Raw genomic sequence first — 72,089 nt, 5'->3', positions numbered from 1 at the left:
AGGTGCCTACTACTACGTGCAGGCCGCTGACGACGATCAGGAGTAGTTAGGAGGTTCCCAGGCAGGAGGCCTGCGCCTCGTTCGATCTGTATCCCAGTTTGTGCTAGCCTTCTTAAGGCAAACTTGTTTAACTTATGTCTGTACTCAGATATTGTTGCTTCCGCTGACTCGTCTGTGATCGAGCACTTGTATTCGAGCCCTCGAGGCCCCTGGCTTGTATTATGATGCTTGTATGACTTATTTATGTTTTAGAGTTGTGTTGTGATATCTTCCCGTGAGTCCCTGATCTTGATCGTACACATTTGCGTGCATGATTAGTGTACGGTCAAATCGGGGGCGTCACAATGTCGTCATTGAAGGCGTGGAATAAATCCCTTCATCTTGTTCCTTGTTTCGGCGATGCCGATTGCCGTCGGTGGATGGCGCGTGGAGCTTCGGTCAGGTCCAGATCCCCCCTGGTTTGTATATGTTTCATCTAGGTCGTCTTTGACGATGTGGACGGTGATGGTTTGTGTTTTGTTCTTCTGGTTTCTCCAGTCGACGAAGCACAACTAGGTTCGGCTTCATTAGGGAGCTAGTGAGGTTAGGCCTCTCTGGTGTTGTCTGGATGGACCGGGGATGATTGTTCAGTCCTCTTAGTTGCTTTCTACCCGAGACAACGATATAATCTGCAATTCGATGTCGTCGGCTTCTTCTGGCTCCGACTGGTGACTTCCTTTCCGTTGTGTTAACAACGTTACCCTGGTTCTGAGGTTAGTCTGGAGTTCCAGAGGTGCCATCGAGCTTTGCCCATAGCGCGCCACCGACGAGTGCAGGAGGAAGACGTCAATGATATACCTAAGGACATGTATGTTATTTTCTATTTTTGTAAGAATTACCATCTAAGGAACGATTTTAATATATATCCTTGGCCTTCTCGCAAAAAAACAGACAATGGAAATTTTGTTTCAAGCAGAGTGCAAAGCAACAGATAAAAACAATTATATGAATCATGCAGCTCATCTAGTTTCCATTTCCCCCTAAAAACAATGTCCAACCATTTTCTAAAAATTGCTTTTAACTGAAGAAACACGCAAGTCTGAAAGAGACGATTTTCACTATTGTTTGCCCGATTACCAGCCTTCTCAATATAAATAAATAAAGATAACCAAAAGAAAGAAAAAGGAAAAGATATATAGTCTAGTTTATGCTCACACGGGCTGACCTTATGTAATCCACAGCAGGGCCAAACAAATCACAGACTAATCAATCGACCCGTCCTTCTTCGTCTCTCTCGATGCACCTACCTGATCCTGACTCTTCCCTCCTTGCGCCCGTGCAGGCAGTTCCATCACGACAAAATACCTACGATGTCAGACTGCGGAGGCCTCGCAGCCGCGCTCCGCAGGGGCACAGGGAGCTCGACTTCATGCACATGACGACGTGAACTTGCTCACTATGACGATTTTCGCTTGCCTCCGTGCCAAGCGAGACTGAAGGAAATATGCCCTAGAGGCAATAATAAAGTTGTTATTTATATTTCCTTATATCATGATAAATGTTTATTATTCATGCTTAGAATTGTATTAACCGGAAAACTTAGTACATGTGTGAATACATAGACAAACAGAGTGTCACTAGTATGCCTCTACTTGACTAGCTCGTTGAATCAAAGATGGTTAAGTTTCCTAGCCATAGACATGAGTTGTCATTTGATTAACGGGATCACATCATTAGAGAATGATGTGATTGACTTGACCCATTCCGTTAGCTTAGCACTTGATCGTTTAGTTTGTTGCTATTGCTTTCTTCATGACTTATACATGTTCCTATGACTATGAGATTATGCAACTCCCGAATACCGAAGGAACACTTTCTGTGCTATCAAACGTCACAACGTAACTGGGTGATTATAAAGATGCTCTATAGGTGTCTCCGATGGTGTTTGTTGAGTTGGCATAGATCGATATTAGGATTTGTCACTCCGATTGTCGGAGAGGTATCTCTGGGCCCTCTCGGTAATGCACATCACTATAAGCCTTGCAAGCAATGTGACTAATGAGTTAGTTGCGGGATGATGCATTACTGAACGAGTAAAGAGACTTGCCGGTAACGAGATTGAACTAGGTATTGAGATACCGACGATCGAATCTCAAGCAAGTAACATACCGATGACAAAGGGAACAACATATGTTGTTATGCGGTTTGATCAATAAAGATCTTCGTAGAATATGTAGGAACCAATATGAGCATCTAGGTTCCGCTATTGGTTATTGACCGGAGACGAGTCTCGGTCATGTCTACATAGTTCTTGAACCCGTAGGGTCCGCACGCTTAACGTTCGGTGACGATCGGTATTATGAGTTTATGTGTTTTGATGTACCGAAGGTTGTTCGGAGTCCCAGATGAGATCACGGACATGACAAGGAGTCTCGAAATGGTCGAGACATAAAGTTTGATATATTGGAATGCTATGTTTGGACATCGGAAGGGTTCCTGGTGAGTTCGGGCATTTACCGGAGTACCGGGGGGTTACCGGAACCCCCCGGGGAGTACATGGGCCTTAATGGGCCTTAGTGGGAGAGAGGAGGAGGCGGCCAAGGTGGGGGCGCCCCCCCAGCCCAATCCGAATTGGGGTGGGGGCCGGCCCCCCTTTCCTTCTCCCTCTCTCCTCCTTCCTCTCCTACTCCAACTAGGGAAGGGGGATCCTACTCCCGGTGGGAGTAGGACTCCCCTAGGGCGCGCCATAGAGAGGGCCGGCCCTCCCCTCCTCCACTCCTTTATATACGGGGGAGGGGGCACCCCATAGACACACAAGTTGATTGTTTAGCCGTGTGCGGTGCCCCCCTCCACAGATTTCTACCTCGGTCATATCGTTGTAGTGCTTAGGCGAAGCCCTGCGTCGGTAACTTCATCATCACCGTCATCATGCCATCATGCTGACGAAGCTCTCCCTCGACACTCAGCTGGATTTAGAGTTCGTGGGACGTCACTGAGCTGAACGTGTGCAGATCGCGGAGGTGCCGTACTTTCGGTACTAGGATCGGTCGATCGTGAAGACGTACGACTACATCAACCGCGTTGTCATAACGCTTCCGCTTTCGGTCTACGAGGGTACGTGGACAACACTCTCCCCTCTCGGTGCTATGCATCACCTAGATGGATCTTGCGTGTGCGTAGGAATATTTTTGAAATTGCTGCGTTCTCCAACAGTGGCATCCGAGCCAGGTCTATGCTTAGATGTTATATGCACGATTAGATCACAAAGAGTTGCGGGCGATAATAGTCATACTGCTTACCAGCATGTCATACTTTGATTCGACGGTATTGTTGGATGAAGCGGCCCGGACCGACATTATGCGTACGCTTACGCGAGACTGGTTCTACCGACGTGCTTTGCACACAGGTGGCTGGCGGGTGTCAGTCTCTCCAACTTTAGTTGAATTGAGTGTGACTACGCCCGGTCCTTGTTGAAGGTTAAAACAGCACACTTGACAAAAAATCGTTGTGGTTTTGATGCGTAGGTAAGAACGGTTCTTGCTCAGCCCGTAGCAGCCACGTAAAACTTGCAACAACAAAGTAGAGGACGTCTAACTTGTTTTTGCAGGGCATGTTGTGATGTGATATGGTCAAGACATGATGCTAAATTTTATTGTATGAGATGATCATGTTTTGTAACAGAGTTATCGGCAACTGGCAGGAGCCATATGGTTGTCGCTTTATTGTATGCAATGCCATCGCCCTATAATTGTTTTTACTTTATCACTAAGCGGTAGCGATAGTCGTAGAAGCAATAGTTGGCGAGACGACAACGATGCTACGATGGAGATCAAGGTGTCGCGCCGGTGACGATGGTGATCATGACGGTGCTTTGGAGATGGAGATCAAAGGCACAAGATGATGATGGCCATATCATATCACTTATATTGATTGCATGTGATGTTTATCCTTTAGGCATCTTATTTTGCTTAGTTCGGTGGTAGCATTATAAGATGATCTCTCACTAAATTTCAAGGTACAAGTGTTCTCCCTAAGTATGCACCGTTGCGAAAGTTCGTCGTGCCGAGACACCACGTGATGATCGGGTGTGATAAGCTCTACGTTCACATACAACGGGTGCAAGCCAGTTTTGCACACGCAGAATACTCGGGTTAAACTTGACGAGCCTAGCATATGCAGATATGGCCTTGGAACACTAAGACCGAAAGGTCGAGCGTGAATCATATAGTAGATATGATCAACATAGTGATGTTCACCAATAAAAACTACTCCATCTCACGTGATGATTGGACATGGTTTAGTTGATTTGGATCACGTGATCACTTAGATGATTAGAGGGATGTCTATCTAAGTGGGAGTTCTTAAGTAAAATGATTAATTGAACTTTAATTTATCATGAACTTAGTACCTGATAGTATTTTGCATGTCTATCTTGTTGTAGATCAATGGCCCGTGCTACTGTTCCTTTGAATTTTAATGCGTTCCTAGAGAAAGCTTAGTTGAAAGATGATGGTAGCAACTACACGGACTGGGTCCGTAACTTGAGGATTATCCTCATTGCTGCACAGAAGAATTACGTCCTGGAAGCACCGCTAGGTGCAAGACCCGCTGCAGGAGCAACGCCGGACGTTGTGAACGCCTGGCAGAGCAAAGCTGATGACTACTCAATAGTTCAGTGTGCCATGCTTTACGGCTTAGAACCGGGACTTCAACGTCGTTTTGAACGTCATGGGATATGAGATGTTCCAGGAGCTGAAGTTAATATTTTCAAGCAAATGCCCGGATTAAGATATGAAGTCTCCAATAAGTTCTATAGCTGCAAAATGGAGGAGAATAGTTCTGTCAGTGAGCATATACTCAAAATGTCTGGGTATCATAATCACTTTGACTCAGCTGGGAGTTAATATTCCGGTTGATAGTGTTCATTGACAGAGTTCTTCAATTCACTGCCACCAAGCTACAAAAGCTTCGTGATTGATAATAACATGCAAGGGAAGACGATCCCGAGCTCTTCGCAATGTTAAAGGTTGCGGAGGTAGAAATCAAGAATGAGCATCAAGTGTTGATGGTCAACAAGACCACCAGTTTCAAGAAGAAGGGTAAAGGGAATAAGGGGAACTTCAAGAAGAACGGCAAGCAAGTTGCTGCTCAAGTGAAGAAGACCAAGTCTGGACCTAAGCCTGAGACTGAGTGCTTCTACTACAAAGGGACTGGTCACTGGAAGCGGAACTGCCCCAAGTATTTGGCGGATAAGAAGGATGGCAAGGTGAACAAGGTATATGTGATATACATGTTATTGATGTGTACCTTACTAATGCTCGCAGTAGTGTGATACGTCTCCAACGTATCTATAATTTTTGATTGTTCCATGCTATTATATTATCTGTTTTGGATGTTTATGGGCTTTATTAAACACTTTTATATTATTTTTGGGACTAACCTATTGACCTAGAGCCCAGTGCCAGTTTCTGTTTTTTCCCTCGTTTCAGTGTTTCGAAGAAAAGGAATATCAAACGAAGTCCAAACGGAATGAAACCTTCGGGAAAGTTATTTTTGGAAAGAAAGCAATCCGGGAGACTTGGAGTGCACGTCAGGGGATCAACGAGGAAGGCACGAGGCAGGGGGGCGCGCCCACCCCCTGGGCGCGCCCTCCACCCTCGTGGGCCCCTCGTGGCTCCCATGACGTATTTCTTCCTCCTATATATACCAATATGCCCTAAAACCATCGGGGAACAGAAGAGATCGGGAGTTCCGCCGCCGCAAGCCTCTGTAGCCACCAAAAACCAATCGGGACCCTGTTCCGGCACCCTGCCGGAGGGGGGATCCTTCACCGGTGGCCATCTTCATCATCCCGGCGCTCTCCATGACGAGGAGGGAGTAGTTCACCCTCGGGGCTGAGGGTATGTACCAGTAGCTATGTGTTTGATTTCTCTCTCTCTCGTGTTCTTGAGGTGATACGATCTTGATGTATCGCGAGCTTTGCTATTATAGTTGGATCTTATGATGTTTCTCCCCCCTCTACTCTCTTGTAATGGATTGAGTTTCCCCTTTTGAGTTATCTTATCGGATTGAGTCTTCGAGGATTTGAGAACACTTGATGTATGTCTTGCGTGGGATACCCGTGGTGACAATGGGTTATTCTATTGATCCACTTGATGTATGTTTTGGTGATCAACTTGCGGGTTCCGCCCATGAACCTATGCATAGGGGTTGGCACACGTTTTCGTCTTGACTCTCCGGTAGAAACTTTGGGGCACTCTTTGAGGTTCTATGTGTTGGTTGAATAGATGAATTTGAGATTATGTGATGCATATCGTATAATCATACCCACGGATACTTGAGGTGACATTGGAGTATCTAGGTGACATTAGGGTTTTGGTTGATGTGTGTCTTAAGGTGTTATTTTACTACGAACTCTAGGGCTGTTTGTGACACTTATAGGAATAGCCCAATGGATTGATCGGAAAGAATAACTTTGAGGTGGTTTCGTACCCTACCATAATCTCTTCGTTTGTTCTCCGCTATTAGTGACTTTGGAGTGACTCTTTGTTGCATGTTGAGGGATAGTTATATGATCCAATTATGTTATTATTGTTGAGAGAACTTGCACTAGTGAAAGTATGAACCCTAGGCCTTGTTTCCTAGCATTGCAATACCGTTTGTGCTCACTTTTATCATTAGTTACCTTGCTGTTTTTATATTTTCAGATTACAAAAACCTATATCTACCATCCATATTGCACTTGTATCACCATCTCTTCGCCGAACTAGTGCACCTATACAATTTACCATTCTATTGGGTGTGTTGGGGACACAAGAGACTCTTTGTTATTTGGTTGCAGGGTTGTTTGAGAGAGACCATCTTCATCCTACGCCTCCCACGGATTGATAAACCTTAGGTCATCCACTTGAGGGAAATTTGCTACTGTCCTACAAACCTCTGCACTTGGAGGCCCAACAACGTCTACAAGAAGAAGGTTGCGTAGTAGACATCAAGCTCTTTTCTGGCGCCGTTGCCGGGGAGGTGAGTGCTTGAAGGTATATCTTTAGATCTTGCAATCGAATCTTTTTGTTTCTTGTTTTAGCACTAGTTTAGTTTATAAAGGAAAATTACAAAAAAATGGAATTCAGTTTGTCTCATGTGCTTCATCTTTTTAATGTCTTTCGTGAAAATGATGGGAAGGAAAATTGTGCTCAAGTACTAGAAGAAGAATTACATAGAATGCTTGGCATAAAATATGTGAATGATGATCATGATTGCAATGTTGTTAGTATGAATTCTTTGAATACCCATGATGCTAATGATATGCAAAGCCACAAGCTTGGGGAAGCTATGTTTGATAAAGATGATATTTTTTGTCCCCCAAGCTTTGATGAGCAAATTTACTATAATGAAAGCATGCCTCCTATCTATGATGATTATTGTGATGACACGTATGCTTTAAATAATAATGATAACCATGAAACTTGTCATCTTGATCTTAATTTTCAATCACATGATAGTTATTTTATTGAGTTTGCTCCCACTACTATTCATGAGAAGAAATTTGCTTATGTGGAGAGTAGTAAATTTTCTATGCTTGTAGATCATGAAAATAATGCTTTAGGTGCTGGTTATATTGTTGAATTTATTCATGATGCTACTGAAAATTATTATGAGGGAGGAACATATGCTTGTAGAAATTGCAATAATATCAAGTTTCCTCCCTATGTGCTTAAAGTTTTGAAGTTATGCTTGTTTTGCCTTCCTATGCTAGTTGATTATTGTTCCCATAAGTTGTTTGCTCACAAAATCCCTATGCATAGGAAGTGGGTTAGACTTAAATGTGCTAGTCATATTCTTCATGATGCTCTCTTTATGTTTCAATTCTTATCTTTTATGTGAGCATCATTGAAATCATCATGCCTAGCTAGGGGCGTTAAACGATAGCGCTTGTTGGGAGGCAACCCAATTTTATTTTAGTTTCTTGCTTTTTGGTTCTATTTAGGAATAAATAATACATCTAGCTTCTTTTAGATATGGTTTTGTGTTTTAATTAGTTTTTGTGCCAAGTAGAACCTTTGGGAAGACTTGGGTGAAGTCTTTATGATCATGCTGTAAAAAACAGAAACTTTAGCGCTCACGAGATTAGCTAAAACTTTTTACTGGAGAGTGATATTTAGTTGATTCCTTTTGAAGATGATTACTAGACAAATTCCTCAGGTACACCAATTTATTTTAGAATTTTTGGAGTTCCAGAAGTTTGCGTTAGTTACAGATTACTACAGACTGTTCTGTTTTTGACAGATTCTGTTTTTCGTGTGTTGTTTGCTTATTTTGATGACTCTATGGCTAGTAAAATAGTTTATAAACCATAGAGAAGTTGGAATACAGTAGGTTTAACACCAATATAAATAAATAATGAGTTCATTACAGTACCATGAAGTGGTGTTTTGTTTTCTTTCGCTAACGGAGCTTACGAGTTTTCTGTTAAGTTTTGTGTTGTGAAGTTTTCAAGTTTTGGGTAAAGATTCTATGGACTATGGAATAAGGAGTGGCAAGAGCCTAAGCTTGGGGATTCCCAAGGCACCCCAAGGTAATATTCAAGGACAAGCAAGAGCCTAAGCTTGGGTATGCCCCGGATGGCATCCCCTCTTTCGTCTTCGTTCATCGGTAACTTTACTTGGAGCTATATTTTTATTCACCACATGATATGTGTTTTGCTTGGAGCGTCATTTTCTTTTCTTTTGTTTTGCTTGCTGTTTGAATAAAGTATCAAGATATGAAATTCTTAAATGTTAGAGAGTCTTCACATAGTTGTATAAGTATTTGACTACTCATTTATCTTCACTTATATCTTTATGAGTAGTTTGTCATTTGCTCTAGTGCTTCACTTATATCCTTTTAGAGCACGGCGGTGGATTTATTTTGAAGAAATATATGAACTCTCATGCTTCACTTATATTATTTTGAGAGTCTTTAGAACAGCATGGTAATTTGCTTTGGTTATGAATTTAGTCCTAATATGATGGGCATCCAAGAGGGATATAATAAAAACTTTCATATAAGTGCACTGAATACTAAGAGAAGTTTGATATTTGATGATTGTTTTGAGATATGGAGATAGTGATATTAAAGTTGTGCTAGTTGAGTAGTTGTGAATTTGAGAAATACTTGTGTTGAAGTTTGCAAGTCCCGTAGCATGCACGTATGGTAAACGTTATGTAACAAATTTGAAACATGAGGTGTTCTTTGATTGTCTTCCTTATGAGTGGCGGTCGGGGACGAGCGATGGTTTTTTCCTACCAATCTATCCCCCTAGGAGCATGCGCGTAGTGCTTGGTTTTTTATGACTTGTAGATTTTTGCAATAAGTATGTGAGTTCTTTATGACTAATGTTGAGTCCATGGATTATACGCACTCTCACCTTTCCATCATTGCTAGCCTCTTCGGTACCGTGCATTGCCCTTTCTCACATTGAGAGTTGGTGCAAACTTCGCCGGTGCATCCAAACCCCGTGATATGATACGCTCTTTCACACATAAACCTCCTTATATCTTCCTCAAAACAGCCACCATACCTACCTATTATGGCATTTCCATAGTCATTCCGAGATATATTGCCATGCAACTTTCCACCGTTCCGTTTATCATGACACGTTCATCATTGTCATATTGCTTTGCATGATCATGTAGTTGACATAGTATTTGTGGCAAAGCCACCATTCATAATTCTTTCATACATGTAAATCTTGGTTCATTGCATATCCCGGTACACCGCCGGAGGCATTCATATAGAGTCATACTTTGTTCTAGTATCGAGTTGTAATCATTGAGTTGTAAATAAATAGAAGTGTGATGATCATCATTTTCTAGAGCATTGTCCCAAGTGAGAAAAAAAATAAAAATAAAAGAGAAAGGCCATAAAAAAGAGAAAGGCCATAAAAAAGAGAAGGCCCAAAAAAAGAGAGAAAAAGAGAGAAGGGACAATGTTACTATCCTTTTACCACACTTGTGCTTCAAAGTAGCACCATAATCTTCATGATAGAGAGTCTTTTGTTTTGTCACTTTCATATACTAGTGGGAATTTTTCATTATAGAACTTGGCTTGTATATTCCAACGATGGGCTTCCTCAAATGCCCTAGGTCTTCGTGAGCAAGCAAGTTGGATGCATACCCACTTAGTTTCTTTTGTTGAGCTTTCATACATTTATAGCTCTAGTGCATCCGTTGCATGGCAATCCCTACTCCTTGCATTGACATCAATTGACGGTCATCTCCCTAGCCCGTTGATTAGCCGCGTCAATGTGAGACTTTCTCCTTTTTTGTCTTCTCCACATAATCCCCATCATCATATTCTATTCCACCCATAGTGCTATATCCATGGCTCACGCTCATGTATTGCGTGAAGGTTGAAAAGGTTTGAGATTACTAAAGTATGAAACAATTGCTTGGCTTGTCATCGGGGTTGTGCATGATGAGAGCATTCTTGTGTGACGAAAATGGAGCATGACCAAACTATATGATTTTGTAGGGATGAACTTTCTTTGGCCATGTTATTTTGAGAAGACATGATTGCTTAGTTAGTATGCTTGAAGTATTATTATTTTTATGTCAATATTAAACTTTTGTCTTGAATCTTATGGATCTGAATATTCTTGCCACATTAAAGAAGATTACATTGATAAATATGTTAGGTAGCATTCCACATCAAAAATTCTGTTTTTATCATTTACCTACTCGAGGACGAGCAGGAATTAAGCTTGGGGATGTTGATACGTCTCCAACGTATCTATAATTTTTGATTGTTCCATGCTATTATATTATTTGTTTTGGATGTTTATGGGCTTTATTAAACACTTTTATATTATTTTTGGGACAAACCTATTGACCCAGAGCCCAGTGTCAGTTTCTGTATTTTCCCTTGTTTCAGTGTTTCGAAGAAAAGGAATATCAAACGGAGTCCAAACGGAATGAAACCTTCGTGAAAGTTATTTTTGGAAAGAAAGCAATCCGGGAGACTTGGAGTGCACGTCAGGGGATCAATGAGGAAGGCACGAGGCAGGGGCGTGCCCTCCACCCTCGTGGGCCCCTCGTGGCTCCCCTGACGTATTTCTTCCTCCTATATATACCAATATACCCTAAAACCATCGGGGAACAGAAGAGATCGGGAGTTTCGCCGCCGCAAGCCTCTGTAGCCACCAAAAACCAATCGGGACCCTGTTCCGGCACCCTGCCAGAGGGGGGATCCTTCACCAGTGGCCATCTTCATCATCCCGGCGCTCTCCATGACGAGGAGGGAGTAGTTCACCCTCGGGGCTGAGGGTATGTACCAGTAGCTATGTGTTTGATCTCTCTCTCTCGTGTTCTTGAGGTGATACGATCTTGATGTATCGCGAGCTTTGCTATTATAGTTGGATCTTATGATGTTTCTCCCCCCTCTACTCTCTTGTAATGGATTGAGTTTCCCCTTTTGAGTTATCTTATCGGATTGAGTCTTCGAGGATTTGAGAACACTTGATGTATGTCTTGCGTGGGATACCCGTGGTGACAATGGGGTATTCTATTGATCCACTTGATGTATGTTTTGGTGATCAACTTGCGGGTTCCGCCCATGAACCTATGCATAGGGGTTGGCACACGTTTTCGTCTTGACTCTCCGGTAGAAACTTTGGGGCACTCTTTGAGGTTCTATGTGTTGGTTGAATAGATGAATTTGAGATTATGTGATGCATATCGTATAATCATACCCACGGATACTTGAGGTGACATTGGAGTATCTAGGTGACATTAGGGTTTTGGTTGATGTGTGTCTTAAGGTGTTATTTTACTACGAACTCTAGGGCTGTTTGTGACACTTATAGGAATAGCCCAATGGATTGATCGGAAAGAATAACTTTGAGGTGGTTTCGTACCCTACCATAATCTCTTCGTTTGTTCTCCGCTATTAGTGACTTTGGAGTGACTCTTTGTTGCATGTTGAGGGATAGTTATATGATCCAATTATGTTATTATTGTTGAGAGAACTTGCACTAGTGAAAGTATGAACCCTAGGCCTTGTTTCCTAGCATTGCAATACCGTTTGTGCTCACTTTTATCATTAGTTACCTTGCTGTTTTTATATTTTCAGATTACAAAAACCTATATCTACCATCCATATTGCACTTGTATCACCATCTCTTCGCCGAACTAGTGCACCTATACAATTTACCATTCTATTGGGTGTGTTGGGGACACAAGAGACTCTTTGTTATTTGGTTGCAGGGTTGTTTGAGAGAGACCATCTTCATCCTACGCCTCCCACGGATTGATAAACCTTAGGTCATCCACTTGAGGGAAATTTGCTACTGTCCTACAAACCTCTGCACTTGGAGGCCCAACAACGTCTACAAGAAGAAGGTTGCGTAGTAGACATCAAGCTCTTTTCTGGCGCCGTTGCCGGGGAGGTGAGTGCTTGAAGGTATATCTTTAGATCTTGCAATCGAATCTTTTTGTTTCTTGTTTTAGCACTAGTTTAGTTTATAAAGGAAAATTACAAAAAAATGGAATTCAGTTTGTCTCATGTGCTTCATCTTTTTAATGTCTTTCGTGAAAATGATGGGAAGGAAAATTGTGCTCAAGTACTAGAAGAAGAATTACATAGAATGCTTGGCATAAAATATGTGAATGATGATCATGATTGCAATGTTGTTAGTATGAATTCTTTGAATACCCATGATGCTAATGATATGCAAAGCCACAAGCTTGGGGAAGCTATGTTTGATAAAGATGATATTTTTTGTCCCCCAAGCTTTGATGAGCAAATTTACTATAATGAAAGCATGCCTCCTATCTATGATGATTATTGTGATGACACGTATGCTTTAAATAATAATGATAACCATGAAACTTGTCATCTTGATCTTAATTTTCAATCACATGATAGTTATTTTATTGAGTTTGCTCCCACTACTATTCATGAGAAGAAATTTGCTTATGTGGAGAGTAGTAAATTTTCTATGCTTGTAGATCATGAAAATAATGCTTTAGGTGCTGGTTATATTGTTGAATTTATTCATGATGCTACTGAAAATTATTATGAGGGAGGAACATATGCTTGTAGAAATTGCAATAATATCAAGTTTCCTCCCTATGTGCTTAAAGTTTTGAAGTTATGCTTGTTTTGCCTTCCTATGCTAGTTGATTATTGTTCCCATAAGTTGTTTGCTCACAAAATCCCTATGCATAGGAAGTGGGTTAGACTTAAATGTGCTAGTCATATTCTTCATGATGCTCTCTTTATGTTTCAATTCTTATCTTTTATGTGAGCATCATTGAAATCATCATGCCTAGCTAGGGGCGTTAAACGATAGCGCTTGTTGGGAGGCAACCCAATTTTATTTTAGTTTCTTGCTTTTTGGTTCTATTTAGGAATAAATAATACATCTAGCTTCTTTTTAGATATGGTTTTGTGTTTTAATTAGTTTTTGTGCCAAGTAGAACCTTTGGGAAGACTTGGGTGAAGTCTTTATGATCATGCTGTAAAAAACAGAAACTTTAGCGCTCACGAGATTAGCTAAAACTTTTTACTGGAGAGTGATATTTAGTTGATTCCTTTTGAAGATGATTACTAGACAAATTCCTCAGGTACACCAATTTATTTTAGAATTTTTGGAGTTCCAGAAGTTTGCGTTAGTTACAGATTACTACAGACTGTTCTGTTTTTGACAGATTCTGTTTTTCGTGTGTTGTTTGCTTATTTTGATGACTCTATGGCTAGTAAAATAGTTTATAAACCATAGAGAAGTTGGAATACAGTAGGTTTAACACCAATATAAATAAATAATGAGTTCATTACAGTACCATGAAGTGGTGTTTTGTTTTCTTTCGCTAACGGAGCTTACGAGTTTTCTGTTAAGTTTTGTGTTGTGAAGTTTTCAAGTTTTGGGTAAAGATTCTATGGACTATGGAATAAGGAGTGGCAAGAGCCTAAGCTTGGGGATTCCCAAGGCACCCCAAGGTAATATTCAAGGACAAGCAAGAGCCTAAGCTTGGGTATGCCCCGGATGGCATCCCCTCTTTCGTCTTCGTTCATCGGTAACTTTACTTGGAGCTATATTTTTATTCACCACATGATATGTGTTTTGCTTGGAGCGTCATTTTCTTTTCTTTTGTTTTGCTTGCTGTTTGAATAAAGTATCAAGATCTGAAATTCTTAAATGTTAGAGAGTCTTCACATAGTTGTATAAGTATTTGACTACTCATTTATCTTCACTTATATCTTTATGAGTAGTTTGTCATTTGCTCTAGTGCTTCACTTATATCCTTTTAGAGCACGGCGGTGGATTTATTTTGAAGAAATATATGAACTCTCATGCTTCACTTATATTATTTTGAGAGTCTTTAGAACAGCATGGTAATTTGCTTTGGTTATGAATTTAGTCCTAATATGATGGGCATCCAAGAGGGATATAATAAAAACTTTCATATAAGTGCACTGAATACTAAGAGAAGTTTGATATTTGATGATTGTTTTGAGATATGGAGATAGTGATATTAAAGTTGTGCTAGTTGAGTAGTTGTGAATTTGAGAAATACTTGTGTTGAAGTTTGCAAGTCCCGTAGCATGCACGTATGGTAAACGTTATGTAACAAATTTGAAACATGAGGTGTTCTTTGATTGTCTTCCTTATGAGTGGCGGTCGGGGACGAGCGATGGTTTTTTCCTACCAATCTATCCCCCTAGGAGCATGCGCGTAGTGCTTGGTTTTTTATGACTTGTAGATTTTTGCAATAAGTATGTGAGTTCTTTATGACTAATGTTGAGTCCATGGATTATACGCACTCTCACCTTTCCATCATTGCTAGCCTCTTCGGTACCGTGCATTGCCCTTTCTCACATTGAGAGTTGGTGCAAACTTCGCCGGTGCATCCAAACCCCGTGATATGATACGCTCTTTCACACATAAACCTCCTTATATCTTCCTCAAAACAGCCACCATACCTACCTATTATGGCATTTCCATAGTCATTCCGAGATATATTGCCATGCAACTTTCCACCGTTCCGTTTATCATGACACGTTCATCATTGTCATATTGCTTTGCATGATCATGTAGTTGACATAGTATTTGTGGCAAAGCCACCATTCATAATTCTTTCATACATGTAAATCTTGGTTCATTGCATATCCCGGTACACCGCCGGAGGCATTCATATAGAGTCATACTTTGTTCTAGTATCGAGTTGTAATCATTGAGTTGTAAATAAATAGAAGTGTGATGATCATCATTTTCTAGAGCATTGTCCCAAGTGAGAAAAAAAATAAAAAATAAAAGAGAAAGGCCATAAAAAAGAGAAAGGCCATAAAAAAGAGAAGGCCCAAAAAAAGAGAGAAAAAGAGAGAAGGGACAATGTTACTATCCTTTTACCACACTTGTGCTTCAAAGTAGCACCATAATCTTCATGATAGAGAGTCTTTTGTTTTGTCACTTTCATATACTAGTGGGAATTTTTCATTATAGAACTTGGCTTGTATATTCCAACGATGGGCTTCCTCAAATGCCCTAGGTCTTCGTGAGCAAGCAAGTTGGATGCATACCCACTTAGTTTCTTTTGTTGAGCTTTCATACATTTATAGCTCTAGTGCATCCGTTGCATGGCAATCCCTACTCCTTGCATTGACATCAATTGACGGTCATCTCCCTAGCCCGTTGATTAGCCGCGTCAATGTGAGACTTTCTCCTTTTTTGTCTTCTCCACATAATCCCCATCATCATATTCTATTCCACCCATAGTGCTATATCCATGGCTCACGCTCATGTATTGCGTGAAGGTTGAAAAGGTTTGAGATTACTAAAGTATGAAACAATTGCTTGGCTTGTCATCGGGGTTGTGCATGATGAGAGCATTCTTGTGTGACGAAAATGGAGCATGACCAAACTATATGATTTTGTAGGGATGAACTTTCTTTGGCCATGTTATTTTGAGAAGACATGATTGCTTAGTTAGTATGCTTGAAGTATTATTATTTTTATGTCAATATTAAACTTTTGTCTTGAATCTTATGGATCTGAATATTCTTGCCACATTAAAGAAGATTACATTGATAAATATGTTAGGTAGCATTCCACATCAAAAATTCTGTTTTTATCATTTACCTACTCGAGGACGAGCAGGAATTAAGCTTGGGGATGTTGATACGTCTCCAACGTATCTATAATTTTTGATTGTTCCATGCTATTATATTATTTGTTTTGGATGTTTATGGGCTTTATTAAACACTTTTATATTATTTTTGGGACAAACCTATTGACCCAGAGCCCAGTGTCAGTTTCTGTATTTTCCCTTGTTTCAGTGTTTCGAAGAAAAGGAATATCAAACGGAGTCCAAACGGAATGAAACCTTCGTGAAAGTTATTTTTGGAAAGAAAGCAATCCGGGAGACTTGGAGTGCACGTCAGGGGATCAATGAGGAAGGCACGAGGCAGGGGCGTGCCCTCCACCCTCGTGGGCCCCTCGTGGCTCCCCTGACGTATTTCTTCCTCCTATATATACCAATATACCCTAAAACCATCGGGGAACAGAAGAGATCGGGAGTTTCGCCGCCGCAAGCCTCTGTAGCCACCAAAAACCAATCGGGACCCTGTTCCGGCACCCTGCCAGAGGGGGGATCCTTCACCAGTGGCCATCTTCATCATCCCGGCGCTCTCCATGACGAGGAGGGAGTAGTTCACCCTCGGGGCTGAGGGTATGTACCAGTAGCTATGTGTTTGATCTCTCTCTCTCGTGTTCTTGAGGTGATACGATCTTGATGTATCGCGAGCTTTGCTATTATAGTTGGATCTTATGATGTTTCTCCCCCCTCTACTCTCTTGTAATGGATTGAGTTTCCCCTTTTGAGTTATCTTATCGGATTGAGTCTTCGAGGATTTGAGAACACTTGATGTATGTCTTGCGTGGGATACCCGTGGTGACAATGGGGTATTCTATTGATCCACTTGATGTATGTTTTGGTGATCAACTTGCGGGTTCCGCCCATGAACCTATGCATAGGGGTTGGCACACGTTTTCGTCTTGACTCTCCGGTAGAAACTTTGGGGCACTCTTTGAGGTTCTATGTGTTGGTTGAATAGATGAATTTGAGATTATGTGATGCATATCGTATAATCATACCCACGGATACTTGAGGTGACATTGGAGTATCTAGGTGACATTAGGGTTTTGGTTGATGTGTGTCTTAAGGTGTTATTTTACTACGAACTCTAGGGCTGTTTGTGACACTTATAGGAATAGCCCAATGGATTGATCGGAAAGAATAACTTTGAGGTGGTTTCGTACCCTACCATAATCTCTTCGTTTGTTCTCCGCTATTAGTGACTTTGGAGTGACTCTTTGTTGCATGTTGAGGGATAGTTATATGATCCAATTATGTTATTATTGTTGAGAGAACTTGCACTAGTGAAAGTATGAACCCTAGGCCTTGTTTCCTAGCATTGCAATACCGTTTGTGCTCACTTTTATCATTAGTTACCTTGCTGTTTTTATATTTTCAGATTACAAAAACCTATATCTACCATCCATATTGCACTTGTATCACCATCTCTTCGCCGAACTAGTGCACCTATACAATTTACCATTCTATTGGGTGTGTTGGGGACACAAGAGACTCTTTGTTATTTGGTTGCAGGGTTGTTTGAGAGAGACCATCTTCATCCTACGCCTCCCACGGATTGATAAACCTTAGGTCATCCACTTGAGGGAAATTTGCTACTGTCCTACAAACATCTGCACTTGGAGGCCCAACAACGTCTACAAGAAGAAGTTTGCGTAGTAGACATCATAGTGCCTGGGTACTTGATACTAGTTCTGTTGCTAATATTTGCAACTCGAAACAGGGACTACGGATTAAGCGAAGATTGGCTAAGGACGAGGTGACGATGCGCGTGGGAAATGGTTCCAAAGTCGATGTGATCGTCGTCGGCACGCTACCTCGACATCTACCTTCGGGATTAGTTTTAGACCTGAATAATTGTTATTTGGTGCTAGCGTTAAGCATGAACATTATATCTGGATCTTGTTTGATGCGAGACGGTTATTCATTTAAATCCGAGAATAATGGTTGTTCTATTTATATGAGTAATATCTTTTATGGTCATGCACCCTTGAAGAGTGGTCTCTTTTTTAAAAATCTCGATAGTAGTGACACACATATTCATAATATTGAAGCCAAAAGATGCAGAGTTGATAATGATAGTGCAACTTATTTGTGGCACTGCCGTTTGGGTCATATTGGTGTAAAGCGCATGAAGAAACTCCATTCTGATGGACTTTTGGAATCACTTGATTATAAATCACTTGGTACTTGCGAACCATGCCTCATGGGCAAGATGACTAAAACTCCGTTCTCCGGAACAATGGAGCGAGCAACAGATTTGTTGGAAATCATACATACTGATGTATGTGGTCCGATGAATACTGAGGCTCACGGCGGGTATCATTATTTTCTGACCTTCACATATGATTTGAGCAGATATGAATATATCTACTTGATGAAACATAAGTCTAAAACATTTGAAAAGTTCAAATAATTTCAGAGTGAAGTGGAAAATCATCGTAGCAAGAAAAAAGTTTCTACGATCTGATCGTGGAGGAGAATATTTGAGTTACGAGTTTGGTCTTCATTTGAAACAATGCGGAATAGTTTCGCAACTCACGCCATCCGGAACACCACAACGTAATGGTGTGTCCGAACATCGTAACCACACTTTATTAGATATGGTGCAATCTATGATGTCTCTTACTGATTTACCGCTATCGTTTTGGGGTTACGCTTTAGAGACTGCTGCATTCACGTTAAATAGGGCACCATCTAAATCCGTTGAGACGACACCTTATGAACTATGGTTTGGCAAGAAACCCAAGTTATCGTTTCTTAAATTTTGGGGCTGCGATGCTTATGTGAAAAAGCTTCAACCTGATAAGCTCGAACCCGAATCGGAGAAATGTGTCTTCATAGGATACCCAAAGGGGACTGTTGGGTACACCTTCTATCACAGATCCAAAGGCAAGACATTCGTTGCTAAAAATGGATCCTTCTAGAGAAGGAGTTTCTCTCGAAAGAAGTGAGTGGGAGGAATGTAGAACTTGATGAGGTAATTGTACCTGCTCCCTTATTGGAAAGTAGTTCATCACAGAAATTAGTTCCTGTGACTACTACACCAATTAGTGAGGAAGCTAATGATGATAATCATGTAACTTCAGATCAAGTTACTACTGATCCTCGTAGGTCAACCAGAGTAAGATCCGCACCAGAGTGGTACGATAATCCAGTTCTGGAGGTCAGGTTACTTGACCATGATGAACCTACGAACTATGAGGAAGCGATGACGAGCCCAGATTCCGCGAAATGGCTTGAGGCCATGAAATCTGAGATGGGATCCATGTATGAGAACAAAGTGTGGACTTTGGTTGACTTGCCCGATGATCGGCAAGCCATCGAGAATAAATGGATCTTCAAGAAGAAGACTGACGCTGGCGGTAATATTACTGTCTACAAAGCTCGACTTGTTGCAAAAGGTTTTTGACAAGTTCAAGGAATTGACTACGATGAGACCTTCTCACCCGTAGCGATGCATAAGTCCGTCTGAATCATGTTAGCAATTGCTGCATTTTATGATTATGAAATTTGGCAAATGGATGTAAAGACTGCATTCCTGAATGGATTTCTGGAAGAAGAGTTGTATATGATGCAACCCGGATGTTTTATCAATCCAAAGGATGCTAACAAAGTGTGCAAGCTCCAGCGATCCATTTATGGACTGGTGCAAGCCTCTCGGAGTTGGAATAAACGTTTTGATAGTGTGATCAAAGCATATGGTTGTATACAGACTTTTGGAGAAACCTGTATTTACAAGAAAGTGAGTGGGAGCTCTGTAGCATTTCTAATATTATATGTGGATGTCATATTGTTGATTGGAAATGATATAGAATTTCTGGATAGCATAAAAGGATACTTGAATAAGAGTTTTTCAATGAAAGACCTCGGTGGAGTTGCTTATATATTGGGCATGAAAATCTATAGAGATAGATCAAGACGCTTAATTGGACTTTCACAAAGCACATACCTTGACAAAGTTTTGAAGAAGTTCAAAATGGATCAAGCAAAGAAAGGGTTCTTGCCTGTGTTACAACATGTGAAGTTGAGTCAAACTCAATGCCCGACCACTGCAGAAGATAGAAAGAAAATGAAAGTCATTCCCTATGCTTCAGCCATAGGTTCTATCATGTATGCAATGTTGTGTACCAGACCTGATGTGTGCCTTGCTATTAGTTTAGCAGGGAGGTACCAAAGTGATCCAGGAGTGGATCACTAGACAGCGGTCAATAACATCCTGAAATACCTGAAAAGGACTAAGGATATGTTTCTCATTTATGAGGCGACAAAGAGCTCGTCGTAAATGGTTACATCGATGAAAGCTTTGACACTGATCCGGATGACTCTAAGTCACAAACCGGATACGTATTTATATTGAACGGTGGAGCTGTAAGTTGGTGTAGTTCTAAGCAAAGCATCGTGGCGGGATCTACGTGTGAAGCGGAGTACATAGCTGCTTCGGAAGTAGCAAATGAGGAGTCTGGATGAAGGAGTTCATATCCGATCTAGGTGTCATACCTAGTGCATCGGGTCCAATGAAAATCTTTTGTGACAATACTGGTGCAATTGCCTTGGCAAAGGAATCCAGATTTCACAAGAGAACCAAGCACATCAAGAGACGCTTCAATTCCATCCGCGATCAAGTCAAGGAGGGAGACATAGAGATTTGCAAGATACATACGGATCTGAATGTTGCAGACCCGTTGACTAAGCCTCTCTCACGAGCAAAACATGATCAACACTAAGACTCCATGGATGTTAGAATCATTACTGTGTAATCTAGATTATTGACTCTAGTCCAAGTGGGAGACTGAAGGAAATATGCCCTAGAGGCAATAATAAAGTTGTTATTTATATTTTTCTTATATCATGATAAATGTTTATTATTCATGCTAGAATTGTATTAACCGGAAACTTAGTACATGTGTGAATACGTAGACAAACAGAGTGTCACTAGTATGCCTCTACTTGACTAGCTCGTTGAATCAAAGATGGTTAAGTTTCCTAGCCATAGACATGAGTTGTCATTTGATTAACGGGATCACATCATTAGAGAATGATGTGATTGACTTGACCCATTCTGTTAGCTTAGCACTTGATCGTTTAGTTTGTTGCTATTGCTTTCTTCATGACTTATACATGTTCCTATGACTATGAGATTATGCAACTCCCGAATACCGGAGGAACACTTTGTGTGCTATCAAACATCACAACGTAACTGGGTGATTATAAAGATGCTCTACAGGTGTCTCCGATGGTGTTTGTTGAGTTGGCATAGATCGAGATTAGGATTTATCACTCCGATTGTCGGAGAGGTATCTCTGGGCCCTCTCGGTAATGCACATCACTATAAGCCTTGCAAGCAATGTGACTAATGAGTTAGTTGTGGGATGATGCATTACGGAACGAGTAAAGAGACTTGCCGGTAACGAGATTGAACTAGGTATTGAGATACCGACGAACGAATCTCGGGCAAGTAACATACCGATGACAAAGGGAACAACGTATGTTGTTATGCGGTTTGACCGATAAAGATCTTCATAGAATATGTAGGAACCAATATGAGCATCCAGGTTCCGCTATTGGTTATTGACCGGAGACGAGTCTCGGTCATGTCTACATAGTTCTTGAACCCGTAGGGTCCGCACGCTTAACGTTCGGTGACGATCGGTATTATGAGTTTATATGTTTTGATGTACCTAAGGTTGTTCGGAATCCCGGATGAGATCACGGACATGACGAGGAGTCTTGAAATGGTTGAGACATAAAGATCGATATATTGGAATGCTATGTTTGGACATCGGAAGGGTTCCGGGTGAGTTTGGGCATTTACCGGAGTACCGGGGGGTTACCGGAACCCCCGGGGAGTACATGGGCCTTAATGGGCCTTACTGGGAGAGAGGAGGAGGCGGCCAAGGTGGGGGCGCCCCCCAAGCCCAATCCGAATTGGGGTGGGGGGCCGGCCCCCCTTTCCTTCTCCCTCTCTCCTCCTTCCTTCCCCTCCTACTCCAACTAGGGAAGGGGGGAATCCTACTCCCGGTGGGAGTAGGACTCCCCTAGGGCGCGCCATAGAGAGGGCCAGCCCTTCCCTCCTCCACTCCCTTATATACGGGGGAGGGGGGCACTCCATAGACACACAAGTTGATTGTTTAGTCGTGTGCGGTGCCCCCCCCCCCCACAGATTTCCACCTCGGTCATATCGTTGTAGTGCTTAGGCGGAGCCCTGCGTCGATAACTTCATCATTACCGTCATCACGCCGTCGTGCTGACGAAGCTCTCCCTCGACACTCAGCTGGATCTAGAGTTCATGGGACGTCACCGAGCTGAACGTGTGCAAATCGCGGAGGTGCCGTACTTTCGGTACTAGGATTGGTCGATCGTGAAGACGTACGACTACATCAACCACGTTGTCATAACGCTTCGTTTTCGGTCTACGAGGGTACGTGGACAACACTCTCCCCTCTCGTTGCTATGCATCACCTAGATGGATCTTGCATGTGCGTAGGAATATTTTTGAAATTACTGCGTTCCCCAACAACCCGATCCAGTCGACAAGGTATCCATCGCTCCTTCCCTCCCTTAGATCCATTCCACGAGCAGTATTGGCTGGTGCGCCAAGCTTTGGTAGAAGCTTGGGGCTGTTCTGCTCTGCGAATTAACTCCTTCCGGCCCATAATATAAGATGTTAATTCATCTAATATGTGAGTATATTGGATGTTATAAGATATTATAAAAGAGTGTTGTACTACATCATTGTGCAATTGTTGTTTAGCTTCTAATATTAACTTGGTGCTTTTAGGTACATATGTCATTGGTAAAGATCCGCACTTCGACCCTTTCTACGTATGGGGCAATGAGATACCGATGAACCAGCATCAAGTGAGGAAGCTGATAAAGATTGTTAGTAAAATGGGTCCAAAGATGGCAATTAAACTATTTGTTTACACTTTATCCAAGACAACAGCGAACTGCAGGATGGTAAGTAAGAACTCTACAACCTTCTTTTTACTGCCCATAATGAGTTGTGTTAGATGACAATGTCTGAATCTTTTTCCTTTGTAGTGGTTGCCGAAGCAGTTTACTCAAGATTACCTCTCAAACTACATGATTGATGGGCATGCAAAGGTTAAAGTATTTCTACCAGAACACGATGATTATCTAGATGTTTTCATGAAGGCCGTGAAGGATGGGCGGTCGGCCATCACAAGGGGTTGGACTAGAGTCATGCGTGCCTTCTGCATGGAGAAGGGCACAATATGGGCATTCCGCTTCACCTTGTTCAGCAATTAGAATGTATTTCGCCTCTTTCTTTACCGTCTTTAATAGTACAAGTATACAATTGTGGTTCATCATTCTTTATTTGGTTCTTACGTAATTCTTGAACATATGTACCTACGAATCGAATAATGCATTGGTTGTTTGAACCTGATGGATATGAATAAAGCTATAGCATACATTCAAATTCAAATCCGGTACAATTTGAAATAGCAGCAATTAAATTACGGTGAAATTACGCTCTTCAGGTCGTTACGGCACACACGGTTGGTAAAACACAAACGTTTGCGATATACACCATAATTCGAGACGGTTCACAAAGAGAAGACGTGTGCAAGCATGCACACAGTTGCCGTTTGCGAAGCGTGTGCAATGTCAGACAATATCACAAACGGTGCGGGCAAACTAAACGTTTGTGACAGTTGCCTTATCGTACACGATTCACAACTGTGAACTGTTTCTGATGAAGTATGCATCGTAAACATTGCACCACGGAAAAGCGTGTGCGACAGTTGTCGTGTACGACAATGTTACGACGGTGCGACGTTTCATAATCCTATCCGACACTCGTACGACGATTAGCTAATCTTCTTAATTAGTTATCGCATACGGTTTGGGACAAGAGAATGTGTGTGATTGTATGCTTATCATACACGTTCTATAATAGTGAACCGTTTGTGATGGGTCGCGCATCGTAAACATAACACCACAGAATACCGACTGCGATGGCAATGCGAGCACAAACGAGTAGGAGTACTATATATGCATCTTGGCTCCCTATCCCCAACGGTTTCTGGGTCGTGTGGGAAGGACCCCCCCTATTGCCCACATTCACTTGGCGACGGTTCCAAATGCCGCCGCGGAAAGGGTTAAAAACCGTTTATATAGCACCGACGCGTACCAGTGCAGGGTGAATAGGCGCTTTAAAATGATTACGGTTTAGGCTTGAGAAAATGCAGAATAAAACTAGTGTTTAATTTGTTAAGAACAAAACCTAAAACAACTAAGCTCACCTATGTGCACCACCAACTTATGCTAAGCAAGATAAACAACTATGTGATAGCAAGATATATAACATGAAACACTATGGTTATCACAAAGTTAAGTGCATAAGTAAAGGGCTCGGGTAAGAGATAACCGAGGCACGCAGAGACGACGATGTATCCCGAAGTTCACACCATTGCAGATGCTAATCTCCGTTTGGAGCGGTGTGGAGGCACAATGCTCCTCAAGAGGCCACTAGGGCCACTGTAATCTCCTCATGCCCTCACACAATGCAAGACGTCGTGATTCCACTAAGAGACCCTTGAGGGAGGTCACCGAATCCGTATAAATGACAACCCTTGAGGGCGGTCACCGAACTCGTACACTTTGGCAACCCTTGGGGCGGTCATCGGAACCCGTACAAATTGCTCGGGGCAATCTCCACAACCTAATTGGAGACCCCGGCGCAAGCCAAGAGCTTTACACCACAATGATTGAGCTCCGAAGCACCACCAGCCATCTAGGGTGCCAAGCACCCAAGAGGAACAAGCTCTAGGGTACCAAGCACCCATGAGTAATAAGCTTCTCAACTTTTCACTTCCACGTATCACCGTGGAGAACTCAAGCCGATGCAACTAATGCAATGGCAAGGGCACACGAAGTGCCCAAGTCCCTCACTTTCAAATCCCACCAAAGCAACGAAAGCTATGGAGGAAAATGAGAGGAAGAACAAGAAGGAGAACACAAATAACTCCAAGATCTAGATCCAAGGGGTTCCCCTCACAAAGAGGAGAAAGTGATTTGTGGAAATGTGGATCTGGATCTCCTCTCTCTTTTCCATCAAAAACTTAGCAAGAATGCATGGAGGGATTGAGAGTTAGCAAGCTCAAAGAAGGTCAACAATAGGGGAAGAACACGAGCTAGAAAGGTTAAGAGCCATTGGGGAAGAAGACCCCCTTTTATAGGAAGGGAACAAGCCAACTGTTATGCCTTCAGCCCACACACAAGCGGTATTACCGCCCAGAGGAGCAGTACTGCCGCTTGGGGCGGTAGTTCCAGGTGTAGCACTGAGAGAACGAAAGTCCAGGCGCGGTAGTGCAGCCGGAGCGGTACTACCATCCTCACAAGCGGTACTACCGCTTAGTGTCTCAGGACACATAGAACTAGCAGCAATAGAGGGAGGGTAGGACGGTAGTACTGCCTACAGCGGTACTACCGCTCTACTACCATGGAGGCAGCAAGGGACTACAGAAGCAAAGGCGGTAGTGTGACGGTAGTCGGTAGCGGAAGTACCACGAGAGCGGTACTACCGCGGGGCAGGTGCGGTACTACCGTCCAGAATGGTACTGTCGTGCCCAACTGCCGCCCTACTGTCGTCGAAGCGAAAACGAGTCCAGAAGCCTGAACACAAGCGGTAGTGCCCGCGGCACTGGACCGCAAAAGTACCGCACAAGCGGTACTACCGCTACCCAGGGTGGTACTACCGCTCGTGAGCTTCAAAATAGCCCAAGCAAAACAGAAGGATACAATAAAGCCTGAATTGCCATAACTTCTGCAAATGAGCTCCGAATAGAGCAAGCTCAAGCTTGTTGGATAGATGACGACAAATATTATCCAACAGCGACAAGAAGTGGTAGGGGGAGTATGCCTATGATATAGAGGAGTGAACCTCCATCAGAGAAGGACCGACAAAACTCCAACATCAAAAACATCATAGAAGATGCATATATGAACTCCGTTTTCGATGAACTCGAGCTTGTCATGAAGATGACCATAACCTCTAAAACTCACAAAGAGAAACACCAAACAAGAACCAAGAAATATGATGCAAGGATGCAATGGTTTGAGCTCTCTACGAACGATACGATCAAGCTACTAACTTGAGAGCCCCCCTTGATAGTACGACAATCGATCTATAACCCGGTCTCTCAACTACCACCATGAGACCGGTAAAATATAAAACCTATCAAGGGCAAACCTTTGCCTTGCACATAGTCCACTTGAGCTAGATGATGACGATCTTAACTTCCTCAAGTTGGACCACCTTTCTTGATTGTGTTGGCTCGATGAAGACTAGTAGGTTACTCCCCCATACTCCACTATGGGTGAGCCACTCTTCGACACATCTTCACAAGTCCATTGTCATCACAATGGATGGCAAGAATCAAGCAAGATCTCTTCATGATGCTACACTTGAACTTACACACCGCAAACTTGATGGTGATCACCACTTGATGTCATCCTCCATGGGTTGTATGAGATCTTCCTCTTGATGCAAGCCCATGGAAACATACCTAACCCCACATAGAACTCTCCCGTAGACCATGGGTTAGTACACAAAGCATAATGGACAATGCTTACCATACCACGGGATCACTTGATCCATCTCGGTACATCTTGTATGCTTTGTGTGTTGATCAACTTGATTCACTCATTGACTTAGTCTTGATCAACCTTGTATCATGTCTTCTACATGACCATCTTTGGATAATTCCTTGAATAGCACCTAGGTCATCATAAACTCCTTGAAACCAACACATGCACTTCAAGAAATGCTTATGGACAAATCCTTCAAAGATAACTCAAGGAAACTATTAGTCCATAGAGATTGTCATCATTACCAAAACCAAACATGGGAGCACCACATGTTCTTTCACTATGCATGTCCCTAATGTGACGTATTTGTGCAACATCGAAGCACCACCATCATAATACCCATCGCCCCCGCGTGCAAGCGCCTGGCTAGAACATGAGCATACCCATATATAATTGTGTTGTTATACCTTATTGGTCCTTTTCATAATTTGAAAATGTGGATGTGTGTGTATCAAATAATCTCCATATGTAAATGTATGCTTTTATTCTAAGATATGAGTCATTGGAGATTCTAAACAATTTGTTCTCCTCTCACGAGGGGCAGAAGCGACTAGGGTTTCCTCGTATGTCTAGCAGCCATCAGCTCCCATCCCCTCTGGGTGCATTTCGACGCCAATGCGCGCGTGCGTGGGGGGGGGGGCAACTTGGAGATTGGCAGTTGAGCTTTGCGTCGTCCTTGAAGGAAATATGCCCTAGAGGCAATAATAAAGTTATTATTTATTTCCTTATATCATGATAAATGTTTATTATTCATGCTAGAATTGTATTAACCAGAAACATAATACTTGTTTGAATACATAGACAAACAGAGTGTCACTAGTATGCCTCTACTTGACTAGCTCGTTGATCAAAGTTGGTTATGTTTCCTAGCCATTGACATGAGTTGTCATTTGATAAACGGGATCACATCCTTAGGAGAATGATGTGATTGACTTGACCCGTTCCGTTAGCTTAGCACACGATCGTTTAGTATTCTGCTATTGCTTTCTTCATGACTTATACATGTTCCTATGACTATGAGATTATGCAACTCCCGTTTACCGGAGGAACACTTTGTGTGCTACCAAACGTCACAACGTAACTGGGTGATTATAAAGGTGCTCTATAGGTGTCTCCGAAGGTACTTGTTGGGTTGGCGTATTTCGAGATTAGGATTTGTCACTCCGATTGTCGGAGAGGTATCTCTGGGCCCACTCGGTAATGCACATCACTTAAGCCTTGCAAGCATTGCAACTAATGAGTTAGTTGCGGGATGATGTATTACAGAACGAGTAAAGAGACTTGCCGGTAACGAGATTGAACTAGGTATTGAGATACCGACGATCGAATCTCGGGCAAGTAACATACCGATGACAAAGGGAACAACGTATGTTGTTATGCGGTCTGACCGATAAAGATCTTCGTAGAATATGTGGGAGCTAATATGAGCATCCAGGTTCCGCTATTGGTTATTGACCGGAGACGTGTCTCGGTCATGTCTACATAGTTCTCGAACCCGTAGGGTCCGCACGCTTAAAGTTTCGATGACAGTTATATTATGAGTTTATATGTTTTGATGTACCGAAGGTTGTTCGGAGTCCCGGATGTGATCACGGACATAACGAGGAGTCTCGAAATGGTCGAGACATAAAGATTGATATATTGGACGACTATATTCGGACACCGGAATGGTTCCGGGGGTTATCGGATATATACTGGAGTACCAGGGGGTTACCGGAACCCCCCCCCCCGTAGGTTATTGGGCCTCATGGGCCCAATTGGTGGAAGAGGAGAGGCAGCCAAGGGGCAGCCGCCCGCCCCTCCCCCCAAGTCCGAATTGGACAAGGAGGGGGGGCGCCCCCCCTTTCCTTTCCCCTCTCTCTCTTTCCCTCTCCACTCCTAATCCAAGAAGGAAAAGGGAGGGAGTCCTACTCCCGGTGGGAGTAGGACTCCTCCTAGCACGCTCCTCCTGGCCGGCCGCCTCTCCCCCCTTGCTCCTTTATATACAGGGGCAGGGGCACCCCAAAGACACAACAATTGATCTGTTGATCTTTTAGCCGTGTGCGGTGCCCCCCTCCACCATAGTCCACCTCGATAATACTGTAGCGGTGCTTAGGCGAAGCCCTGCGTCGGTAGAACATCATCATCGTCACCACGCCATCGTGCTGAGGAAACTCTCCCTCAACACTCGGCTGGATCGGAGTTCGAGGGACATCATCGGGCTGAACGTGTGCTGAACTCGGAGGTGTCGTGCGTTCGGTACTTGATCGGTTGGATCGTGAAGACGTACGACTACATCAACCGCGTTGTGCTAACGCTTCTGCTGTCGGTCTACGAGGGTACATGGACAACACTCTCCCCTCTCGTTGCTATGCATCACCATGATCTTGCGTGTGCGTAGGAATTTTTTTGAAATTACTACGTTCCCCAAAAGTGGCATCCGAGCCTGGTTTTATGCGTAGATGTCATATGCACGAGTAGAACACAAGTGAGTTGTGGGCGATATAAGTCATACTTCTTACCAGCATGTCATACTTTGGTTCGGCGGTATTGTTGGATGAAGCGGCCCGGACCGACATTACGCGTACGCTTACGCGAGACTGGTTCTACCGACGTGCTTTGCACACAGGTGGCTGGTGGGTGTCAGTTTCTCCAACTTTAGTTGAACCGAGTGTGGCTATGCCCGGTCCTTGCGAAGGTTAAAACAGCATCAACTTGACAAACTATCGTTGTGGTTTTGATGCGTAGGTAAGAATGGTTCTTGCTCAGCCCGTAGCAGCCACGTAAAACTTGCAACAACAAAGTAGAGGACGTCTAACTTGTTTTTGCAGGGCATGTTGTGATGTGATATGGTCAAGGCATGACACTAAATTTTATTGTATGGGATGGTCATGTTTTGTAACCGAGTTATCGGCAACTGGCAGGAGCCATATGGTTGTCGCTTTATTGTATGCAATGCAATCGCCCTGTAATGCTTTACTTTATCACTAAGCGGTAGCGATAGTCATAGAAGCATAAGATTGGCGAGACGACAACGATGCTACGGATTATGCTTCACCAACCTGCTAGTGCTTATTATTGGGCAAGGACACCAGAATTTTTACGAGATCAAGGTGTCGCGCCGGTGACGATGGTGGTCATGACGGTGCTTCGGAGATGGAGATCACAAGCACAAGATGATGATGGCCATATCATATCACTTATATTGATTGCATGTGATGTTTATCTTTTATGCATCTTATCTTGCTTTGATTGACGGTAGCATTTTAAGATGATCTCTCACAAAATTATCAAAGTATAAGTGTTCTCCCTGAGTATGCACCGTTGCGAAAGTTCTTCGTGCTGAGATACCACGTGATGATCGGGTGTGATAGGCTCTACGCTCAAATAGAACGGGTGCAAAACAGTTGCACATGCGGAATACTCAGGTTAAACTTGAAGAGCCTAGCGTATAACAGATATGGCCTCGGAACACGGAGATCGAAAGGTCGAGCGTGAATCATATAGTAGATATGATCAACATAGTGATGTTCACCATTGAAACTACTCCATCTCACATGATGATCGGACATGGTTTAGTTGGTGTGGATCACGTAATCACTTAGAGGATTGGAGGGATGTCTATCTAAGTGGGAGTTCTTAAGTAATATGATTAACTGAACTTAAATTTAACATGAACTTAGTACCTGATAGTATTTTGCTTGTCTATGTTGTTTGTAGATAGATGGCCCATGTTGTTGTTCCGTTGAATTTTAATGCGTTCCTTGAGAAAGCAAAGTTGAAAGATGATGGTAGCAATTACACGGTCTGTGTCCGTAACTTGAGGATTATCCTCATTGCTACACAGAAGAATTACGTCCTGGAAGCACCGCTGGGTGCCAGACCTGCTGCAGGAGCAACACCAGATGTTATGAACGTCTGGCAGAGCAAAGCTGATGACTACTCGATAGTTCAGTGTGCCATGCTTTACGGCTTAGAACCGGGTCTTCAACGACGTTTTGAACGTCATGGAGCATATGAAATGTTCCAGTAGTTGAAGTTAATATTTCAAGCAAATGCCCGGATTGAGAGATATGAAGTCTCCAATAAGTTCTACAGCTGCAAGATGGAGGAGAATACTTATGTCAGTGAGCATATACTCAAAATGTCTGGGTATAACAATCACTTGATTCAACTGGGAGTTAATCTTCCGGATGATAGCGTCATTGACAGAATTCTTCAATCACTGCCACCAAGCTACAAGAGCTTTGTGATGAACTATAACATGCAAGGGATGGATAAGACGATTCCCGAGCTCTTCGCAATGCTAAAGGCTGCGGAGGTAGAAATCAAGAAGGAGCATCAAGTGTTGATGGTCAATAAGACCACCAGTTTCAAGAAAAAGGGCAAAGGGAAGAAGAAGGGGAACTTCAAAAGAACAGCAAACAAGTTGCTGCTCAGGAGAAGAAACCCAAGTCTGGACCTAAGCCTGAGACTGAGTGCTTCTACTACAAGCAGACTGGTCACTGGAAGCGGAACTACCCCAAGTATTTGGCGGATAAGAAGGATGGCAAGGTGAACAAAAGGTATATGTGATATACATGTTATTGATGTGTACCTTACTAATGCTCGCAGTAGCACTTGGGTATTTGATACTGGTTCTGTTGCTAATATTTGCAACTCGAAACAGGGACTATGGATTAAGCGAAGATTGGCTAAGGACAAGGTGACGATGCGCGTGGGAAATGGTTCCAAAGTCGGTGTGATCGCGGTCGGCACGCTACCTCTACATCTACCTTCAGGATTAGTTTTAGACCTGAATAATTGTTATTTGGTGCCAGCGTTGAGCATGAACATTATATCTGGATCTTGTTTGATGCGAGACGGTTATTCATTTAAATCAGAGAATAATGGTTGTTCTATTTATATGAGTAATATCTTTTATGGTCATGCACCCTTGAAGAGTGGTCTATTTTTGTTGAATCTCGATAGTAGTAATACACATATTCATAATATTGAAGCCAAAAGATGCAGAGTTGATAATGATAGTGCAACTTATTTGTGGCACTGCCGTTTAGGTCATATCGGTGTAAAGCGCATGACGAAACTCCATACTGATGGACTTTTGGAACCACTTGATTATGAATCACTTGGAACTTGCGAACCGTGCCTCATGGGCAAGATGACTAAAACGCCGTTCTCCAGAACTATGGAGCGAGCAACAGATTTGTTGGAAATCATACATACAGATGTATGTGGTCCGATGAATATTGAGGCTCGAGGCGGATATTGTTATGTTTCTCACCTTCACATATGATTTGAGCAGATATGGGTATATCTACTTAATGAAACATAAGTCTGAAACATTTGAAAAGTTCAAAGAATTTCAGAGTGAAGTTGAAAATCATCGTAACAAGAAAATAAAGTTTCTACGATCTGATCGTGGAGGAGAATATTTGAGTTATGAGTTTGGTCTTCATTTGAAACAATGCGGAATAGTTTCGCAACTCACGCCACCCGGAACACACAGCGTAATGGTGTGTCCGAACGTCGTAATCGTACTTTACTAGATATGGTGCGATCTATGATGTCTCTTACTGATTTACCGCTATCGTTTTGGGGTTATGCTTTAGAGACGGCTGCATTCACGTTAAATAGGACACCATCGAAATTCGTTGAGACGACGCCTTATGAACTGTGGTTTGGCAAGAAACCAAAGTTGTCGTTTCTTAAAGTTTGGGGCTGCGATGCTTATGTGAAAAAGCTTCAACCTGATAAGCTCGAACCCAAATCGTAAAAATGTGTCTTCATAGGATACCCAAAAGAGACTGTTGGGTACACCTTCTATCACAGATCCGAAGGCAAGACTTTTGTTGCTAAATTTGGAATCTTTCTAGAGAAGGAGTTTCTCTCGAAAGAAGTGAGTGGGAGGAAAGTAGAACTTGATGAGGTAACTGTACCTGCTCCCTTATTGGTAAGTAGTTCATCACAGAAACCGGTTTCTGCGACACCTACACCAATTAGTGAGGAAGTTAATGATGATGATCATGAAACTTCAGATCAAGTTGTTACTGAACCTCGTAGGTCAACCAGAGTAAGATCCGCACCAGAGTGGTACGGTAATCCTGTTCTGGAAGTTATGTTGCTAGACCATGACGAACCTACGAACTATGAAGAAGCGATGGTGAGCCCAGATTCCGCAAAATGGCTTGAAGCCATGAAATCTGAGATGGGATCCATGTATGAGAACAAAGTGTGGACTTTGGTTGACTTGCCCGATGATCGGCAAGCCATTGAGAATGAATGGATCTTCAAGAAGAAGACTGACGCTGACGGTAATGTTACTGTCTATAAAGCTCGACTTGTTGTGAAAGGTTTTCGACAAGTTCAAGGGGTTGACTACGATGAGACCTTCTCACCCGTAGCGATGCTTAAGTCTGTCCGAATCATGTTAGCAATTGCCGCATTTTATGATTATGAAATTTGGCAAATGGATGTCAAAACTGCATTCCTGAATGGATTTCTGGAATAAGAGTTGTATATGATGCAACCGGAAGGTTTTGTCGATCCAAAGGGAGCTAACAAAGTGTGCAAGCTCCAGCGATCCATTTATGGACTGGTGCAAGCCTCTCGGAGTTGGAATAAACGCTTTGATAGTGTGATCAAAGCATTTGGTTTTATACAGACTTTTGGAGAAGCCTGTATTTATAAGAAAGTGAGTGGGATCTCTGTAGCATTTCTGATATTATATGTGGATGACATATTGCTGATTGGAAATGATATAGAATTTCTGGATAGCATAAAGGGATACTTGAATAAGAGTTTTTCAATGAAAGACCTCGGTGAAGCTGCTTATATATTGGGCATCAAGATCAATAGAGATAGATCAAGACGCTTAATTGGACTTTCACAAAGCACATACCTTGACAAAGTTTTGAAGAAGTTCAAAATGGATCAAGCAAAGAAAGGGTTCTTGCCTGTGTTACAAGGTGTGAAGTTGAGTAAGACTCAATGCCCGACCACTGCAGAAGATAGAGAGAAGATGAAAGATGTTCCCTATGCTTCATCCATAGGCTCTATCATGTATGCAATGCTGTGTACCAGACCTGATGTGTGCCTTGCTATAAGTTTAGCAGGGAGGTACCAAAGTAATCCAGGAGTGGATCACTGGACAGCGGTCAAGAACATCCTGAAATACCTGAAAAAGACTAAGGATATGTTTCTCGTTTATGGAGGTGACAAAGAGCTCATCGTAAATGGTTACGTTGATGCAAGCTTTGACACTGATCCGGACGATTCTAAATCACAAACCGGATACGTGTTTAGATTGAACGGTGGAGCTGTCAGTTGGTGCAGTTCTAAACAAAGCGTCATGGCAGGATCTACGTGTGAAGCGGAGTACATAGCTGCTTCGGAAGCAGCAAATGAAGGAGTCTGGATGAAGGAGTTCATATCCGATCTAGGTGTCATACCTAGTGCATCGGGTTCAATGAAAATCTTTTGTGACAATACTGGTGCAATTGCCTTGGCGAAGGAATCTAGATTTCACAAGAGAACCAAGCACATCAAGAGACGCTTCAATTCCATCTGGGATTTAGTCCAGGTGGGAGACATAGAAATTTGCAAGATACATACGGATCTGAATGTTGCAGACCCGTTGACTAAGCCTCGTCCACGAGCAAAACATGATCAGCACCAAGGCTCCATGGGTGTTAGAATCATTACAGTGTAATCTAGATTATGGACTCTAGTGCAAGTGGGAGACTAAAGGAAATATGCCCTAGAGGCAATAATAAAGTTATTATTTATTTCCTTATATCATGATAAATGTTTATCATTCATGCTAGAATTGTATTAACCGGAAACATAATACTTGTGTGAATACATAGACAAACAGAGTGTCACTAGTATGCCTCTACTTGACTAGCTCGTTGATCAAAGATGGTTATGTTTCCTAGCCATTGACATGAGTTGTCATTTGATTAACGGGATCACATCATTAGGAGAATGATGTGATTGACTTGACCCATTCCGTTAGCTTAGCACTTGATCGTTTAGTTTGTTGCTATTGCTTTCTTCATGACTTATACATGTTCCTATGACTATGAGATTATGCAACTCCCGTTTACCGGAGGAACACTTTGTGTGCTACCAAACATCACAACGTAACTGGGTGATTATAAAGGTGCTCTACAGGTGTCTCCGAAGGTACTTGTTGGGTTGGCGTATTTCGAGATTAGGATTTGTCACTCCGATTGTCGGAGAGGTATCTCTGGGCCCACTCGGTAATGCACATCACTTAAGCCTTGCAAGCATTGCAACTAATGAGTTAGTTGCGGGATGATGTATTACAAAACGAGTAAAGAGACTTGCCGGTAACGAGATTGAACTAGGTATTGAGATACCGACGATTGAATCTCGGGCAAGTAACATACCGATGACAAAGGGAACAACGTATGTTGTTATGCGGTCTGGCCGATAAAGATCTTCGTAGAATATGTGGGAGCCAATATGAGCATCCAGGTTTCGCTATTGGTTATTGACCGGAGACGTGTCTCGGTCATGTCTACATAGTTCTCGAACCCGTAGGGTCCGCACGCTTAAAGTTTTGATGACAGTTATATTATGAGTTTATATGTTTTGATGTACCGAAGGTTGTTCGGAGTCCTGGATGTGATCACGGACATAACGAGGAGTCTCGAAATGGTCGAGACATGAAGATTGATATATTGGACGACTATATTCGGACACCGGAATGGTTCCGGGGGTTATCGGATATATACCGGAGTACCGAGGGGTTACCGGAACCCCCCGGAGGTTATTGGGCCTCATGGGCCCAATTGGTGGAAGAGGAGAGGCAGCCAAGGGGCAGCCGCGCGCCCCTCCCCCCAAGTCCGAATTGGACAAGGAGGGGGGCGGCGCCCCCTTTCCTTTCCCCCTCTCTCTCCTTCCCTCTCCACTCCTAATCCAACAAGGAAAAGGGAGGGAGTCCTACTCCCGGTGGGAGTAGGACTCCTCCTGGCGCGCCCCTCCTGGCCGGCCGCCTCTCCCCTGCTTGCTCCTTTATATACGGGGGCAGGGGGCACCCTAAAGACACAACAATTGATCTGTTGATCTTTTAGCCGTGTGCGGTGCCCCCCTCCACCATAGTCCACCTCGATAATACTGTAGCGGTGCTTAGGCGAAGCCCTGCGTCGGTAGAACATCATCATCGTCACCACGCCGTCGTGCTGACGAAACTCTCCCTCAACACTCGGCTGGATCGGAGTTCGAGGGACGTCATCGGGCTGAACGTGTGCTGAACTCGGAGGTGCCGTGCGTTTGGTACTTGATCGGTCGGATCGTGAAGACGTACGACTACATCAACCGCGTTGTGCTAACGCTTCCGCTGTCGGTCTACGAGGGTACGTGGACAACACTCTCCCCTCTCGTTGCTATGCATCACCATGATCTTGCGTGTGCGTAGGATTTTTTTGAAATTACTACGTTACCCAACAGTCCTAGCCTTGGTTAAGGCTCGGTGCAGGCCGGTGGTGGCGAGGCGATGGCATCATCGAAGGCGTGGAATAAATCCCTTCCTCTCATGTCCTCGGTCCGATGATGTCGATTGGCGTCGCTGCATGGCGCGTGAAGCTTCGGCCAGGGCCAGATCTGCCCCCCCTCGTTTGTCTATGTTTCATCTAGGTGGTCTTTGACGAAGTGGACGATGATGGTTCGTGTTTTGGTCTTTTGGCTTCTCCATTCGACGAAGCACGGTTAGGTTCGGCTTCATCAATGAGCTAGTGAGGTTAGGCCTCTCTGGTGCTGACTGGACGGATCGGGGATGATTGTTCAGCCTCTTAGTTGCATTCTTCCCAGGACAACGATATAATATGCAATTCGATGTTGTCGGCTTCTTTTGGCTCCGACTCATGACTTCATTTCTGTTGTGTTAACAACGTTACCCTAGGTCCAAGGTTAGTTTGGAGAACCAAAGGTGCCATGGAGCTTTGCCCATAGCGCGCCACCAACGAGTGCAGGAGGAAGACGTCAACGTTATACCCAAGGACATGTATGTTATTTTCTATTTATGCAAGAATCATTTTATAAGGGAACAATTTTAATATATCCTTGGCCTTCTCGCAAAAAAAAAGTCAAAAGGAATTTTTCTTTCAAGCAGAGTGCAAAGCAAGTAAGCAACAGATGAAAACAAGCATATGAATCATACAGCTATTCTAGTTTCCATTTCCCCCTAAAAACTATGTCCAGCCATTTTTTTTGAAATTGCTTTTAACTGAAGAAACACGCAAGTCTGAAAGAGACAATTTTCACTATTGTTTGCTCGATTACCAGCCTTCTCAATATATATAAAAAAGTAACCAAAAGAAAGCAAAAAGAGATAACCCGTCGCTATACAAAACTTAGTCTAGTCTTATCGTCTCAGCCGGGACGGCGAGGCCTTTGCTTAATCAACACACCAGAGGGCCCTAATAAAAAGTAAAAACAAACAGCACAGACTAATCAATCGATCCGTCCTTCTTCCTCCTCTCTCCTCACCTGCAACCTATCAACCGCCCTCCCATCCCCTTCCCTTCCCCTCCAAGCAAGCTCCCCATCGCGACCAAAACCCTAACCCTGCGATGTCCGGCTCCGGCGGGCCCTCAGGCCGCGGCTCCGCAGGCGGCACTCGGAGCTTCGACTTCGGCACGGACGACGTGCTCTGCTCCTACGACGACTTCGCCGCCCCCTCCGAGCCCAAGCGACCCGATCCAGTCGACAAGGTATCCATCGTCCCTTCCCTCCCTTAGATCCCTTCCGCGAGCAGTATTTGTTGGCGTGCCAAGCTCTGGTAGAAGCTTGGGGCTAAATTTCGGTTCTGGTCTGCGGATCCCTCCGTTCCGTTGGAGGAATTTGGGAGGAAGGAAAATGAAACTGGGTTAAAGTGTCCCATGACGAGTTCGCATGGGAAAATCTCTATTTTCACTGTTATTACGCGTCAGTTGTGCTTCTGCCCAGGGTATTATGCGCCCTATGTTTTAAACAATTTTGATTGATTTATGTATCGTGATTGAGGGAAACTCGTGCATGTTTATACTTGTAGTATAGAAATGTCGCAATCCAGTGTTTTAGACTTTTGGGTCGTATACTTTAACTTCACTGGGATATATCACCTATTTGTTCAAACCCTGCACAGCTTATTGTTACTACAATGCTAGTCAATAGATAGGAAAATTTAAGGGATCAGTTTGAAAACAATTTGAATCATGCTGGAAATTCCATAGCAATGCCCTTTGTATTGCTGGATGCTGGAGGGTTTTGTTTTGGTTCCAGCGACGAACTTATTTTATAATCGCTGTGGTTATAATGCTCAACCTTCATTCATTACTTCCAGTACTCATTCTTGTACTTTTGCAACAGGATTTTCATGAGAGCAGATTTGGGAGACCATCTGTTAAAGTTTATGAACAAGAGAGTTATGCCAAAGAGGATGTACTTTCTGCTGTTGAGAAATGCATGAAGAAATATGCTGATAATTTGCTAAGGTCTCTTGAAGGAATCACCAGCAGGCTTTCACAACTGGAGATTTATTGCTATAAGCTTGAGAGGTCCATAGGCGAGCTTCGAGCTGATGTGCTTCGTGATGAAACTGATCTAAGATTAAAATCTCTTGAGAAACATCTACATGAAGTAAGTAAATACTACTCTCTCCGTTTACAAATATGAGATGTTTTGGATATTTCAATATGGACTACATGCAGACTGAAATGAGTGAACAAACACATAAAGTGTGCCTATCTACATCCTATTCACAAAAAAGTTAGAACATCTTATATTTGTGAACGGAGGGAGTACTATTTAGAGTAAGGCCGTTTTGATAATATAGTTCTTTCAGGTGTATTATCAGTGCAATCATGCCATATATTCATTGATATATTACTAATATCATGCCATATATTCATTGATATATTACTAATATCATATCTATGAATTTATTTGATGTGTATGCACTTTATTGTGTCTCTGGATGAAACTATCTTGGACATTATTACATCAGAATATTTTGTTAGGGAGTAAAAGGCGGATGCACACAAGCCACACACACCACCAACATCATATGCACAAATAAACACGAGTGTGTGACTCTGTGTGCGCGCGCGCGTGTGTGCTTGTGTGTTGCCTACACATGAGGAAAATACTGGAGGGACACAATGTGGTGTGTACTCCGATTAAGTACGGCACGTTTCGTTCATCATAGGGATCAACCCCGTGTGGATGGCAATGAACACTCTCTCATCTTTGGCCGACGGGCCATCCATGATCCGTTGCATCAAACATTGTATATCACTTACATGTGAAGTTTACTCCTTTCCTTGTAAATGTTTGCTCCAGTTTGTTGCTCCAATATGTTTATTTATTCTATTGATCATCTAGTAATTGTGAGTTCAGACTAAGTAGCGAAAGCCATCGGTATAGTAAGTATAAGGTTCAGATATATTTAATCTATATTACATCGTTTGTTGTTCTGCTGTGGTTTTTTCTAGCTTATGTTTCTGTAGTATTACCTCCTGTGATTTCTTTTGTTCCACTCCAACCAGTTTTTCTTGGTTAGTTGAAACAAATTGCAGTTACACATTATGTTCAATCTTAGAACAATGCATCAGGCTGTTTCATTCACTGTAACTGTATCCTCTGTGCTTATACGCCTCAGTGAAGATGCAGCACAAGTTCGAGTGGGTACTTACTGATTATAACCAGTATGATATCCTAAATGATATGAGACTCTTGGCAGTTTGATTTTGATGAGCTCAATACTAGATGAGCGTATTTGGCCAGCGAAGTAGCCAACCCAGGCATCTCTCATCTGAGGTTGAAGTTGATCAAGCCCAAAGTTCAGGGTTTGTCTGGGCCTATCCTACTGATCTGTTACTTCCAGTTATTTAGAAATCCCAAGCTAAGCTGAACTGATTGTTTAATATGGTTACTTAAACCTATTAGGTCCGAACCATGATGACTTTCTCTGCATACCATGTTTTTTTTTGGCATAGGTGGTTTATCTTAGAGGAATAGGTGAATAATCTGAAATCTGAGTTAACATAACAAGTAAGCAATTTTGACCACGAATTCACAAAATTGTTGAGAAATCACCTTGGTCACTTTGGTTGCATGCATGGGAAGTTTCGTGCATGTTCCAAATCTTATCACTCCTTTGGTCCTACCTGAATCACTAAATCAAAAGTAAATCATCATAAAGACACTTGGGAGTCTTTACATGCAACTACGAGTTATCCCAAGTATGCTCAGGCTTGATCTCGTACCCATGGTATTAATTCCGGGCAAGCTACTGTCTGTTTCTCATGTAAGGCTTTTTTGTGGGGATGCTTGGGCAGATCCTCTAATCTGATGCCCTTTAACCATTGTTCTAGTTCTACACTCTCATGGCAAGTTATAAGCACACTGCATGTTAGGAAGTCAGTTTATGAGGAAAGGACAATCAGCTAGGACGTCTGGACTTGCTTGGCCCTTCATCTTACTGTGGCCTGTCCATGGCCAGGCCCTTGTATAAGTCGTATTTGAGCCAATTATCAACCTGTATCACTGTATGTGCCTAATCTGCACCTTCCAGATTCTAGCCATTGGTATCTCAACATAGAGCTGGAACAACCGATGATCTTTCTCTCAAGGAAACACATTTAAGCCAACCCATGGACAGTGACACAACAGAAGATATAAACGTCCCTGTCACTGAGATCTGAATGCACATGAAGAATGATATTTTCTACTTAATGATGAACCTGTTTTCGTTGCCTGTTATGCGCTCCACTCCTATGCTAAATATATTTATGTCTCGGTGGCAAATTTGTAGCTGCAGGTGAAGCATACATATACAGTACACATAACTTGTGATGGTTCTAACTATAACATTTACATTGTTTTGTTAAGAAATACTGTTAAGAACCCAAGATGATCTAGCCAGTACATTTTTGTACTTTAATTTTCATACGTGCTTCGCTGACAGATCTTGAGTGTTAATCTGTTAAGAAATTTCTAACCGTGACTAAAATTTGAAACGGTGCAGGTGCACAGGTCTATTCAAATCCTTCGAGACAAGCAAGAGTTAGCGGATACTCAGAAGGAGCTAGCCAAGTTTCAACTTACACACGATGAATCTAAAAAGAAAGAAGATGTGCTGACGCCTTCTTTCCCTGAGCCAAAGAAGCCTGAAGAAAAGCGAGATGCAGCAAGTCAGCAGCTGGCACTTGCTTTACCTCATCAGGTGAACTCATCGGCACTTGTACCTAGAGCTTCTGGACCAGTCCAACAGTACAATGATCAACCTGTGCAGCAGACAGCCCCTAGCTCTCTTGTACCGCAGCAGGACCGTTATGCTGTTAGCCAAGCCATTGTATACTACCCACAACACCAAGCTCCAGGCAACCAGGACACACAGGGTCAGCAAGTACAACAAGAGGTGCAATACCTGCCATTAAGGCCTCAAGCTCAAGATGTCCATGCTTCATCCCAGCCTCAGTCAGCAAATCAATCCCAGCCCCAGTCTTACACTCCTTACCAGCAGCAGTGGCAGCAGCAGCAGCAACCCTCTCGTTCATCTCCTGCACCAGTGGCTCAGCAACAGCAGCCTTTCTCCCAGCCATTTCCTCCACCTGTGCAGCAGCCCCAACTATCTAATGCTCACCAGTTTCCAACACAACCAGCGCAGCAGTCCCAGCTGCCTAATGTTCAGCAGTTTCCAGCACAACCAGCGCAGCAGTCCCAGTTGTCTAATGCTCAACAGTTCCCTCCACCACAGCTGCAACCACAGCAATCCAACCCTCATCTTCCTCAGACAGCACAACCACAACATCCTCATGTGCAAACTCAGATGAGACCCTCCACTCCCCCACCAAACTACTCTGGTGGCTATCCACCCCACCAGCCATTGAACCCATCCCCTGAAACTCTGCCTGGCAGCGCGGCTATGCAAGGACCATACAACACCGTTGCTCCATCAGGTGGGAGTCATTCGGAAGTGCAATATTCATACGGTGGACCTGGCATCCCACCGTCTCAGCCACCACCGCAGCACAGCATGCAAAGGCAGCAGCTTCCTCCTCCAGGCCAGGGTTCTTTTGGGCCGCCTCCAAGTAAGGGGGCCTATCCTCCGCAGTATGCACCACAGGGGCATCCGCAGGGGGGTTACAACACATCGTATGGCGGCTACCCGCCCAATGGTCCTTCTGCAGCCCAGGCACCACAGATGCCTCCAGGTGGTGCTGGTGTGAGCCATCCAGGGTCATCGCATCATCACATGATGCGTGGCCATCCATATGGAGATATGATTGAGAAGGCAAACACCATGGGATATCCAAGGGACCAGGTGCTGAATGTGATCCAGAGGATGACCGAGAGCGGGCAGCAGATAGATTTCAATGCGTTGCTCGACAGGCTGAACGAATCAGGGTCCGGAGCACCCCCTCGTCCGTGGTGATTTCGTCCAGGCCCTGTTTCGCTGGAAGCCGTGTGTGCCACAGGGTGGTGTCGTGATATCTGTCTAAATCAATCTAAATAAATAAGATTTGATATGATGCCGTCTGTTGATTTGTCCGTACAATGTACATACAAACATTGAGCTTGAATTTCATGTACCCCCCTGACTCGTGCACGTGCACAACTGGATTACGGAGATCTGTTCTGAAGCAAATTATTTCCAGTTATCTTGTCATTTTGTAGTGTGCAATGTCAGGTGATGTTTGCTAGTACGTACGTTTTGAATTTTGTCTACTTTTTTGTCCATCATGTTGATGTGTTGTCCTGATCTTATCATAGTGTGTACTACAGTCTACACTGAACGGTTCGCTCTTCCAGCTGGAGCCGCACCTTTTTCGTACATGTATTTTTTTTGTCCTTTCCAATATTTCCCAGCCTACGAAAATCACGAGAATATCTGAGTATGGGCGCCCCACTGTCTTTCCAGCTCGGAAACATTTTCATTTCTCTGCTTGGATTGGAGTTAGATTGGAGAGACAGAAGAGAATGGATGAGGACAGTTGGGACTTGTGTAGCGTTTAGGAGAGAATAACCAAGTTCCCGAATGACGGCCCGGGCCGGCCCCACCCAAGAGCATCTCTCTCCTCTCCCCCGCGGCGGACGAGAAGGGGAGAAACGTCTCAAATGCGCTAGCGGCAGCAAGGCCGAGCAAGTGGCGAGTCGTGAGAAGCCGAGCGGGAGGCGGCACAACAACGGCAGCGGGAGAGGGGAGATCGAGGAAGGCCAAACAAACGCCTGGGGGGTAATGAATCCTTCTCGGTTGCTCCGGCGACTCCTTCTTCTCCCTCCCCCCTGCGTGTTCTTATCCAAAATTTCTTCCTAATTGGCATATTTTGATTCCCAGATTTTGTTTTCCCTCCCTTCCGAATCAGCTGTGATATAAAGAAGAAAAAAAGGGAAGATTGAGCCGCCGCAGCGGAAGCCGAGGGTCTCGACGGAGACGGCGGGCGGCCGCTCCTCGCCGCCGGTCGATTGATCAGGTGACAGTTCTAAATCCTCCCCCGCGAACGCCTTGGTGACGGAATTTTACTACTGCTCCCGTAGATCGCCGTTAGCAGTTCGCAGTCGAGGTTCCCCGAGCTCGAACGGGTCGCGCCGTCGCCCGAGCCGAGCGGAGCGGAGCGGGGTGCTCAGTCAGTGGCAGTCCCGTAGTTTTCTCCCGCTGATGCCGTTGCTGCTCGTCTCGTGGGCCTCACCAAGCGGCGACTGACGAGTTTATCTCCTGGAAGGAAATATCGCCTATAGCCTCTGCTGGTTACCAGGGCCCGCCACGTGCTCCTGCTGGCCCACGTCTCAGTGTCGTTGAGCTAGCCCGTATCGCGTTGATCTGGCGGCACATGGCCGCCTCTGATGGAACTGAGACGTGGCGGGTCCACTAGCCATTCTCGTTGAGATGCGCCTGCGTGCGTCCCCTTGCGGCGTGCGTTGCACCTTTTTGGCATGGCGTCAAGCTACGGAGCGGACGCAACGCAAGCAAGCAGCGACGTGCGGCTGATGAGTAAAAAAACTGGTGTCACTCACCAGTACTAGTAGTAACGTCTAGTTTAGAGGCCATGGATTCAAATTTGCAGCACACCATAGCTAGGGTTTTGTGCTAGCTTATCGTAAGTGGTCTGTAATCGCTAGGTGCTTATCGTTTAGTGGTCTTTTCTTTTTTGTGTGCAAAACTTCGATTTTCATCGGTACAGGGAAACCAGAAATAACAAAAATTACATGGACTTTGGGGGTTGTGCATAAAGAGACAGCGAGTTAGATCTAGTTTTCCCTTTCCTCAGGCAAAAAAGACGACGTGTTTTGAGCCCAGGAATTACGAAAGGCAAATTGGTCTTTATCTGAGCCTCTTTTCGCTTTGACGGCAAACGCGGGGAGGTCTGACTGGTAGCTCGCTAGTGCGGCATAACACAAACAGCGACGGGTGAAAGCAAAACAGAAAGCGTCGATCTTGGAGGCTTTAAACACAAGGAGCTAGCAAAAAATTATGCCCCAAAACAAGTGTCACGGCCACTGGTTACCCCCAAAAGCAGTTGCTGGCCATCGGCGATAGATACTCTACACCACCAACATTCGGATTTTGTTCTGTCTTTTTTTTCCTCCTCTATAAAATTTCTTCGGCCTTGCGATATTGCTTCACGTTACTGTTAATCTTAATAAAATAAATGAGATATTGATGCTGATTCATTTGGCTACATGTGCTTGCTGCTGCCCCCCGGTGCTGGCGGTCTGGTTGTTTCAGCGGGTAATAAGCGGGGACACCGCACGTGAGCGGCATGTAGCCAAATGTTTCCAATTGTGGGATAGGAGTAAACAAAAAAGTCTGATGGACTCATATGCCATATGGCTCCAAATCTCCGAATATTAAAAGCTCTTATGCTTTCTCACCCACAATTCAAAAGCTGTCACGCCTCTAGCCCTTTTTCCGCTCATCTCGTCTGCTGCTGGAAATGGGCTGAAACGGCTCTCCAGCAGAATTAATGCACGCCTATATTGATCATCACCAAAAGCTATCTACGCGAATCCACTAAAATTAGTACATCGCAAAAAGAAAGAAAGAAAAGAATCCACTAAAATTAATCCCCTAGATTTTGCAAACAGCGAGTCAGTTGAGTGCCAATTCTGCTGGCTCCATGGCTTCACCGAGACGAAACCTAGGATCAGAATTTAGAACTGCTGTTGAGTTGGACTCGTAGCACATCATCAAACTCTCGTTCATTCATCATTCTTATCGTCGTCATCATTATCCCACCGGAAAGTACAGCGCACGGAAACACTAGCGAGCGAGCGGGTCGAGTCGGGTCATGGTTGGAAACCCCAGAAGCAAAGCAAAGCAAACCCCTCAAACCCCACGCCGGAGAAACCAGACAAACGTCGCATGATTCCCCCCTCACCCGCCGCCGTCTCCTCCTCCTCATGTGTGTAGAGTGCCCTAGTTCGCCGGAAATGATGTGGCTCTTGTTGATGACTAGTACTGACGCCTCCTCCTGTTTTGCAGCTGCGTGAGACGGGATGAGCCACCTGCGCAACCGCCGCCCCACCGCCGCGGCGGCGGCGGAGCAGCCGCCGGTCCAGGCGTCGTACAACATCATCCCGATCCAGGACGTGGTGATGCACGGGCAGCACCCGTCGCTGCGGTTCCCGGAGGTGCGCGCGGCGGTGGAGGCGATGGCGCACGCGGAGGACCTCCCGCAGCCGCCGCTCATGCGCGCCTGGGACTTCCGCCGCGCCGACCTCTTCGACTGGCTCGGCGCCACCTTCGGCTTCCAGCTGCACAACGTCCGCAACCAGCGGGAGCACCTCGTGCTGCTCCTCGCCAACGCGCAGCTCCGCGCCGGCGGCACCCTGCCCGCCGACCACCCCGCCGACGTCCTCCACTCCTCCGTCGCCCGGAACATCCGGAAGAAGCTCCTCAGGAACTACACTGCCTGGTGCGCCTACCTCGGCCAGAGGCCGCACGTCCACGTGCCCAGCGCCGGCCGCCGGACCGGTGCTTCGGCCACCGTCGGCGTCGACACCCGCAGGGACCTCCTCTACACGGCGCTGTACCTGCTAATCTGGGGGGAGGCTGCCAATTTGAGGTTCATGCCGGAGTGCCTCTGCTACATCTTCCACTACATGGCCCTCGACCTCAGCCATGTCATGGACTGCTCTATCGATATTGAGACAGGGCGGCTTGCAATCCCTGCTGTGTGCGGTGAGGAGGCTTTCCTGAACCGTGTTGTCATTCCGATTTATACTGTGCTCAAGGCCGAGGTTGAGGCAAGCCGGAATGGGACCAAGCCACACTCAGCGTGGAGAAATTATGATGATGTGAATGAGTACTTCTGGAGCCGGCGAGTCTTCAAGAAGCTCCGGTGGCCACTGGATTCATCAAGGGGCTTCTTTGTGCCGCCGGGGAAGTTTGGCCGTGTTGGGAAGACTGGTTTTGTAGAGCAGCGGTCTTTCTGGAATGTCTACCGCAGCTTCGACCGGTTATGGGTGATGCTTATTCTGTTCTTTCAGGCAGCGATGATCATTGCATGGAATGGTAGCGGGATTCCATGGGAGACCCTCAGGCACCGTGACATCCAGGTCCGGGTGCTGTCAGTGTTCATCACCTGGGCTGGGCTGCGCTTTATGCAGGCGTTGCTTGATGCGGGCACTCAATACAGTCTTGTGTCGAGGGAGACTAAGCTCATCTCTGTCCGGATGGTCCTCAAGGCGTTTGTTGCTGCAGGGTGGACTATCACATTCAGCGTGCTTTATGTGCGGATGTGGGATCAGCGGTGGCGAGATCGCAGGTGGTCCTTCGCCGCCGAAACCAGGGTGTTAAATTTCCTTGAAGCAGCTGCTGTGTTTGTCATCCCACAGGTGCTTGCGTTGGTGCTGTTCATCATTCCTTGGGTTCGGAATTTTACGGAGAAAACCAATTGGAGAATTCTATATGTGCTCACCTGGTGGTTCCAGACGCGCACATTTGTAGGCCGTGGTCTGAGGGAGGGACTAATAGATAACATCAAGTATTCCCTGTTCTGGATCTGCCTTCTTGCTGCTAAGTTTAGCTTCAGCTACTTCCTCCAGATTAAGCCGATGGTGTCCCCCACAAAGACAATATTCAGCCTCCATGACATCCGGCGTAACTGGTTTGAGTTCATGCCCCACACGGAGCGGATTGCTGTAATCATCCTGTGGCTCCCAGTTGTCCTCATTTACCTCATGGATATCCAGATATGGTATGCAGTCTTCTCATCACTTACAGGGGCACTAATCGGTCTTTTCTCGCATCTGGGGGAGATTCGCAGTGTTGAGCAGCTGCGGTTGAGGTTTCAGTTTTTTGCAAGTGCAATGCAGTTCAATTTGATGCCAGAGGAGCACCTGGACAAGTTGCATGGTGGCATCCGGAGTAAACTGTATGATGCAATTCACCGGCTCAAGCTGAGATACGGTTTTGGCCGCCCATATAGGAAAATTGAAGCAAATGAGGTCGAAGCAAAGAGATTTGCACTGATTTGGAATGAGATCATTCTGACATTTAGGGAAGAAGACATTGTTAGTGACAAGGAAGTTGAGCTTCTTGAGCTTCCACCAGTTGTTTGGAAAATTCGTGTGGTGCGGTGGCCGTGCTTGCTGCTAAACAATGAGCTGCTTCTTGCTCTCAGTCAAGCAAAAGAGCTAGTGGCTGATGACAGGACACACTGGGGTAGGATATCTAGCATCGAGTACAGGCGATGTGCTGTGATTGAAGCTTATGACAGCATACGCCAGTTGCTGCTGGAGATCATTGAGGAGAGGACGGATGAGCACGTTATTGTCAATCAGCTGTTCCTTGCATTTGATAACGCAATGGAATACGGGAAATTCTCTGAATACTACAGGCTAGACTTGTTACCTAAAATCCATTCATCTGTAATCACCTTAGTGGAACTGCTACTGAAGGAAAAAAAAGATCAGACCAAGATAGTCAACACCTTGCAGACTCTCTATGTCCTTGCAGTTCATGATTTTCCAAAGACCAGGAAGGGTATTGAACAGCTCCGGCAAGAGGGGCTAGCACCGTCAAGGTTGACTGAATCTGGGTTGCTCTTTGAGGATGCCGTAAAATTCCCTGGTGAGAATGATCTTAGCTTCTACAAGCAGGTGAGGCGCCTCCATACAATCCTCACATCCAGGGATTCCATGAACAATGTCCCAAAGAACCCTGAGGCTAGGCGGCGTATAGCTTTCTTCAGCAACTCCCTATTCATGAACATGCCTCGTGCTCCCACAGTTGAGAAGATGGTGGCATTCAGTGTTTTGACTCCATATTACAACGAAGACGTCATGTACAACAAGGACCAGCTTCGTCGTGAAAATGAAGATGGCATCTCAATCTTGTTTTATCTTCAGAAGATTTATGAAGATGACTGGGCGAACTTTTTAGAACGTATGAGGAGGGAGGGAATGGTTAGTGATGATGATATTTGGGCTGGGAAATTTCAGGAGCTCCGACTTTGGGCCTCGTATAGGGGTCAGACCTTATCACGGACTGTTAGGGGAATGATGTACTATTACAGGGCTCTCAAGATGCTTGCTTTTCTTGATACTGCCTCTGAGATTGACATTACAGAAGGAACAAAACATCTGGCTAGCTTTGGTTCCATTAGGCATGAAAATGATGTGTATCCTATGAACAATGGTTTGCAACAACGGCCTCAAAGGAGGTTGAACAGAGGAGCCAGCACTGTCAGTCAGTTGTTTAAAGGCCAGGAAGATGGTGCTGCTCTCATGAAGTACACCTATGTGGTCGCTTGCCAGATATACGGAAACCAGAAAAAGGGGAAAGATCCACGTGCCGAAGATATCCTGTCTCTTATGAAGAAAAATGAGGCCCTTCGTGTTGCTTATGTTGATGAGGTCCACGAGATGGGTGGTATACAATATTATTCTGTCCTTGTAAAATTTGACCAGGACTTGCAGAAAGAGGTTGAGATATACAGGATCAGGTTGCCAGGCCAACTGAAACTTGGAGAAGGTAAACCCGAAAACCAGAACCATGCCATCATATTCACAAGAGGCGATGCAGTGCAAACAATTGACATGAACCAAGATAATTATTTTGAGGAGGCTCTCAAGATGCGCAATCTATTACAACAGTACAACTATTATCATGGGAGCCAAAAGCCAACCCTGTTGGGAGTTCGAGAACATGTTTTCACTGGATCTGTCTCTTCACTTGCTTGGTTCATGTCTGCACAAGAGACAAGCTTTGTTACCCTTGGGCAGCGTGTGCTAGCTAATCCACTGAAGGTTCGGATGCATTATGGACATCCTGATGTATTTGATCGCCTTTGGTTTCTGACCCGGGGTGGTTTAAGTAAGGCATCGAGAGTAATCAATATCAGTGAGGACATATTTGCAGGTTTCAACTGCACCCTGCGTGGTGGAAATGTTAGCCACCATGAGTACATCCAGGTTGGCAAGGGGCGTGATGTTGGGCTTAATCAGATATCGATGTTTGAGGCTAAGGTATCCAGTGGCAATGGTGAACAGACATTGAGTAGGGATATCTACAGACTTGGTCATAGAACTGATTTTTTCCGGATGCTTTCTGTGTTTTATACAACAGTGGGATTCTACTTCAACACAATGCTGGTGGTCTTGACAGTTTACACATTTGTTTGGGGGCGCCTGTATCTGGCCCTGAGTGGTCTGGAGGCTGGAATTCAGGGAAGTGCTAATGCTACTAACAATAAAGCCTTGGGTGCTGTGCTAAATCAGCAGTTTGTCATACAGCTCGGATTCTTCACTGCCCTGCCAATGATTTTAGAGAATTCTCTTGAACTAGGTTTTCTACCTGCTGTCTGGGATTTTTTCACAATGCAGATGAATTTTTCGTCTGTCTTCTACACATTTTCCATGGGAACAAAAAGCCATTACTATGGCCGAACAATTCTTCATGGTGGTGCAAAGTATCGGGCTACTGGCCGTGGCTTTGTTGTGCAGCATAAGAGTTTTGCTGAAAATTACAGGCTATATGCTAGGAGCCACTTCATAAAGGCTATAGAGCTCGGAATAATATTGACCGTGTATGCCGCTCACAGTGTGATTGCCAGGAACACACTTGTTTACATAGTCATGATGATATCAAGCTGGTTTCTTGTGGTGTCCTGGATCATGGCTCCATTTGCATTTAATCCTTCTGGCTTTGATTGGTTGAAAACTGTGTATGATTTCGAGGATTTCATGACCTGGATCTGGTTTCCAGGAGGTATATTTTCTAAGGCTGAGCACAGCTGGGAAGTGTGGTGGTATGAGGAGCAAGATCATCTGCGGACTACTGGCCTTTGGGGAAAGATTTTGGAGATACTGTTAGATCTCAGATACTTCTTTTTTCAGTATGGGGTTGTATACCAGCTCAAAATCGCAGACGGAAGCAGAAGTATTGCGGTGTATCTGCTTTCCTGGATATGTGTGGCAGTGATCTTTGGTGTTTTTGTCCTGATGTCCTATACCAGGGACACGTATGCTGCAAAGCAACATCTTTACTACCGGGTTGTCCAGACTGCTATCATCGTTCTGGGAGTGCTGGTGCTGATATTATTCCTGAAGTTTACTAAGTTTCAAATCATTGACATCTTCACTGGCCTTTTGGCATTCATTCCTACTGGCTGGGGCTTGATTTCCATTGCTCAGGTGATCAGGCCATTCATCGAATCCACTGTGGTGTGGGGCAGTGTTATTTCTGTGGCGCGTTTGTATGAGATACTGCTTGGAGTGATTGTTATGGCACCAGTTGCATTGCTGTCCTGGTTGCCAGGATTTCAAGAAATGCAGACAAGGGTACTGTTCAATGAAGGTTTCAGCAGAGGCCTCCAAATATCCCGCATTCTTGCTGGCAAGAAAACGAACACAATTTGAGGTACTCCATAATAAACCTTTTCGATTTATCTGGCCTATTTGCAATGTACTGTGCATCCACTTATATTCTACTGGCATCTTTACATTGAATTGTGACGCTTCTGGAAGCAGTGGAATTTAAGGCTTAGTCTCATGGTGAATCATACTATTTCGACAAATGGCATTTGACAAGTCTAAACTTGCCGCTTTCTAATTGTTCAATTGGTGTTTTCAGTAATGATAAATAGCTCTATTGATGATTTAGATTACTGTGTTGGGCTGGTGTCACTGATGAGCTTAAATTGTGCTGAAAACGAAAAATGCTGCAGTTATGTGATTGATCTAATGCTCTATTCTTTATCAATTTACCATCTGTTTTATCCTTGTCTAATGGGATGAGTGCATCTGAAGTTTTTTTTTTGAAAAACATATGGACTTTATTCAACCGAAATAACAGATACATTGTTTGTGAGGAAAGGTACAATCTCAATCATAGGCTCCTCAAACCAATCAACAGTAGAAGAAAATCTAGCCAACCTAGCAAGCTCGTGCGCAACCTTATTGGCTTCCCTATTACAATGTTCAAACCTAGAGGTAGGAAAATCACACGCCAAAAATAGCAATCATAAAAAATTGCCGCCGCCGCTCCTGCTGACCATCCGACATTATTCATCGTTTCAATAACCTCCAAATTATCAGAATTAATAACAAGGCGATTGCAACCCGCACGTTTGTGAGCGCATCTGAAGTTAGCTTCGTTGTGTTTCCCCTTTTCTGTCTGTCCGCGTGTCGATACCACCAAATTTCACTCAGCACAGCAGTCGTTAATTTAGCGCTCTAGTAGAATAATAATACCAATGATATGTGTGTGGTGTCTTTGCATGAAATTCAAGGTAGCATGTAGAGCCTGTTCTATTTTTGCACCAGAAAAGTATCGAACTGTGCACTTTCTGATTCAGAGATGTAACTGCTGGGTTTTTTCGCCTTGATTTTTTTCGCAGGTACTAACCAGGTCGTCGCGGTTGCAGTTAGGCAGTGATCCGGTCATCATCTCTACAGCACCAACACGGAAAGCCTTCCGTGACATAGCTTAGCTCCATATTGCAATCTTTTGCTGGCTACTGGCGATCTCTCTAGATTAGATGTTCAGATTCGTACAACTTTGGTGATTTAGGCATTGAGTCTTGCACTAGCTGCTTGTTAGAGTAGATGATGATTGCGCTTCAGCTTACCGTTGAGCTCTGACTATATTTGTTGGCCTGGCTAGAAGTTCCATCTCCTGTGCTGAAGAGGTCGTGTAATTGAGGATTGATGGAAATTCCCCGGTGTGGTTGATCAGATCTAGGTCTGCGCCTCAGTTATGTGCGCGCTATTTCTTCCGTTGCATTCTCTCTGCATGCTCTGCATGTGGTCGTCGCGCAAAATTGGCAAAAGAAGATTGGCGCTTTGTAATTCGTGCGAGTACAGTCAGAATGGACTCGTAACAAAATGGGTTAGTTTCAGAAATTCAATTAGGCTGTTGGGAGCGTATGCTCCTGCGCATCAAAAATAATTTTTTTGCAAATGTTTTTTTTTTTGAAGAAAATAGATGGGTTCCTTGTCACAGTCAAATTGCCACATGTAAAATTTTAGGGGAAAAACTTTTGGATGCCGATAACTATCACACGTGTGGTACAATGGACATCCGACCATATGACTCGTCCGGTTGTATCCAGGAGCCAGCCCACACGACCCTGTGTGGGCGAACACTAAAACTGCACACACGTTTGGGTGCAGCTACGACGGCCCACACAACTCTCTGTGGCAACTGCTCACCCCCACCCTGTGAGCGTGAACGCATGTGTAAAACTTTAGTTGCCATGTATCATTAAATATAGTTGCTATGAGTAACTAATTGGAGTTGCCACGTGTGGTCTAACCATAGTTGCCGTATGTGATTAACTAGTTGTCACTTATGCATAATATGTAATTAATTGGAGTTGCCACGTGTTGTTAAACCATAGTTGCCATGTATGGTCAACCATAGTTGCCGTGTGTGATTAACCAGTTGTCATACATGCATAGCTGTATTTGCCATCTATCACCGTCAGCGTCGTGTGGGCGAAGAGCAGTTTCGCCCACATGTTCGGGCGAGCGTCGTGTGTCTGTTCGGGCGAGGAGCGTCCACACATGTGGCACTAAATGATAATGCACACATGACGCTGGGTGCTTACGTGGCTCTCGACCCAGATGGCAACTTCTTCAATATTTGTGCAAATGAATCGAACGACATCGACTGTGTTTGGGCATTGTGCCACACGTGTGGATTTTGGTCTGCGCAAAAATAAAATAACGAACGTAAATGTTACCTCCAAATGTTAGGTGTGTGTGTGGAAGATGGTGCCTCCTTTGGTTCCCATGGTCCGGCATTTGTCTTTTGCACTGTCAAACGGAGTGAACAACGTGTAGTCAGCGATATCTTTTAGTCTACATCGATGATTTTTCGGGCGCTGCTTCTACAAACTCCTGGGATTAAACAAGTTTGCTCTGCTGAAATGAAGGCACAGAGATGATAACAAGCTTTGCTCAAGGCGCACAATTGATGGACGCAGATGGAAGACTTTCAACACCCCCATGGGTTTTTAGTACTCCCCTAAGGATTTGGACACATTATTTAACTTTTGTAAATACTCCCTCCGTTCCATAATGTAATCTGTATACATTTTTTGAAAAATCAAACTATGCAAATTTTGATCAAGTTTATAAAAAAATATATTTACATCTACAATACCAAATATATAAAATATAAAACTACATCTTATGATGAATCTAATGAGACATATTTTGCATTCTAAATGTAAACGTTTTTGTTTGTAAACTTAGTCAAAGTGTGAGGTTTGACTTCTCAAAAAACTATATGCACTACATTATGGAACGGAGAGAGTATATGTTTGTAAGGGCTTATGTTACGGGAAATACACTTCGGAATCTGGTTGTATATACATCCTATATGGGGGATTTTTTCTAATAATTAAACAAAAAGTCAAAATAGTTTAAAAGTTTTTTAGAATAAACTTGACTTTCTTTCGCGCTAGTATATAAATTTTCACGAAAAAACTAACGTTGACTTTAGGGCAAAAAAGACAAAAATAATTTGCTATTATAGGTCACTATCGACACTATTTTAGCTAAAAATTTGTCTTTTTTGAAAAGAAGTCAAAGGGGGGGGGTTCTTTTTGTGGAATTTTTCTCACAAGTACAATGAAAGATCAATTGTGTTTCAAAAATATTTTCAGAATTTTTTAACTTTTTGTTGATTTTTTTTTTGCCATACAGGGTGTAGATACACCCAGGAACAAAACGTCCCTTATGTTACATGATATATAGTCTTGGCCTCCTCACAAGAAAGAAGAAGGTTTACACATCGTGTAGTTATGACATGCATGTGCTACTAACAAATGCCAAAAGATCTACGGTGGGCTTGTTGATTATACATTCTCAACTCTAATTGCATCCTATAGAGCCAATCACTGCCCCCTTCCGCCTCCGACCATGATGATGATATTAAGCTCTAATCTTGTCTCGGTGAAGTATATGTTTTGTCTGTGACGTTCTCTTTATACCACTTTCACCGTTTTATAATATAAGAGCAATATAATATACTCCCTCTGTTTCGAAATGTATGTCGTTTAACGATTTGGCGTACAAAATTTCCTAGGCTACGAAATTTCCTGAGTATCCCATTCTACCCCTGCCGACCGACACGTTCCCCTCTCTCTCGCCCGACGCCACCCACCACTCGTTCCCCACCACTCGTCTCTCTCTCGCGCGCGACGCCGTCCTCTCCCCGTCGATGTGCCCTCTCGCCGGCATCTTGCTCCGCACCGTCGCCTAGCTCACCGCTCCCCATGCATCGCCGCCTAGCTCACCGCTCCCAATGCGCCACCCTCTCAAACTCCGGCAATGCACTGCTGGGCGAGGAGTAGATGCAGAAAGCTGCCATTTTTATGCGCCGGCAACGCGCTGGCGCTAGATCTGAGTGCGTTGGCGCTCGATCTGCTTCGTGGAGAGGCATGAAGGAGGCGCTGAAGCGGAGCCGGAGCGGCGCCGGCGCGGGCGTGAAGACGGCGGCAGTAGGAGCTGGAGCCCGAGCAGGTGGAGGTGGAGCCGCATCTGGACCTTGTACTGTATCAAGGTCTGACCCCGTCTCCTCTTTGATGGAACAAATTCTTCTTCTTCTTCCCTTTGAACAAGACCTTTGAACTTGATAACCGGCCGGTCGGAGTAGATTGGTTGAATTGGGTGTGTGGTATCTGCAGCTTGTTTTCCTCTCACCATGGGGCTGGGTAAACTGCAGTTATTAGTTAAACTTCCCTAATTTGTTTTCCTCTTCGATTTGGCCAGATGGATGGAGTAGAGAGCCTAGAGTAGGAAAGAGCCTTGGACCGTAGCCATGGACAGCGCATGACAGAGCCATGGACAGTGCAACATCACAAACTTCATTCCTGTAGAGCCTGATGCAGCGCAGCATCACAACCTTGATGGTAAACTTTGTGTACACATCTTGGTAAACTTTGTTGTGTTGTGCCAAGAGTAGATTCCTGTACTGTTCTTTCCTGTAGTGGAGCTAATTTTGTGTCTTCGTTAATATTCTCATGAACTTCTGTAGCTTCTGTTACCTAGTCTTGGTCATGAATCTGCAGCTTCACCTAATTACCTTGTGCTGCAATTTTTGTTATAAAGTGCTAAACTGGTATTGAGCTCAAGTAGCTATGCTCGTACACTGAACCCTGAACATTACACTATGTTTATGGATACTGAACTGGACTGAACCAGAGTGCTCTTTTCCTCAAAAAATTTATTCAAAAGAATCCAAATTTCTGTGAGTACCGATATACTATGATTTCTGTGAGTATTTACAATTAGTAAAAAGGTAGTGACATGTGAAATCGAGCCAAAAGCAAAATGCGTTCAATTTTTTCATCAAAATTCCTCAAAAAATTGATTGAATTTCTCTCAAATCCAGAAAACAAAACTTAAGAACCCTGGTCTGAAATCAGGTTATATCGCGAATGGCATTAGTGTTTCTAATCATAGCTCTAACCTGAATATGGCTCTTATTGCTTAAACTGAAGCTGCAGTTGTTCAACCATTAGGAAAAGAGATCAATTACTTGTTGGTTCTCGCCTCTTTATCCACCACAAATTTCTGTCCTGCAGAAAGGACTTCCCTATGCTGCAAAATAAACAACATGAGATCAATCTTTCATACTGACAGTGAGAAACAACAAATCATTGGATTGATCAAACTTGTCCTGAATAAAAAAAATCATTGAAACTTATTCTCATGAAGCTTCTGTAGCTTCTTTTAAAAGTTGTCGTCTGTGCTTCTGTTAACTTGTCTACTGAAACTCCTTGCATGGTGAAGGAAGGAGGCCAGGCCATGAAGAGAAAAGCTCCTGCCCATATCGATTCAAGAGGAGAGGAGAGCCATGGAGGGAGAAGCCTGCTGCTGCAATACCTACCTTGTCGTCCTCATGGTATTCTCCAACTTCTCATGAAGTTTGTGTAGCCTTCTGTTACTCATGAAGCTTCTGTAGCCTCTGTTACACATGAAGCTTCTGTAGCTTCACTAGCTTATGAATCTTCTTAGCTTCTGTAGATTAACAAAGAAGTTTCTCATGAATTCATCACTATGAATCTTCTCATGAAGCTTCTATTACTCCAACTTCTGTAGCTTGTTGAACTTCTGTAGCTTCAGCTTCAGAGTAGCTTGTTAATCTTGCAGTTCCCTTGCTAGTCATGAATGTTCATTGCTTTGGCGAGGGAAATTCTGTAGCTTAGTCGTGGTGCAGCTTCTGTAGTTTTATTAAACTTTAGAAAAATTGTCTTGGGTCTGCATGTGCTTCTTCAGAAAATTGAGAATTTAGTGTGTGTACCTTCTGTACTTATGCAAGTGCAACTTCTGTTACTCCAACTTCTCAAGAGAGGAGTAGTTTTGTTAGGAATTGTCTTAGTCATGAATGTGCAGCTTTTGTATCTGAAAATATTTAGTGATTCACTGAAGTTTTGTCTGAAATGAAGTTGTAAATCTGGAGTCAAAATTTGTCAAAATTAACTGAAGTTTTGTCAAAATTTGAAGCATATTTTCTGACCTCTGGTTGGACATTACAGTAATTTCAGTTGTTGTTAACTGTTATAGCATTAGGAGTAGTTTTACTGCAGTACAAGCATTAGGAGTACTGTAAATGGAGTGCTTGCATTAGGAGTATCTTCCAGTTTCCTCTCTCTCTCTCTCTCTCTCTCTCTCTCTCTCTCCCTCTCTCTCTCTTCCAATGCCCTCTCCTCTTATCTCTTAATTAAACAAAAATGATCACACAGATGATGCACTCCACACAAAATTAAATGAAACTTTTCAAACAAAAATGATCATATATATGGAGTAAAATCCAGTCCATAGAAGCCTTTTGCAAACATATGGAGTAATTTCACATGGGGTTTTCCGAAAATGATCATACAAATGATGCACTCCACACAAGTCTCTTCTGAAGGAGTTGCATATACTCCACACAAGCCTCATCTCTAGGGTTTACATATACTCCACACAAACAAGTAGTTACACATACTCCACACAAATAATCACAAGCAACTCAAGCATCTCAACAAGCAACTCCTCAAGCATCTCAACAAGCAACTCCTCAAGCATCTCGACAAGCATCTCGACAAGCAACTCCTCAAGCATCTGAACAAGCATCTCAACAGGCAACTCCTCAAGCATCTCGACAAGCATCTCGTCAAGCAACTCCTCAAGCATCTCAACAAGCAAATCCTCAAGCATCTGAACAAGCAAATCCTCAAGCATCTTAACTAGCATATCCACAGGCAACTCCTCAAGCATCTCAACAAGCAACTCCTCAAGCATCTCGACAAGCATCTCGACAAGCAACTCCTCAAGCATCTCAACAGGCAACTCCTCAAGCATCTCGACAAGCAACTCCTCAAGCATCTCAACTAGCATCTCAACAAGCAAATCCTCAAGCATCTCAACAAGCAACTCCTCAAGCATCTTAACTAGCATCTCCACAGGCAACTCCTCAAGCATCTCAACAAGCAACTCCTCAAGCATCTCGACAAGCATCTCGACAAGCAACTCCTCAAGCATCTGAACAAGCATCTCAACAGGCAACTCCTCAAGCATCTCGACAAGCAACTCCTCAAGCATCTCAACTAGCATCTCAACAAGCAAATCCTCAAGCATCTCAACAAGCAACTCTCAAGCATCTTAACTAGCATCTCCACAGGCAACTCCTCAAGCATCTCAACTAGCATCTCAACTAGCAACTCCTCAAGCATCTCGACAAGCATCTCAACAAGCAACTCTCTCCATTATCCCAAGATTGTGCAGGGCATTTGCATATACCTCTCGAGGGCATGTAAGTCTTGGAGGTAGCATCCCAAGGTTCTCTAGCCTTTCCTAAGGAAATGATACTTGACATTAGAAAAGCTTCTAGCAAACGAACTACACGATCTTGTGCTATGCTTAGGATTGGGTCTTGTCCATCACAACATTCTCCTAATGATATGATCCTGTTATCAATGACATCTAATGTCCATGGTCAGGAAACCATAACCATCTATTGATCAACGAGCTAGTCAACTAGAGGCTCACTAGGGACATGTTGTGGTCTATGTATTCACACATGTATTACAGTTTCCAGTTAATACAGTTATAGCATGAACAATAGACAATTATCATGAACAAGGAAATATAATAATAACCATTTTATTATTGCCTCTAGGGCATATTTCCAACAGTCTCCCACTTGCACTAGAGTCAATAATCTAGTTCACATCACTATGTGATTGTAATGAATCCAACACCGATGGGGTTTGATCATATCTCGCTTGTGATAGAGGTCATTAGTCAACGGGTTTGAACCTTTCAGATCTGTGTGTGCTTTACAAATCTCTATGTCATCTTATAGATGCAGCTACCATGCGCTACTTGGAGCTATTCCAAATAACTGCTCTACTATACGAATCCGGTTTACTACTTAGAGTCATCCGGATTAGTGTCAAAGTTTGCATCGAAGTAACCCTTTACGACGAACTCTTTTACCACCTCCATAATCGAGAAAATTCCTTAGTCCACTAGTTACTAAGGATAAGTTTGACCGCTGTCATGTGATCCATTCCTGGATCACTCTTGTACCCCTTGATTGACTCATGGCAAGGCACACTTCAGGTGCGGTACACAACATAGCATACTGTAGAGCCTACGTCTAAAGCATAGGGGACGACCTTCGTACTTTCTCTCTCTTCTGCCGTGGTCAGATCTTGAGTCGTACTCAATGCTCACACCTTATAACACAACCAAGAACTCCTTCTTTGCTGATCTATTTGAACTCCTTCAAAATCTTGTCACGGTATGTATTCATTTGAAAGTACTATTAAGCGTTTTTGATCTATCTTATAGATCTTGATGCTCAATGTTCAAGTAGCTTAATCCAGGTTTTCCATTGAAAAACACTTTTCAAATAACCCTATATGCTTTCCAGAAATTCTACATCATTTCTGATCAAGAATATGTCAACAACATATACTCATCAGAAATTCTATAGTGCTCCCACTAACTTCTTTGGAAATACAAGTTTCTCATAAACTTTGTATAAACCCAAAATCTTTGATCATTTCATCAAAGCGTATATTCCAACTCCGAGATGCTTACTCCAGTCCTTAGAAGGATTGCTGGAGCTTTGCATACTTGTTAGCATCTTTTAGGATTGACAAAAACCTTCTGGTTGTATCACATACAATCTTTCCTCAAAAAAATTGTCGAGGAAACAATGTTTTGACATCCTATCTGCAAGATTTCATAAATAATGCAGTAACTGCTAATACAATTCCAACAGACTCTTAGCATCACTACGAGCGAGAAAGTCTCACCGTAGTCAACTCCTTGAACTTGTCGGAAAACATCTTAACGACAAGTCGAGCTTTCTTAATGGTGATACTTACCATCATTGTCCGTCTTTCTTTTAAAATCCATCTGTACCTAATAGCCTTACGACCATCAAGTAGTTCTTCCAAAGTCTATACTTTGTTTTCACACATGGATCCTCTCGGATTTTATGGCCTCGAGCCATTTGTCGGAATCCGGGCCCACCATCGCTTCTCCATAGCTTGTAGGTTCATTGTTGTCTAGCAACATGACCTCCAAGATAGAATTACGTACCACTCTGAAATAGTACGCATCCTTGTCGACCTACGAGGTTTGGTAGTGACTTGATCCGAAGTTTCATGATCACTATCATCAGCTTCCACTTCAATTGGTGTAGGCGTTACAGGAACAACTTCATGTGCCCTGCTACACACTGGTTGAAGTGACGGTTCAATAACCTCATCAAGTCTCCACCATCCTCCCACCCAATTCTTTCAAGAGAAACTTTTCCTCGAGAAAGGACCCGTTTCTAGAAACAATCACTTTTGCTTCCGGATCCGAAATAGGAGGTATACCCAACTGTTTTGGGTGTCCTATGAAGATGCATTTATCCGCTTTGGGTTCGAGCTTATCAGGCTAAACCTTTTTCACATAAGCGTCGCAGCCCCAAACTTTTAAGAAATGACAGCTTAGGTTTCTCTAAACCATAGTTCATACGGTGTCAACTCAACGGAATTATGTGGTGCCCTATTTAAAGTGAGTGCGGTTGTCTCTAATGCCTAACCCATAAACGATAGTGGTAATTCGATAAAAGACATCATGGTATGCACCACATCCAATAGGGTGCGACTATGATGTTCGGACACACCATCACACTATGGTGTTCCAGGCGGCATTAGTTGTGAAACAATTTCCATAATGTCTTAATTGTGTACCAAACACGTAACTCAGATATTCATCTCTATGATCATATGATAGACATTTCATCCTCTTGTCACGACGATCTTCAACTTCACTCTGAAATTACTTGAACCTTTCAATAATTCAGACTTGTGTTTCATCAAGTAAATATACTTAGAATCTACTCAAATCATCTGTGAAGTAAGAGCATAACGATATTCACTGCGTGCCTCAGCACTCATGGGATTGCACACATCAAATGTATTACTTCCAACAAGTTGCTCTCTTGTTTCATCTCACTGAAAACGAGGCGTTTCAGTCATCTTGCCCATGTGGTATGATTTGCATGTCTCAAGTGATTCAAAATCAAGTGAGTCCAAACGATCCATCTGCATGGATTTTCTTCATGCATATAAACCAATAGACATGGTTCGCATGTCTCAAACTTCTCAAAAAACGAGTGAGTCCAAAGATCCATCAACATGGAGCTTCTTCATGCGTTTTATACCAATATGACTCAAATGGCAGTGCCACAAGTATGTGGTACTATCATTACTATCTTATATCTTTTGGCATGAACATGTGTATCACTACGATCGAGATTCAATAAACCATTCATTTTAGGTGCAAGACCATTGAAGGTATTATTCAAATAAACAGAGTAACCATTATTCTCCTTAAATGAATAACTGTATTGCGATAAACATAATCCAATCATGTCTATGCTCAACGCAAACACCAAATAACAATTATTTTGGTTTAACACCAATCTCGATGGTAGAGGGAGCATGCGATGCTTGATCACATCAACCTTGGAAACACTTCCAACACATATCGTCATCTCACCTTCAGCTAGTCTCCGTTTATTCCGTAGTTTTTTATTTCGAGTTACTAACACTTAGCAACCGAACTGGTATTTTAATACCCTGGTGCTACTACGAGTACTAGTAAAGTACACATTATAATGTATATCCAATATACTTCTGTCGGCCTTGCCAGCCTTCTCATCTACCAAGTATCTAGGGTAGTTCTGCTTCAGTGACCGTTCCCCTTATTTCAGAAGCACTTAGTCTCGGGTTTGGGTTCAACCTTGGGTTTCTTCACTAGAGCAGCAACTGATTTGCCGTTTCATGAAGTATCCCTTTCTTGCCCTTGCCCTTCTTGAAACTATTGGTTTTACTAACCATCAACAATTGATGCTCCTATTTGATTTCTACTTTCGCGGTGTCGCGAATAGCTCAAGGATCATCATATCTATCCCTGATATGTTATAGTTCTTCACAAAGCTCTAGTAGCTTGGTGGCAGTGACTTTGGAGAACCATCAGTATCTCATCTGGAAGATTAACTCCCACTCGATTCAAGCGATTGTAGTACTCATACAATCTGAGCACATGCTCAACGATTGAGATTTTCTCCTTAGTTTGCAGGCTTAAGAAACTTGTCAGAGGTCTCATACCTCTTGACGTGGGCACTAGCCTGAAATCCCAATTTCAGTCCTTGGAACATCTCATATGTCCTGCAATGTTTCAAAAACGTCTTTGGTGCCTCAATTCTAAACCATTTAGCATTATGCACTGAACTATCACGTAGTCATCAAAACGTGTATGTTAGATGTTCACAACATCCACAACCGACGCTCGAGGTTCAGCACACTGAGTAGTGCATTAAGGACATAATCTTTCTGCGCAGCAATGAGGACAATCCTCAGTTTACGGACCCAGTCCGCATAATTGCTACTGTCAACTCTTAACTAAATTTTCTCTAGGAACATATCTAAAACAGTAGAACCAAAGCGTGAGCTACAACATAATTTGCAAAGACCTTTTGACTATGTTCATGATAATTAAGTTCATCTAATCAAATTATTTAATGAACTCCCACTCAGATAGACATCCCTCTAGTCATCTAAGTGATACATGATCCGAGTCAACTAGGCCGTGTTTGATCATCACGTGAGACGGACTAGTCATCATCGATGAACATCTTCATGTTGATCGTATCCACTATACGACTCATGTTCGACCTTTCGGTCTCTTGTGTTCCGAGGCCATGTCTGTACATGCTAGGCTCATCAAGTCAAGCTAAGTGTTTTGCATGCGTAAATCTGGCTTACACCCGTTGTATGCGAACGTTAGAATCTATCACACCCGATCATCACGTGGTGCTTCGAAACAACGAACTTTCGCAACGGTGCACAGTTAGGGGGAACACTTTCTTGAAATTTTATGAGGGATCATCTTATTTATGCTACCGTCGTTCTAAGCAAATAAGATGTAAACATGACAAACATCACATGCAAATCATAGTGACATGATATGGCCAATATCATCTCGCGCCTTTGATCTTCATCTTTGAGGCGCGACATGATCACCTTCGTCACCGGCATGACACCATGATCTCCATCATCGTGTCTTCATGAAGTTGTCTCGCCAACTACTTCTACTACTATGGCTAACGGTTAGCAATAAAGTAAAGTAATTACATGGCGTTTTCAATGACACGCAGGTCATACAATAAATTAAGACAACTCCTATGGCTCCTGCCGGTTGTCATACTCATCGACATGCAAGTCGTGATTCCTATTACAAGAACATGATCAATCTCATACATCACACATATATAATTCATCACATCCTTTTGGCCATATCACATCCATAGCATACCCTGCAAAACAAGTTAGACGTCCTCTAATTGTTTTTGCATGTTTTACGTGGCTGCTATGGGTTTCTAGCAAGAACGTTTCTTACCTACGAAAAAGCCGCAACGGTGATATGCCAATTGCTATTTACCCTTCATAAGGACCCTTTTCATCGAATCCGATCCGACTAAAGTGGGAGAGACTGGCACCCGTGAGGGAGTCCTGGATTAGGGGGTCCTCGGACAACCGGACTATATACTTTAGCCGGACTGTTGGACTATGAAGATACAAGATTGAAGACTCCGTCCCGTGTCCGGATGGGACTCTCCTTGGCGTGGAAGGCAAGCTTGTCAATACGGATATGTAGATCTCCTCCCTTGTAACCGACTCTATGTAACCCTAGCCCTCTCCGGTGTCTATATAAACCGGAGGGTTTAGTTCGTAGGACAACAAAAATCATACCATAGGCTAGCTTCTAGGGTTTAGCCTCTACAATCTCGTGGTAGATCAACTCTTGTAATACTCATATCATCAAGATCAATCAAGCAGGAAGTAGGGTATTACCTCCATCGAGAGGGCCCGAACCTGGGTAAACATCGTGTCCCCCGCCTCCTGTTACCATCCGCCTTAGACGCATAGTTCGGGACCCCCTACCCGAGATCTGCCGGTTTTGACACCGACATTGGTGCTTTCATTGAGAGTTCCACTGTGCCGTCATCACAAGGTTTGATGGCCCCTTCGATCATCGGCAACAATGCGATCCAGGGTGAGGTTTTCCTCCCCGGACAGATCTTTGTATTCGGCGGCTTCGTACTGCGGGCCAACTCGCTTGGCCATCTGGAGCAGATCGAGAGCTACGCCCCTGGCCGTCAGGTCAGGTTTGGAAATTTAAACTACACTGTCGACATCCGCGGAGACTTGATCTTTGACGGATTCGAGCCCATGTCAGGTGCGCCTCACAGTCACGACGAGCATGACTTAGCTCTGCCGTCGGATGGTGTTCGGGAGATCACACCTATGGCTACTCCAGCCCTAGATCCGGAGTCGATTGCGCCGTCCGAGGACGGGTGGATGGACCCCGCCTCGGAGGCCACACTCTCAGTGGTGATAGAGCCGAATACTGACTTCACCTCCTATGAGACCCGTGTTGCCGGATACTTGGATTCGTCCCCGGCCACGAGCTCCCAACCGCCCGCGTCCGTGCCAATCGAATCTGATTGGGCACCAATCATGGAGTTTTCCTCTGCGGATATCTTTCAGCACTCGCCCTTGGGCGATGTGCTAAATTCATTAAGGTCTCTCTCCTTGTCAGGAGGCCCTTGGCCGAACTATGACCGGCTCGAACGGGAAGCGGACGACGAAGAAATTCGTTCCCCACCCACCACCCACTTAATAGCCACTGTCGATGATTTAACCGACATGCTCGATTTCGACTCCGAAGACATCGACGGTATGGACGACGATGCAGGAGAGGAATAGGAACCACCGCCCACAGGGCGCTGGACAACCACTTCATCACACGATATATATATGGTGGATACAACCAAAGAGAACAATGACGAGGAACGGAAGGATGCAGCAAAGATAGCTCCCTCGAGAAGCAACCAAAGCGACGGCGTAGGCGCCGCTCCAAATCCCGCCTCGGCAAAAACAGCGATAACAACGCAAGAAAAAATAATACCCTGGTCGACTCCAGAGGAAACGACGACCACATGGACCCAGCGATAGAGCAGGACGAGCCAGCAGACGGCGAACATAGCACGGAGCCGCTGTCCGATCACGGCGACGCCGAGGATAAAGCTAGTCAACCTGTCTCCGGAGAGGAGAACAGTCCGGACGACGATGCACACATCATCCCGGAAAGGCACTTGGAGCAAGAGAACCTCCATAGAAGGCTTCTTGCCACTGCGAGGAGTCTAAAGAAGTAGAAGCAAAGGCACAAGGCCGCACAAAATACACTCAACAGTAGATGGAACAAAGTGCTCGACACGGCAGAAAAATACGGTGGCAGTCGCCACACAAAGAGCTATCCAAAGCGCAAGCTGCTGCCTAAATTCGATGACGAGGCTTTATAGCCCACACAGCCGAAAACTAAAACGGCCAATCAGCCGGATCGACCACCCCGTGGCCGCGATAGGGCGGCTAACGATGTCGATATGACCAGGTCCATCTACGGATCTAGGAAGCGCGCTCCGGCACAGAATCAAAACAGAACACCACAACCGTCAGAACGTCATGACACGTCCAAGTACAGGGGTGCCACGCACCCCCTATGCTTCACCGATGAGGTGCTGGATCACGAATTCCCAGAGGGATTCAAACCCGTGAACATAGAGGCGTACGACGGAACGACAGACCCTGGGGTCTAGATTGAGGACTTCATCCTCCATATCCATATGGCTCGCGGAGACGATCTCCACGCCATCAAGTACTTGCCCCTCAAGCTGAAAGGACCAGCTCGGCACTGGCTGAAGAGCCTCCCCGAAAATTCAATTGGAAGTTGGGAGGAGCTTGAGGATGCTTTCAGGGCTAACTTTCAAGGGACCTATGTTCGACCTCTGGATGCAAACGATTTAAGTCATATAATTCAACAGCCCGGAGAGTCAGCCCGAAAGCTTTGGAACAGATTTCTCACTAAGAAGAACCAAATCGTCGACTGCCCGGACACCGAAGCCTTAGCAGCTTTCAAACACAGCATCTGCGATGAATGGCTCGCCAGACACCTCGGCCAAGAAAAACCGAGGACAATGGCAGCCCTAACAAGCCTTATGACCCGCTTTTGCGCGGGCGAAGATAGCTGGCTGGCCCGTCGTAGCACCAGCGACCCAGGCACATCTGAAGTCAAGGATGGCAATGGAAAACCACGACTCAGTAAAAGCAAGCGTCGAAATAACGAAGACAACCCAGGCAACACGGCGGTAAACGCCGGATTTAGGGGCTCTCGACCCGGTCAACGGAAAAAGCCTTTCAAAGGCAATAGAGATGGACCGTCCAACCTAAACAAGATTCTAGACAAATTATGTCAGATTCATGGCACCTCCGATAAACCTGCAAATTACACCCACAGAGAATGCTGGGTCTTCAAGCAGGCCGGCAAGCTAAATGCCGAACACAAGGGGAGGGAGACACCAAGTGAAGACGAGGATGAGCCTCGCCAGCAAAACACTGGGGGACAGAAAAAATTCCCACCAGAGGTCAAAACAGTGAACATGATTCACGTAACAAAAAGGAGGAGCAAACACGCACTCCGAGACATATGCGCCGTAGAGCCCGTCACCCCTAAGTTCAACCCTTGGTCGGCCTGCCCGATCACTTTTGATCACAGGGATCACCCGACTAGTATCCGGCACAGAGGATTGACTGCCTTGGTGCTAGACCCAATAATCGACGGATACCATCTCACCCAAGTCCTCATGGACGGCGGCAGTAGTCTTAATCTGATATATCAGGACATAGTCCGCAAAATGGGGATAGACCCGAAAAGAATCAGCCAAAGCAATACTACCTTTAAAGGAGTAATACCAGGCCCAGAGGCCCGCTGTACGGGCTCTCTAGTACTAGAGGTTGTATTCGGTTCTCCCGGCAACTTCCTAAGTGAAAAGTTAACCTTCGACATCGCTCCATTCCGAAGCGGCTATCAAGCACTACTCGGAAGAACAACCTTCGCTCGTTTTAATGCGGTACCGCATTACGCTTCTCTTAAGCTTAAGATGCCCGGTCCACGGGGCATCATCATAGTTAGCGGAAACACTGAGAGTTCCTTACGCGCGGAAGAACGTGTGTCGGCTTTAGCAGCCGAACACTAAATGGCCTCTCCAATCAGAATAAATGGTCGGTCGTCAAGACCGCTGACTCGGCTAGACGAGTCCGGCGCACCACTAGCTGTAACAGCTTAGATAAACCTGAGATTGGTTTGATGGATATACCCCCATAGGCGGTACCAGGGGCTTCCCGCATGTAAAAAGGACTACAGTTCGGCTTTACCTCATTTAGATTGAATTTTAATGAGAATAATCAGTTTTTCGCACGAAGACTTTCATCTAAATTTTTCTCTTTTACAGATGACAATCGTGCTACACCCTTCCAGGATACAGCACAACGGAGACACAGGTGCAGACGTGCAGCAGGGCCCCGCTCAAAGGTTTCTTTTTAGATTAAGACCCTGTGTAAACCTTTCTTACTGTCTCTTGTTGCTTCACACCCTCCGGATACTCAACACAACCGAGAGGGATGCTGGCGTTATTGGCATTTCGCCACGTCAGATTAATGCACGTACCTGGAAATTCAGGGTTCAAGGGCGTTACTTAGCCCGGTATATGTTGTAAAGACCGAATACCTTAGGGAGTGTTCGGCGTCGCGAGTTTGGCCTTATATGCATCAGCTCCGAATCATGTCTTTGGTCAAATGTTGGGTTTTCCCGGCTCCCATGTTTTGCTACCTTATGTTCCGCTCTATCGGCTAAGGTGGCACCGGGAGAACTACTGCGATTGTGCCCTGGTTCATCCGGATGAGCACCTCAGTAGAGAAAGCCGAAAACTGACTGTCATGATAAAGCACGAGACTGGTCAACCACTCGATGACTTAGCGGAATCTTCGGGATTCCCCCGCATTAACGAAGGGCCGGTTTTCCTGGCCATGTACGTGCGCGCCCCGTACTCGGATGAGCGCGGAAGTACCAGGGGCTATATAGTAGCCCCACTGTCAAACTCCTATGGTTAAGTGAAAGTGTTAAAGCAATATAGTCCGATTGCCTCGTTCGCCGCGCTACCACCTCCTTAATGGACCAAGACGTTGGATCAAGTGTGAACACGCGCATTTGCGAACACCCCCGCATTATATGCGTGGGGGCTGAAGCCGACGACTGCAAACTTTCAGGTTATATATATATACATAAACGGCCGCACAGGAGGCATCATAATACTTTCAGGCAAAAGTATAAACACAGCCTTTATAATTCAAATAGCATTGTTTCTACAATCGGGATACATGTCACTCGAACATGACACTCTTCAAGCACTGAGCCTCTATTAAACGAGCACCTTCTAGGACTTCCTCAAAATAGTGCTCGGCTGAAACCTGGCCTACGGCCGGATTCTGGGTTGCAATAGTGGTGGCCTCCATCTCTGCCCAGTATGTCTTGACATGGGCAAGAGCCATCCGCGCACCTTCTATGCACGCCGACCTCTTTACAGCGTCGATATGCGGCACAGCACCAAGGAATCGTTGCACTAGACCAAAATAACTATTCAGTCTTGGTCCTTCCGGCCAAAGACGATCCACGACAGACCTCATGGCAAGTCCGGACAACCTATGGAGCTCGGCCCATTCGGCCATTTGCTCATTTAACAGCAGCGGACGCGCCGGAGCATTGAACTGCGACCAGAACAACTTTTCCACTTCGTGATCTTTTTGATCTTTGAAAAACTTGGTCGCATCAGCAGTACTCGCTGCCAAATCCAAGTACGCGTCCGCAGAACTCCATAATTGATCCAGAGGGGCATACTTAGGATCTCCGAACTTCGTCCGCAACAAAAAGGGCTTCCCGGCCGTGATATCTCCGGCTTGACGTAGCTCCTCCTTCGCCGCTCTGATTTTAGAGCGGGTTTCCTTGGCTGCTACCATGGCTTTCTCCAGGTCCGCTGTCTTTGTTTGACTTTCCCTTTCAAGAAGCTCATAATGGTCGGCGGCATCTTTCAACTCAACAGCCATCTTGGCTATTTTCTCTTTGCTCTGGCAATGCGCAGCCTGTTCGGCTCTTAACTCTTCGACCGCCTTTAGGGCGGCCGCATCACTCCTCTTGGCTTGTTCCTTGGCTCGGGCAAGTCCCGCCCGAAGGGTCTCCACGACGGCAGCTCCATCTGCAGTTACAGCATATTATAGATACTAGCATCATGCTCCTCTTAATATATGTTGACCACTGGAGAATACATACCCTGTGCCTCGTCAAGCCGCCTGTTTACAAGCACGATGTCGGCATCTGCCGCATCAAGTTGCCGCTTCAGTTCGGCAAACTCACCAGTCCGGCTAGCCACTGCATCCTGAGCCGCTGCACATGAAAGCGTCATGATCATTACCTGGGACTATGATCCTCTATTTGCCGCCTTTTTCGACAGCAACCAGAGTCTTAGGGGCTACTATCTGCATAGGGCACACCTAGCGTGTGCAGTACCGTCAAAAATATACATATTACTTTGCGTACCTCAAAGCGTCTCAGCAGGCTCATAAAAGCTTCATGCAACCCGCTTTCGGCGGATGAAATCCTCTCAACCACCGTACCCATTAACGTACGATGCGCTTCTGAGATAGCCGCTTGCTCCAGAAGATTCATCAGTGCGTCTGGTCATGCACCGGACAGTTCCGGACTCTTTCTGTTGCTCCCCTTAGGAGCCGAATACTCTGGACCTCGGGAGGCCGAAGGGTTACCTTCTGGCCTTGGTGGATCAGGAGAAATCCTTCGTGACGACACCTCTGGGTCGTCCGCCTCATGAGGCGGGGAGGCATGGGGAGGCGTTTCGCTCTCCATCATCTCCGGAAGAAGATCCCCCGAAGACGAACTCTGTCGAGAAGGGCTACGATCCGAACTACAAGACATACGTCTCGGTTATTGTCCTCGAAAATAAAGTAAGATATATTTACTACAAAGTACTTTTGTTTAATTACAACTCGGTGGAGGGCTGGTCCCCTTGCGGGCACTGTTCGGTAAGGATGCCCTCCAGGGTGGGGCCCCCTGACAAAGGTTTCTTCCCTCGTTTGGAAACCGTTGTTTCCAAGTCTTCAGAGGCGGCCCTCTTCCTTCCTTGGGGAGACGGAATTTTAGGTTCTTCTCCCCGGTTATCCTCCTTCGCAGAGGCACTAATTCCCCCGGTTTGGATGAATAATGAGTGAGGCTCGCTTTCGGCTTCTTTATTCCTCCCTTTATCTTCCCCTGATGGCGCTTGATAAGGCGCAAGCTCAAGGATCCTGGCTAGTACAGGATCCGGTGAGCCTTCGGGAAGGGGGGCCGAACACCTGATCATCTTCGCCTTTTTTATCCAGTCCTGGTCAAAGACCGACTTTTCAGAATGATGTTGTGATAAATAAAGAGATAATATGTTCGGCCGAAGAATTACTTACTTGGGTGTCTGGACGATTGCAGTTTAGGCCCGCATCCTCGGTGGTGTCCGAACACTTTATTCGTGATCCGAAGAACATTCTGTACATCTCTTCGAGCGTCATGCCGAAGAATTGCTGAATGGTTCGCGGTCCTTCCGGTTGAACTCCCACATACGGAGAGATCGACGTTGGCATGGCAGGACCCGACGAACTAGCATGACTTGCATTACCTTGAGAAGGCTGACATCTCTCTTGAGGAGATCCCGGATGCGAATCTGCAATGTCGGCACGTCATTAGCCGGACCCTAGTCCAGCCCCTTGTTGACCCATGACGCCAGTTGTAGCGGGGGGCCCGAACGGAAGGCAGGGGCAGCTACCCACTTAGTACTTCGGGGAGCCGTGATGTAAAACCACTCCCGCTGCCATAAATTGGACATCTCGGGGAAGGATCCCTTTGGCCATGGAGCATCGACGCCTTTGCTTATTATGGCGCCTCCGCACTCTGCGTGTCGCCCATCGATCATCTTCGGCTTCACATTAAAGGTCTTGAGCCATAAGCCGAAGTGTGGGGCGATGCGGAGGAAGGCCTCACATATGACGATAAACGACGAGATGTGAAGGATGGAATCCAGAGCCAGATCATGGAAATCGAGCCCATAATAGAACATAAGCCCTCTAACAAAGGGATCAAGACTAAATCCTAGCCCTCGGAGGAAGTAGGAAATAAATACGACACTCTCGTTGGGTTCGGGAGTGGGGATGACCTACCCTGGAGCAGGCAGCCTGTGCGAGATTTCGGCGGTCAGATACCTGGCTTCTCTTAGCTTCTTGATGTCCTCCTCTGTGATGGAGGAGGCCACCCACCGGCCTTGAAGGTTGGATCCGGACATGATTGAAGGTCCGAAGCGCTTGGCCTCTGCCTTGGGTGCTGGAATTCGAGGTGGGGAAGGGAAAGATCGAGCGCAAGAGGAAAAAGACAGGCCTTGACCCCTTTATAAAGAGGGTGAATCTCAAGCGCCCTCCGCACGACCGTCTGGAACTTGCCTAAAATCGAGGAGTCTTACCAGCGGGCACGATTGGGTTACCCACACCCGTATTGATGAGAATCCCGTGAAAAGAGGGACACGATCTCTGCTTCGACAAGACGTGCCAACAAAACCGCCTCGCAACACGTGCTGTGGCAGGCTCGGAAAAATGGTTCGTCATGACCAGACCACGGCTGAACGTCACGTTAAGAAAAGCTGTCAGCAGATTAGATTTGTGGAAATATTATTCTCTCTACGGTGGTATGTGGAATTTGTTTTGCAGAGCCGGATACTATCCTTGTGTTCAAAATCTTCTATGGAATATTCGGAGGAGGAACCCGCCTTGCAATGCCGAAGACAATCTGCGCGCCGGACTCATCGTCATTGAAGCCTGGTTCAGGGGCTACTGAGGGAGTCCTGGATTAGGGGGTCCTCGGACAGCCGGACTATATACTTTAGCCGGACTGTTGGACTATGAAGATACACGATTGAAGACTCCGTCCCGTGTCCGGATGGGACTCTCTTTGGCGTGGAAGGCAAGCTTGGCAATACGGATATGTAGATCTCCTCCCTTGTAACCGACTCTGTGTAACCCTAGCCCTCTCCGGTGTCTATATAAACCAGAGGGTTTAGTCCGTAGGAAAACAACAATCATACCATAGGCTAGCGTCTAGGGTTAGGCTCTACGATCTCGTGGTAGATCAACTCTTGTAATACTCATATCATCAAGATCAATCAAGCAGGAAGTAGGGTATTACCTCCATCGAGAGGGCCCGAACCTGGGTAAACATCGTGTCCTCCGCCTCCTATTACCATCCGCCTTAGACGCACAGTTCGGGACCCCCTACCCGAGATCCGCCGGTTTTGACACCGACAACCCGCTAGCCACCTTATGCAACAAGTGCATGTCAGTCGGTGGAACCTGTCTCACGTAAGCGTACGTGTAAGGTCGGTCC

General features: G+C 44.6%; 2 protein-coding genes, 1 long non-coding RNA gene and 1 other non-coding gene across 7 annotated transcripts; all 4 read left to right on the top strand.

Annotated features, from left to right (window-relative positions):
- Positions 1–37,139: 37,139 nt before the first annotated feature.
- Positions 37,140–42,384, top strand: LOC123079205 (protein tfg-1). The gene is made up of 3 exons (XM_044501915.1): positions 37,140–37,444; positions 38,082–38,351; positions 40,741–42,384. The coding sequence occupies exons 1-3, from the start codon at positions 37,304–37,306 to the stop codon at positions 42,148–42,150; spliced, it is 1,821 nt and encodes a 606-aa protein (XP_044357850.1). The 5' UTR covers positions 37,140–37,303; the 3' UTR covers positions 42,151–42,384.
- Positions 42,385–42,699: 315 nt separating this feature from the next.
- Positions 42,700–52,122, top strand: LOC780609 (callose synthase 11). 3 transcript variants are annotated; one of them, XM_044501914.1, is made up of 4 exons: positions 42,700–42,951; positions 43,082–43,189; positions 45,199–50,580; positions 51,560–52,122. In XM_044501914.1, the coding sequence occupies exon 3, from the start codon at positions 45,213–45,215 to the stop codon at positions 50,577–50,579; it is 5,367 nt and encodes a 1,788-aa protein (XP_044357849.1). In that variant the 5' UTR covers positions 42,700–42,951; positions 43,082–43,189; positions 45,199–45,212; the 3' UTR covers position 50,580; positions 51,560–52,122. The 3 variants fall into 3 exon arrangements, with proteins under 3 accessions (XP_044357849.1, XP_044357847.1, XP_044357848.1); XM_044501912.1 differs by having other exon boundaries at positions 42,748–42,951; positions 43,054–43,189; XM_044501913.1 differs by lacking the exons at positions 42,700–42,951; positions 43,082–43,189 and adding an exon at positions 44,930–45,118.
- Positions 48,208–48,288, top strand: LOC123081183 (small nucleolar RNA J33). Its single transcript, XR_006438680.1, has one exon. It is a non-coding gene; the product is annotated as a small nucleolar RNA J33 (small nucleolar RNA).
- A 2,171-nt stretch (positions 52,123–54,293) lies between the features above and the next one.
- LOC123079204 (uncharacterized) lies at positions 54,294–67,137 on the top strand. 2 transcript variants are annotated; one of them, XR_006437895.1, is made up of 4 exons: positions 54,294–54,732; positions 54,942–55,081; positions 55,965–56,076; positions 67,078–67,137. It is a non-coding gene; the product is annotated as an uncharacterized lncRNA (long non-coding RNA). The 2 variants fall into 2 exon arrangements; XR_006437894.1 differs by lacking the exon at positions 67,078–67,137 and having other exon boundaries at positions 54,301–54,732; positions 55,965–56,181.
- Positions 67,138–72,089: the final 4,952 nt, after the last annotated feature.

The sequence above is a fragment of the Triticum aestivum genome, chromosome 3D, assembly GCF_018294505.1.
Source record: "Triticum aestivum cultivar Chinese Spring chromosome 3D, IWGSC CS RefSeq v2.1, whole genome shotgun sequence".
Classification (NCBI taxonomy): domain Eukaryota; kingdom Viridiplantae; phylum Streptophyta; class Magnoliopsida; order Poales; family Poaceae; genus Triticum; species Triticum aestivum.
Note: the sequence above shows the minus strand (reverse complement) of the source record. Positions and strands in the feature narration are given on the sequence as shown.

Bases quoted from the DNA above. Each gene is read 5' to 3' on its own strand.
- LOC780609 (XM_044501914.1), top strand. From the start codon at position 45,213: ATGAGCCACCTGCGCAACCGCCGCCCCACCGCCGCGGCGGCGGCGGAG.
- LOC123079205 (XM_044501915.1), top strand. From the start codon at position 37,304: ATGTCCGGCTCCGGCGGGCCCTCAGGCCGCGGCTCCGCAGGCGGCACT. The intron at 37,445-38,081 runs GTATCCATCGTC...CTTTTGCAACAG, and splicing joins GACCCGATCCAGTCGACAAG to GATTTTCATGAGAGCAGATT. The intron at 38,352-40,740 runs GTAAGTAAATAC...GAAACGGTGCAG, and splicing joins TTGAGAAACATCTACATGAA to GTGCACAGGTCTATTCAAAT.